The 51,511-nt window shown below is 42.2% G+C and overlaps 4 non-coding genes and 6 pseudogenes across 4 annotated transcripts; all 10 read left to right on the top strand.

Moving 5' to 3' along the window:
- Positions 1 to 857: 857 nt before the first annotated feature.
- Positions 858 to 1,045, top strand: LOC142716100 (U2 spliceosomal RNA). Its single transcript, XR_012871388.1, has one exon. It is a non-coding gene; the product is annotated as a U2 spliceosomal RNA (small nuclear RNA).
- A 1,246-nt stretch (positions 1,046 to 2,291) lies between these two features.
- LOC142716128 (U2 spliceosomal RNA) lies at positions 2,292 to 2,433 on the top strand (annotated as a pseudogene).
- A 1,363-nt stretch (positions 2,434 to 3,796) lies between these two features.
- On the top strand, positions 3,797 to 4,004 carry LOC142716110 (U2 spliceosomal RNA; annotated as a pseudogene).
- A 6,054-nt stretch (positions 4,005 to 10,058) lies between these two features.
- LOC142716104 (U2 spliceosomal RNA) lies at positions 10,059 to 10,255 on the top strand. The gene has a single exon (XR_012871391.1). It is a non-coding gene; the product is annotated as a U2 spliceosomal RNA (small nuclear RNA).
- Positions 10,256 to 16,506: 6,251 nt separating this feature from the next.
- On the top strand, positions 16,507 to 16,726 carry LOC142716124 (U2 spliceosomal RNA; annotated as a pseudogene).
- Positions 16,727 to 17,952: 1,226 nt separating this feature from the next.
- Positions 17,953 to 18,063, top strand: LOC142716130 (U2 spliceosomal RNA; annotated as a pseudogene).
- A 6,924-nt stretch (positions 18,064 to 24,987) lies between these two features.
- On the top strand, positions 24,988 to 25,179 carry LOC142716093 (U2 spliceosomal RNA). The gene has a single exon (XR_012871384.1). It is a non-coding gene; the product is annotated as a U2 spliceosomal RNA (small nuclear RNA).
- A 6,216-nt stretch (positions 25,180 to 31,395) lies between these two features.
- On the top strand, positions 31,396 to 31,608 carry LOC142716108 (U2 spliceosomal RNA; annotated as a pseudogene).
- Positions 31,609 to 39,025: 7,417 nt separating this feature from the next.
- On the top strand, positions 39,026 to 39,210 carry LOC142716116 (U2 spliceosomal RNA). The gene has a single exon (XR_012871396.1). It is a non-coding gene; the product is annotated as a U2 spliceosomal RNA (small nuclear RNA).
- Positions 39,211 to 45,769: 6,559 nt separating this feature from the next.
- On the top strand, positions 45,770 to 45,950 carry LOC142716119 (U2 spliceosomal RNA; annotated as a pseudogene).
- Positions 45,951 to 51,511: the final 5,561 nt, after the last annotated feature.

The following is a 51,511-nucleotide window of genomic DNA, read 5'->3' as shown; positions in this document are numbered from 1 at the left end:
TTCTCTACGGTTTTAAGCTCGCCATATGCTTTTAACCTGCCAGACCAGTATAAGATTTTAGAAAAAATAGTGAACCTTTTTAACCTAAAAGACAAAAGAATAGAAGATGTAAAAAATAGTAAATATGTTTTAAAGGAAATAAAAGAAAATGTTTTAATAGCCCCCATTAGCAATTTTAATGAAAACAAATGCAAAATTATCTGGAGCATGGTTAATGCTAAATTCATTTTTAATTCACAGAAGGATCTGGCCTGGAGCTGCGCCCACGAGTGTCTTCCATGCCGGGCATTCCAGCATCGAAGGGGACTGACCAACTCGGCTGCGTGTCCAAGGGGAGGATGCCGCGATGACGAGACAGTCTTACATCTCTTTTGGCAATGTTATTTTTCACAACTTATATGGACAAAAATCCTCCCCTTGATGAAGAAGATAACCGGAATAAAGAGAATTACAAGTGAAGGCGTTTTTTACGGATGTCTGGAGTGCCCAACAAGGACTCAGAAAATTTGGCATGGAAGATTACTAACTGCGTTAAAGCAGCTCTGTGGGCGGCCAGGAATATTCTTTTATTCAAACATGAAATTTTATCTGTGAATGATATTTTAGGAATTTGTTTTTATGAAATGCACAAGTATTATCTTTTAGACAAAAAATTCTCTCCTGTTTTAAGTAGAAAATGGTTTTTTAGCGAATGGAATTCTATAATATGATGCCACCAAGTGCCCTTTTATAAATTGTATGATTTTAATCTGACAATTTGTATTTATTTTTTAACCATTGTTGTAAAATTTGAATCCCTGTAAAAATGTTGAAAAATGTTAATTTATTGTAAAACCTGAAAAATTTTAAATAAACGGTTACCCCCAAAGTTGGGGTAGTCAACTTAAAAAAATCTGTTCTTATCAGTTTAATATCTGATACGTCCCCTATCTGGGGACCATATATTAAATGGATTTTTAGAACAGGGAGATGGAAATAGAGCTTGCTCTGTCCACTCCACGCATTGACCTGGTATTGCAGTATTTCCAGGACCGGTGCACCCTTTCCTTATGTGTTGACTAAAATCAGATTCCAAAAGTGTTTTTTGTGTTTGCCATTGTTTCTGTCTTTCTGAAGGGATCTCCCCTTTTAATCCCATTATTTCAACACCTGTTGGACAATGCATGAGTGATAATGAGCTAATTGATTAAATGCAATTAATGAATACATTGCCACCTCTTGTTTTGTGTCGTCTGTGTGTCTGTGTTTCCGGCATTTCACATTGGAACAGCTCATTCACCTTCCTTGTCTTCTCTCCGCCCTCCCTTTTAGGTAAGTTAAAGAGCTGCACCTGAGCCAGCCACTGATTGATGCAGCACCACAGTCAAATAGTGGAGTGGAGTAGGGGAACAGCAAACAGCCATTAAAGCCGCCCGCCCGCCCGCCCGCCCGCCCGCCACAATGGACCTACCTGTGTACACTAGATGGATGTGATGGAATGTACTGTCGTCCCTACATTTCAAGAAGGAGTAAGAATTGCAGTTGCAACAAAGCCTTGCTTGCCTACAAAGAGAGCAGCAATTTGGATTTGTTACTATGTTACCTAGAAGAATAACAAACTGTGCAAGGATGGAGGTTGTAGGAGCAAGGAGAAGTTGTCTGTAAAGTTGGTGGATGCTTATTTTCCATTTTGCAGTCCCTTGTCTCCCTCTTGTGGCCTCCTGGAGGCAACTAGCTGTGCAAAAAAAGACAGCCTGGCGGCCGGCTGTTGCAGTGTTGCCCTCTCAGGCAACACTGAGTGACTGACTGAACCGCACCGTCTTATATAAAGTTCAGACGGAACTTTTCACGTGTCATAGTGGAGCCCTGAGGAGCCAGAGCCAGCTTTCTGACATCATAATGGGGCCTCAGAGATAAAAGCCTGGGCCCAGGCAGTGTTGGTCAGTGCTGCTCAGCAGGCAGCACTGGACTGGACTGGATTACAGCTGATACAAGGTGTGAAGGAACAAGGGGTGGCTGTGGGCATGCACTTGCTGCCGCTGCCAGTGTTTATCTGCATGGCAGCATGGCATTTGGGCGTTGCCAGGAAGGCGTTTTTATGTAGATTCCTCCTCTTTCAGCACTGCATTGTGGTGCAAGCAAAAGAAGCAAATCCTGTCTGGCTTCCTCTCCGGCCTTTATTCACCTCCCGTGTAGCTGTGAGTGTGTGAGCCTGCAGGGCCCCATGGAATTGCCTAGAAGTAGGCTGAATCGCTGCAAGGGCTGAACACCAGTATCGGGCAGGCTCGGGCAACGCGCGGCCCGTTCGGGTTATCGCTTCTCGGCCTTTTGGCTAAGATCAAGTGTAGTACTTTACGGTATTGCCTTGTTTCTTGGTCAGGAGGTGCCCTGGTACCCTTTTCCTTGGCCTGGGGGGATCGTCTCTTTTACGAGAGACTTCACCCCTCTGCTGCTATTGGGGAGGAGGATTAGTCCAGGGCAACGAGGAGCGATCACCTACCTGACACTTCGGTGTTGAAGGTTACCTTGAAAGGCATCAGGATGGAGACCGTACCGGATTATATGAAGACCAGGAATGCTGTTCGTTTTATGGTGACGGATTTGGAAAGGACCAAGAAAGACCTGCGTTTCCTGAGCGAAAATTTGTTGCTGGGACTGTTTCGGCTGAGCAAGGAGGATATTCTGGCTGTAATGGACTATCCACGGAGAGGTGTCTACGACGTCACGTTCATTAATGAAGATACTTACTTGAAGTTTTTGGGAACTTTTAATGAGACACGTGAAGATTCAAGATTGGAAGGTATTGTACTGGTGCCACACTTTTCTGAGTGGCAACGGCTTGTGACTGTTAAAATGTACTCTCCATATGTTGAAGAGGAGGACATTAGCATATTCCTAGGGAAGTATTGTGGGAAAGTTGTGGAGAAAGGCAAAGTCCTGAATGAGTTTGGCTTTTGGACCGGTAAGTGGAGATTTCTTTGTTCACTGAAACTTGACAGAACTTCTAGGAAATTGGTGATCCCGCCGGCACGCTTTAAAATTGGAAACACAACTGGAGATTTGTTCTTTTCTGGGATGGACAGCTTCTGCAGGAACTGTAAAAAATATGGGCACAATACAGCAGAATGTCAAAAGACTGTCTGTACGAAATGTTTGCAGGAAGGCCACAGCTACCAAGACTGCAAAGAGGAAAAGATTTGTAACATGTGTGGAGAGGGTGGGCATGTCTTTAGGATATGTCCAAAGAGACATGGAAGAGGAGTGCAACAAGAGAGTGGAACGAGTATGGAGAAAAGTAAATCGAATGTTGAGGAGGTTTCTTCAGTAACGGAAAAAGTGGAGAATAGTGGAGGAGGAAGTATTAAAGATACTGATGTGGGCAAAGGTAAAATTGCTGAAAAAAGGAAAATTGGGAAAGTTAAAATATCTAAAGAAGAAAGTGAAGACAGAGAGGATATAATAAGAGAGTCGATTAAATTACGGAAGAAGGTGGATGTAGAGGTTTTGCGTGAACTAATAGAGACGCATTTGACAAAACAATTTTTCCGTTTTATGGAAACATATAATATACCACCTTGGTTGGTGGAAGAGGTCAAGAATGAATGGGATGGTAAACCCCTGAAGCAGGAACTATTGGAGATGCTTGCCGTTTACGCGGTTAGAAAAGGCTTGGTGTCATGATTTAAATGTCATGTAAATGTTAAAAGTGGAATAATTGAAAAAATTTATGTATGTGTTTGTGTAATGGATAATATGGAAAGGGAAAAAATATATATAATTTTTCATTATGATGATCCAAGTCTTAAGATTTGAGTTTTAAGATTTTAGACTTGAGACCTGAGTGGAAAAAAAAAAAGAAAAAAAAAAAAAAATCTGTTCTTATCAGTTTAATATCTGATACGTCCCCTATCTGGGGACCATATATTAAATGGATTTTTAGAACAGGGAGATGGAAATAGAGCTTGCTCTGTCCACTCCACGCATTGACCTGGTATTGCAGTATTTCCAGGACCGGTGCACCCTTTCCTTATGTGTTGACTAAAATCAGATTCCAAAAGTGTTTTTTGTGTTTGCCACTGTTTCTGTCTTTCTGAAGGGATCTCCCCTTTTAATCCCATTATTTCAACACCTGTTGGACAATGCATGAGTGATAATGAGCTAATTGATTAAATGCAATTAATGAATACATTGCCACCTCTTGTTTTGTGTCGTCTGTGTGTCTGTGTTTCCGGCATTTCACATTGGAACAGCTCATTCACCTTCCTTGTCTTCTCTCCGCCCTCCCTTTTAGGTAAGTTAAAGAGCTGCACCTGAGCCAGCCACTGATTGATGCAGCACCACAGTCAAATAGTGGAGTGGAGTAGGGGAACAGCAAACAGCCATTAAAGCCGCCCGCCCGCCACAATGGACCTACCTGTGTACACTAGATGGATGTGATGGAATGTACTGTCGTCCCTACATTTCAAGAAGGAGTAAGAATTGCAGTTGCAACAAAGCCTTGCTTGCCTACAAAGAGAGCAGCAATTTGGATTTGTTACTATGTTACCTAGAAGAATAACAAACTGTGCAAGGATGGAGGTTGTAGGAGCAAGGAGAAGTTGTCTGTAAAGTTGGTGGATGCTTATTTTCCATTTTGCAGTCCCTTGTCTCCCTCTTGTGGCCTCCTGGAGGCAACTAGCTGTGCAAAAAAAGACAGCCTGGCGGCCGGCTGTTGCAGTGTTGCCCTCTCAGGACTGAGCCGCACCGTCTTATATAAAGTTCAGACGGAACTTTGCACGTGTCATAGTGGAGCGCTGAGGAGCCAGAGCCAGCTTTCTGACATCATAATGGGGCCTCAGAGATAAAAGCCTGGGCCCAGGCAGTGTTGGTCAGTGCTGCTCAGCAGGCAGCACTGGACTGGACTGGATTACAGCTGATACAAGGTGTGAAGGAACAAGGGGTGGCTGTGGGCATGCACTTGCTGCCGCTGCCAGTGTTTATCTGCATGGCAGCATGGCATTTGGGCGTTGCCAGGAAGGCGTTTTTATGTAGATTCCTCCTCTTTCAGCACTGCATTGTGGTGCAAGCAAAAGAAGCAAATCCTGTCTGGCTTCCTCTCCGGCCTTTATTCACCTCCCGTGTAGCTGTGAGTGTGTGAGCCTGCAGGGCCCCATGGAATTGCCTAGAAGTAGGCTGAATCGCTGCAAGGGCTCGGGCAACGCGCGGCCCGTTCGGGTTATCGCTTCTCGGCCTTTTGGCTAAGACCAAGTGTATTTATACAGGAGGTTTTTGGTCAGAAGGTGCTCAGGTACCCTCTCTCTCGGCCTCGGGGGATCGTCCAGGTTCGCCTGGACTTCACCCCCGTGCTGCTATTTGGGAGAGAGGCTTAGTCCTGAGCAACGAGTTGCGATCCCCCCCCCCAGCCCTTTGGTGTGTCTCCTTGAACCCAAAGGGCGCAGCGCAAGCTGTGCGGTACCGACCTTGCCACGCAAATGGCAGGCGGACCTGATGCGGTGCCGGTATACGCCCGGTTGCGGAATACTGCAAGATTTATCTTGGCAGAGGGTGGAGGCGGTCCTCGTGGTCTCAAGTTCCTTGTCCACGATATTTTGGAAAAGCGGTTGGCGGTCCACAAGAACGAGATTTTGGCGATCCAGGACTACCCAAGGCGTGGAGTGTACGATGTAACCTTTATGGGAGAAGGAATCCTCCGTGATGCCATGGGAAAAGCTGAGAGGCAACAAGGTGAACTCATGGCCTTGGGAGTCCAGGTAATTGAACACGCTTTTGAAGTAACCAAACTCGTAGTGATTAAAATGTATTCCCCATACGTGAAAGATCAGGAAGTGGCAGCGTTTCTTGCTGCATACTTTAAGAACGTTAAGCTGCTGGGGAGAGTTATGAACGAGTGCGGTGTGTGGACCGTCAAATGGAAATTTATTGTTACGCTAATAAAGGACCCCTCCACCCAAGAAACGAAGCTACCACCTGCTCGTTTTAAACTTGGGAACGTGAATGGCGACCTCTATTTCTCAGGAATGCCAAACTTCTGCAGGGCCTGCGGTACCTATGGACATACCAGTTTTAACTGCGATGTCACCTGCAGGAACTGTGGAAGTAAACAACACACAATGAGAGAATGTACAGGAGAGAAAAAATGCAATTTTTGTCAAAAAACTGGTCATCTTTATTATGCTTGTCCACATAGGTACCGAGGCGAAGAAGATGAGCAACCCGAGGTGCCCCCACGTGCTCCACCAGCAGAGCAGTCCCGTCCTCAAGGAGGAGAACAAGCTGTTGCGGCGAAAGAGCAGAGAGGTACCTGGGCTTCAAGGGTACGGCCAGCCGAAGCGAAAACAGGTGCCTCTCAGCCAGTAACCTCAGGGGATAAAATGGAGCCCAGCGCCAAGGAAAAACGGCAGGCCAAGAGGAAGCAGGCCATCGATGAATCTGTGGCATCCCAGACGGCTGGTTGCTCAGGCGGTGCCGGGCCTGCTCCTAATCCTGGGTCTCTAGAGACCGACTCGGAAGGAGAAAACTGGGTACAGGTGGGTCCCCGTAAAAAGGGGAAGCAAGAACGTGCCAGTAGGAGGGAGACAGGGGAGGAGCAGATGGATACGTCCGTGCGGAAAGATGTGGCTCCTCCTGGGACCCCCTCCTCGCCTGCACTGGTGAGGAGGACGGGCACTGCTCCCTCCGTATTATCGGACACCCCGCCATGCGCACAACCTCCCCCTCTAGACCGGCCTTCACGGGCCCAGGGGGGAGAGGCGGGGCCCTTGGGGGACCCACCAGACATGGATCCAGTCGGTCAACCGAGAGAGACCCAGGTGAGGCTGTGCGAGTCTGGGCTCCCCGTGTACGAGGTGAGTGTTGCTGGCTCAGCTCTCAGCGACAGTAGTTCTTCTCCTGCCTCGTCCCTCTTTTCAGTTGAGTCGGATGAGGGCGGGGCCATGAGTTCAAGTGAGGTTTCGGGTATTGCTGGTGGAGGAGCAATCTGATTTTAAGTACGCCTATTATTTATTATTTTAAAATCAGAATTTTGCTTTAACTCGCCACGATGTCTGAGCTCATGGGAATCTCCCTCAACGTGAGGGGCGCCAAGTCAAAAGTGAGAAGGGTTGCTCTCTTCAATTTTTTATCTTGCCTGGCAGCCTCTGTATTTTTCCTGCAGGAGTGCGGCATTCCCCATACAATGAGATATGAAAATTACAAAAAGGATTGGAAGTATGGTCCATCCGTCTGGTCTGGATCCAACGAGTCCAGATCAGCAGGGGTCGCCATTCTTTTTAAGGGAAACGTTTTAATTGATTTTATTCAAGAAATCTTACCAGGACGTATTTTAATGGTTAAAGCTTTTATTGATGGTGTAAAGTGGCAGTTTTTAAATTTTTACGGATCACCAGAAAAGAACGAAAGAGCGAGGATGCTGGAGATTTTACCGCTTTTTATCAACACATCTGAGCCTTTTATCCTCGCAGGTGATTTTAATTGTATCCTGAGAGGAGAACGCCGGCTTACCAACAGTACGAGTAGGAACTATGACAAGACCTCTGGACTGCTCAAGGATATCGTGACTGATTTTAAATTAAAAGACATATACAAAGAATGTAACAGGAGCAGTCCAGAGGAAGCCGGCGTTACCTGGAGCAACGCCACCTGTAGCTCCAGGATTGATTTTATCTTTTGTTCTGAAAATTTACTGCCTTTTAATTGTGAAGTTTTAACCAATGTGTTTTCAGATCACAGGCTTTTATCTTTTAAAGTAAAGCATGATCTTAATAATATTGTATGTAAAAAGTCCTGGAAGATGAATGTTTCCCTTTTAGACGATCCACAGGTTTTAGCAGATTTTATTGAATTTTACCAAGAAAGCAGGCGGGTAAGAGACACACGTACTCCCATCAGTGCATGGTGGGAGAAAATGAAAAAGAAAATAAAAGATTTTTTTATTAAGAAAAGCGTGGCGAAAGCCAAAGAGAAATACGCTTTTTTTAAAATTCTCAATACCCGTCTGCAGACCCTGTACAAAATGCAAGATCATGACATAGACGTTAAAGATGACATCACCAATTTGAAAAAGGAGATAGCCCAGTGCCTGGAGCAGAAAGGTAAAGAGATTATATTCCGTTCAAAAATACAACATGTGGAGGAGAACGAGACCTGCTCCAGGTACTTTTTTAAGAAAATAAATAACAAAAAGGCAATTATCAAAAATATAGAAGGGGTGTCAGATGTACAGGGTCTTTTAAGTAAAGTTCATGAGTTTTACACTGACCTTTTTAATGTTAAGACTGTGGATCATAATTTTATGCGTGACTCACTGAAGGAGATTACTACTGTTTTAGACCCTGTCTCCCAGAATTTTTTATTACAGGAGCTGACGGAGCAGGAGGTTTTAGAAACTGTTAAGAGTTTTAAAACAGGGAAAGTTCCCGGACCGGACGGTATACCCAGTGAGTTTTATGTAAAATTTTATGACATTTTAAAAGAGGATCTTTTTAACCTTTTTTCTGATGTTTTTAATTCCAAGATGCTGCCTAAGTCCTGGCGGAAGGGTGAGGTCTCCCTGCTGTATAAGACGGGTGACATCGCAGTTTTAAAGAATTGGAGACCAATAACCCTTCTAAATAGCGACTATAAAATTATGGCTAAAATATGTGCAAATAGATTAAAAGCCATAATACCCCACATTATACACTCTGACCAGGTGTGTGGGGTGCCAGGCCGCAGCATCTGGGATAATTTAAACCTAATAAAAGACGTGATTGAGGACACGAGGTCTAGAAAAGGTAAATTAGCCATTTTATCTATAGACTTTGAGAAGGCGTTCGACCGTGTCTCTCATTTTTATCTTTTTAAGGTTTTAGAACGTATGGGTATACCTGAAGGATTTTTATTATCTATTAAAGCCTTTTACAGAGAATGCACCAGCAAAATTTTAGTGAATGGTTTTAAGACACAGGACGTATTTTTAAACTCTGGGGTGAAGCAGGGGTGTCCCTTGTCCCCACTGCTTTTCATATGTGCATTGGAGCCTCTGTTATGCGCAATTCGCCGCGATAAGTGTATCCGTGGAGTCCCCCTGCCCGGGGGAGGCGGCGTAGAGGCCAAAGCAGTGGGGTACATGGATGATGTGGCGGTTTTATGTAGGGATGCCCTGTCGCTTCAGAGAACCCTTAGGCAAATCGAGTTTTATTGCTGTGCTTCCGGTTTTAAAGTAAACTTCAGCAAGAGTCATATTTTAAACATAGGAAGCATGGCTCTTAGAGATATACCGGTTCCTGTGTCTGATAATATTAAAATTTTAGGTGTCTCCTTCAGTGGGTACGACAATGGTTTTATCAGTTGGGACATGGTGGCGCAGAAGGTAAATCAAAAAATATGCATGTGGAACATGAGGAAGCTTACCATGGAGGGAAAAATTTTAATAATTAAAATGATAATTTTACCTTTGCTTTTATACTTAAGCATGGTTCAAAATGGTTAATGTGTTTTATCTTTTTAATACACAGATGGACCTGGCCTGGAGCTGCGTTCATCAATGTCTTCCATGCCGGGCATTCCAATTCAGGAGAGGATTCACGAGGTCTGCCGTCTGTCCGAGGGAAGGCTGCCAGGCTGAGGAGACCGTGCGTCATATTTTTTGGACTTGTGATTTTACAAAACATATTTGGATAAAGATATTCCCTCTAATGAAGAAGATGGCAGACCTAAAGGACTTGAGTTACGAAATGATTTTATATGGACTCTTTGGATGCCCAACCGCGAACCAAAAGACTATTGCATGGAAGACGATGAACTGCGTAAAAGAAGCTCTGTGGAAGGCCAGGAACATCCTGATTTTTAAGCACGATGTTTTATCTGTTGACGATGTTTTAGGTCTTTGTTTTAGCGAGATGTACATTTATTATTTATTAGATAAAAAAAGAAATGCCACCCTTTCAAATAAATGGTTTGTAAAAGAATGGAACTCCAATATATAAGAATTTGCCACCATGTCCCCTTTTATGTGTTTTTATGTAAATTGATTTTATTACTGTAATTCATTGTAAAAAGCTGTAATTTATTGTAAATGTTTTTTGAATTTTAAGTAATAAATCATTGACACCCCCGCGAGGGGGTAGCCAACTTAAAAAAAAAATCTGTTCTTATCAGTTTAATATCTGATACGTCCCCTATCTGGGGACCATATATTAAATGGATTTTTAGAACAGGGAGATGGAAATAGAGCTTGCTCTGTCCACTCCACGCATTGACCTGGTATTGCAGTATTTCCAGGACCGGTGCACCCTTTCCTTATGTGTTGACTAAAATCAGATTCCAAAAGTGTTTCTTGTGTTTGCCATTGTTTCTGTCTTTCTGAAGGGATCTCCCCTTTTAATCCCATTATTTCAACACCTGTTGGACAATGCATGAGTGATAATGAGCTAATTGATTAAATGCAATTAATGAATACATTGCCACCTCTTGTTTTGTGTCGTCTGTGTGTCTGTGTTTCCGGCATTTCACATTGGAACAGCTCATTCACCTTCCTTGTCTTCTCTCCGCCCTCCCTTTTAGGTAAGTTAAAGAGCTGCACCTGAGCCAGCCACTGATTGATGCAGCACCACAGTCAAATAGTGGAGTGGAGTAGGGGAACAGCAAACAGCCATTAAAGCCGCCCGCCCGCCACAATGGACCTACCTGTGTACACTAGATGGATGTGATGGAATGTACTGTCGTCCCTACATTTCAAGAAGGAGTAAGAATTGCAGTTGCAACAAAGCCTTGCTTGCCTACAAAGAGAGCAGCAATTTGGATTTGTTACTATGTTACCTAGAAGAATAACAAACTGTGCAAGGATGGAGGTTGTAGGAGCAAGGAGAAGTTGTCTGTAAAGTTGGTGGATGCTTATTTTCCATTTTGCAGTCCCTTGTCTCCCTCTTGTGGCCTCCTGGAGGCAACTAGCTGTGCAAAAAAAGACAGCCTGGCGGCCGGCTGTTGCAGTGTTGCCCTCTCAGGCAACACTGAGTGACTGACTGAGCCGCACCGTCTTACATAAAGTTCAGACGGAACTTTCCACGTGTCATAGTGGAGCCCTGAGGAGCCAGAGCCAGCTTTCTGACATCATAATGGGGCCTCAGAGATAAAAGCCTGGGCCCAGGCAGTGTTGGTCAGTGCTGCTCAGCAGGCAGCACTGGACTGGACTGGATTACAGCTGATACAAGGTGTGAAGGAACAAGGGGTGGCTGTGGGCATGCACTTGCTGCCGCTGCCAGTGTTTATCTGCATGGCAGCAGGGCATTTGGGTGTTGCCAGGAAGGCGTTTTTATGTAGATTCCTCCTCTTTCAGCACTGCATTGTGGTGCAAGCAAAAGAAGCAAATCCTGTCTGGCTTCCTCTCCGGCCTTTATTCACCTCCCGTGTAGCTGTGAGTGTGTGAGCCTGCAGGGCCCCATGGAATTGCCTAGAAGTAGGCTGAATCGCTGCAAGGGCTGAACAGCAGTATCGGGCAGGCTCGGGCAACGCGCGGCCCGTTCGGGTTATCGCTTCTCGGCCTTTTGGCTACGACCAAGTGTAGTAGTCAGGGTGCGAGTCCTGGAGTGATCCAGCAGTTTCCTTTGCAGGAGCTGCTGTCTAATTTTTCTGTGGTTTTTACCGACAGTGTCTTATTGAAGAATGGCTGGGCTGAAGAATACCATCCGGATGGAAGTGGATCCCAAGGACCATCAGAAGAACAACCTCCGTTTTATAATTGAAAAGATCATTGAAGGTAAAGCTGGTGTGCAGAGAAATCTGATTTTTGCTGTTCAGGACTTCTGGAAAACAGGTGTGTACGACGTTACCTTCATAAATGAAGACATTTGCATAAACGTCTATGAATGGCTGCGCAGTAACAAGGATGACCCCATGATGCAAGGTATAAAATGTACGCCGTTGTTCGGATTGAATGAAATTGTTATCACGGTGCATGTTTACAATCCCTACACCAAGATGGAGGTACTTGTAAATTTTCTCCTTAACTACTGCCAGTATGTTAGAGATGGAGTACCCCAGGTGAATTGCATGGGTATTTTCAACTGCAAATACAAGTTCAGAGTGAAGTTGAAGCAGGACCCTAATTATTTAGGAGGTTTTATGCACCCACCTGCGAGTTTCTCTGTGGCAGGCCAGAGGGGGTTCATAATGTACCCTGGGCAGCCAAAGTACTGCAGAAATTGTTTTCTTTTTGGTCATACACAGGATGTTTGTACTAAAGGCAGTTGCTGCAGAAACTGTAAGCAGGAGGGGCACACAGCTAATGAGTGTCCTATTCCACGTGCCTGTGATATCTGTGGTAAAACTGACCATTTATTTAGAGATTGCCCCAATGCAGCTGCACAGAAGGAGCAGAATCAGAAGAGGGCGGAGGAGGCTCAGCAAAGAGAAGTGGAGCGGCGGGAACACAGTGCAACGCAAAGGAGATCATTTGCAAGTGTGGTAAGAGGCCCAGCCAGTGAAGAGGTAAGGAGTGGTGATGAGACTACTACACAAACACCTGTGGTGAGTGCCCTGCCCCCGCTTTTACCTCCTTTGAGAAGTTTGGAGGAAGTGATTGAGGAGTTCACCAGCTCTGTTCATGCATCTGACCCATGTAACATAGAGGAATATCCATCTGGGACAGAGACTATAAAGAGTCAAAGGGAGGGTGGTGGGGATAAAAGCTCTGAGGAAGACAGTCAAACCTTCTTGGTTCGCAGGGAAAAATCCTGTAAAAAAAGACGCACTGAGAAGAGTGAGAAGGAAGGTGTGGAAACAAGCAACCCTTTTCAGGTGCTGGAGACTGACCCTATGGACGCTGACACAGTTTGCCCTGCAGTTTAGGGATAAGTGATGTGTTTCACTCACCTGTGGTCTTCACATTATGCAAGGAAGAGGAGACCTCTGGGAAGAGAAATTTGTGTTATTTTTAGTCCTATGTGCAAAAATGTATTTTGTTGTACTTTTATGTATTTTCTTTTTAGGTTGCTCTCCATGAGCTAGAAGTTTTAAGTTGAATATGGGCTTCAGGATAGTGTCTCAAAATGTCAGAGTCTTCAAGAGTAAAAATAGACGAGCTGCTATTCTAGAGTTCCTGGCACAGGAAAGTGCTTCTATTTTTTGTTTGCAGGAATGTGGTTTGTGTGAGTCAATTGGAAGTGATGAATGGGTGCATGGTAGTATGGTATGGTCAGGCAGTGTGTTAAATAAAAATGATGGGGTGGGAGTTTTGTTTAAAGGGAGGGAAGTATCTTTAGTTAGTTATACTGTTATAGAACAAGGTAGATGCATTTTAGTTATCTTTGAGTACAAAAATGTACAGTTATGTTTAATTAATATATATGCTCCAACAAATAAAGCAGAAAGAAATGTTTTATTTGAAAAAATTAAGTTTTTCATTCCAGGGAGAATGCCTGTAATTTTAGTTGGTGATCTAAATTGTGATCTCACTAAGAGTAATGTTGACATATCAGGGAAAACATTTTTGGATTTAGTTAGTGATTTTAATTTATCAGATATGCAAAAGTTATGTAAAATAGACCCGAATTTAAATACCTATCATGTTGATAGGGGGAGAATTCATAGTAGGTTGGATTATTGCTTTGTTTCGCAAAATGTTATTTCTTTAAGTTATAAACAGCATGGGGTTTTGTTTTCAGACCATGAGTGTGTAATATGTGAGGTGGATGTGGATGCAAAGGGTGTGTATGGGCGGGGTTTATGGAAATTAAATGTGAGTCTGTTAGAAAGTGAGGATGTGAGGCGGGAATATGCAAATCGGTATGCATGTTGGGTAAGGAAGAAAAGTGATTTTACTGATATCTGTAGGTGGTGGGATTGGGTTAAAATGATGACAAGATCGTTTTTCAAAAATGTTGGGTATAAATTTGCTGCGATTAAGAGGGAAAAGTATGTGAGGTTGAATGCTCAGTTGAGTTTATTATATAAGTTAAGGGATGAAGGTTCTGATGTGAGTGAGGATATATTAGTTATCAAAAGAGAGATTAATGAATTTATGTTTGAGAGAGGTAAGAGTGTTATTTTTAGAGCAAAATTGGAGAGAATGGAATATGATGAGAAATGTACACGTTTTTTTTTCAAAAAAGTGTTTGGTAAAAAACAAAGTATGAATGTGTTGATTGGGGAGGATGGTAGTGAGGTGAGTGGTGATGATGTGAGTGAGGAAGTGGCAAAGTTCTATGAAGAGTTGTATGCAGAAAAATGGAGGGATGATACTTTGGAGAGTGAGGTGTTGAATGGGATGGATAAAAATTTGAGTGATGTTGAGAAAGAATGTGTTATGAAGGATGTGACTATGGATGAAGTATGGAAGGTAATAAATAGTATGGCTGTGAATAAGACACCAGGGGAAGATGGACTCCCTATAGAGTTCTATAGGTTAATGTGGGATGTGATTGGAAAAGATGTGATAGAATTGTGTAAATATATGTGGGTGAATGAAGAAATTACTGAAAGTATGCGTGCGGGTGTGATTGTGTTGTTTCCGAAAAAGGGAGAGTTAAAGGAATTGAAAAATTGGCGCCCGATAACGTTACTCAATTGTGATTATAAGATTTACGCAAAAGTGATAGCCAATAGGATGCGTGATGTGATTGAGAGTGTGGTTGGGGATGAGCAATGTTGTGCGGTACCTGGGAGAAGAATACATGAGAATGTGTGTATGTTAAGAGATTGTTTGTGGGATTGTATGGAAAGGAAGAAGGATGTGCATTTGGTAAGTTTGGATTTTGAAAAAGCGTATGATAGGTTGTCTCATAAGTTTTTGTATAAGGTGTTGCTGAAAATGGGTTTTCCAGCTGAGTTTGTATGTAGAATCAGGAGTTTGTATGGTGGGATATATAGTCGTGTGTTATTGAATGGGTGTGTGGGTAGGAGAGTGATTGTGTTTTCTGGTGTGCGTCAAGGATGTCCGTTGTCACCGGTTGCTTTCATTTGTGCGATTGAGCCATTATTGTGTTTGTTAAGGAAAGATAAGGTTGTGCGTGGTGTTCAGATTCCAGGGAGTGGGGGGAGAGAGTGGAAGGTAAGTGGCTATATGGATGATGTGTGTGTTCTATGTGATTCTGAATGTGCTATAAAACGTGTGAAACTGTTAGTGTCCTTTTTTTGTGGCGCGTCTGCTTTTCGTGTTAACTGGAGTAAGAGTGAATGTAAAAGTTTTGGGAGCAGTAAGGTGAGGGGGGATATAGGGGTGAACATTGTGGATGGACCAATTAAGGTGTTGGGGGTGAAATTTACAGAAAAATTAGATGGGAAAGAATGTTGGGATGATGTGAAGAAGAAAGTGGAAAGTAAATTATGTTTTTGGAGGATGAGAAGTTTATCTTTTACTGGGAAGATTTTGATTATTAAGAGTGTTGTTTTGCCAATATACTTGTATATTGCTTTTGTGTTTCCACCTAATTATATGTGTTTGAGGAGCTTAGATAGGATTTTGTTTGTTTTCTTGTGGGGATCAAAAATGGAGCGAGCAAGGAGGGAGGTGGTAATTAAATCTGTGAGGAAGGGTGGATTGGGTTTTCCTAACTTAGAAGTATTCTTTGGGGTAAATATGTGTATTTTTCTTCTAAGAGTAGTTAGGGCAGACTTAAAATATTCTGTTATGTGTAAATATTTGTTTGGGACTTACCTGATTCGGATGAAGTGGTGTGCGAAAGATTTACGTAGTCCAGTTGCGTTTGTTGTGCCTGTATGGTATGTGTGGATGTATAAGTTTCTTGTGAAATATAAGTTGCATGGTGTGGATGTTAGGATGTTGCGCAATAAGAGTTTGGTGTACAGGATGATTGAGTGTGCAGAGACTGAGTGTGGTATAAATATGGTGAGAGGAAGAGATGTGGGGAAAGTATGGAAGAAAGTAAGAATGGATGGGTTGACAAATAAGCAGAGTGAATTGGTGTGGCAAAGTTTGCATGGAGTGTTGCCAGTAAGAGAATTCCAGAGGAATCGGGGGCTAATCAGGAGTGATATGTGTCCAAGGTCTGATTGTAATGGAAGGGAGAGTGTTATTCATTTGTTCTGGAATTGTAAGTATGCAAGAGAAGTGATAAAGAGAATGGGACCGTTATGTAAGGAGTTGACTGGGGTGAGTTTGTTGTCTTTTGAAATGTTTATGTTTGGGTTGTGTGCGTGTAATGGAGAAAAAGAGAGAGTGTTGTGGTTGTTGCTTGCATGTATAAAAGAAGTATTATGGGATGTAAGGAATGTATATGTGTTTAAAAGGAAAGAACTGGCTGTTAGAGATAGTGTGAGAATGGCATTGGGAAAGCTATATGTTTGTTTTTTGTGGGATAAAAAGAGAAAAGGGGAAATGGATGCAGAGGGGGTGTGGAAAGTTAAAAAATGGATTGATATTGTTGATTGTTCATCATGATTTCCTTTTTCTGTAATGTTTTATGTAATGATGTTGCTGTTTTTGTTGTTGACCTTTGGAAAAATATATTTAGAATGTTTTCTGGATGATGATGGGACAGTTTTTTCGTGAAATTGTCATAGAACGGATATGGTTGTGGTTGATCGTATTCATTCCCATCTGAGGGAAAGCAAAAAAAGAAAAAAAAAAGAAAAAGAAAAAAAAAAAAAAAAAAAAAAAACTGTTCTTATCAGTTTAATATCTGATACGTCCCCTATCTGGGGACCATATATTAAATGGATTTTTAGAACAGGGAGATGGAAATAGAGCTTGCTCTGTCCACTCCACGCATTGACCTGGTATTGCAGTATTTCCAGGACTGGTGCACCCTTTCCTTATGTGTTGACTAAAATCAGATTCCAAAAGTGTTTTTTGTGTTTGCCATTGTTTCTGTCTTTCTGAAGGGATCTCCCCTTTTAATCACATTATTTCAACACCTGTTGGACAATGCATGAGTGATAATGAGCTAATTGATTAAATGCAATTATTGAATACATTGCCACCTCTTGTTTTGTGTCGTCTGTGTGTCTGTGTTTCCGGCATTTCACATTGGAACAGCTCATTCACCTTCCTTGTCTACTGTCCGCCCTCCCTTTTAGGTAAGTTAAAGAGCTGCACCTGAGCCAGCCACTGATTGATGCAGCACCACAGTCAAATAGTGGAGTGGAGTAGGGGAACAGCAAACAGCCATTAAAGCCGCCCGCCACAATGGACCTACCTGTGTACACTAGATGGATGTGATGGCATGTACTGTCGTCCCTACATTTCAAGAAGGAGTAAGAATTGCAGTTGCAACAAAGCCTTGCTTGCCTACAAAGAGAGCAGCAATTTGGATTTGTTACTATGTTACCTAGAAGAATAACAAACTGTGCAAGGATGGAGGTTGTAGGAGCAAGGAGAAGTTGTCTGTAAAGTTGGTGGATGCTTATTTTCCATTTTGCAGTCCCTTGTCTCCCTCTTGTGGCCTCCTGGAGGCAACTAGCTGTGCAAAAAAAGACAGCCTGGCGGCCGGCTGTTGCAGTGTTGCCCTCTCAGGCAACACTGAGTGACTGACTGAGCCGCACCGTCTTATATAAAGTTCAGACGGAACTTTGCACGTGTCATAGTGGCGCCCTGAGGAGCCAGAGCCAGCTTTCTGACATCATAATGGGGCCTCAGAGATAAAAGCCTGGGCCCAGGCAGTGTTGGTCAGTGCTGCTCAGCAGGCAGCACTGGACTGGACTGGATTACAGCTGATACAAGGTGTGAAGGAACAAGGGGTGGCTGTGGGCATGCACTTGCTGCCGCTGCCAGTGTTTATCTGCATGGCAGCAGGGCATTTGGGCGTTGGCAGGAAGGCGTTTTTATGTAGATTCCTCCTCTTTCAGCACTGCATTGTGGTGCAAGCAAAAGAAGCAAATCCTGTCTGGCTTCCTCTCCGGCCTTTATTCACCTCCCGTGTAGCTGTGAGTGTGTGAGCCTGCAGGGCCCCATGGAATTGCCTAGAAGTAGGCTGAATCGCTGCAAGGGCTGAACAGCAGTATCGGGCAGGCTCGGGCAACGCGCGGCCCGTTCGGGTTATCGCTTCTCGGCCTTTTGGCTAAGATCAAGTGTAGTACTTTAGGGTATTGCCTTGTTTCTTGGTCAGGAGGTGCCCTGGTACCCTTTTCCTTGGCCTGGGGGGATCGTTTCTCTTAGGAGAGACTTCACCCCTCTGCTGCTATTGGGGAGGAGGATTAGTCCAGGGCAACGGGGAGCGATCACTTGCCTGGCATCTAGGTGCTGAAGGTACTATCTTTGGATTTCTTTGGATATCGTTGGCTTTTGTTGCGGCAGGATGGAGGAAGTCCCTGACTACATGCGTACTCGGAATGCTGTTCGTTTTACGATGGAGGAATCTGGAGGACAAAGCAGAGACTTGGAATTCCTAACGAAGGTACTCTTGCTTGATCTTTTCCAGTTGGAGAGACAATGGATATTGTCTGTAATGGACTATCCAAGAAGAGGATGTTTCGATGTCACTTTTTGTACAGAGGACATTTATCTGGATTTTCTGGACACTTTAAAGAAGAAGAAGCAGGATCCAAGACTGGTTGGTGTGATTGTAACACCGCACTTTGCTCCTAGCAAAAAGTTGGTCATTGTTAAAATGTTTTCCCCCTATGTGTGTAAAGACGATATTATATGCTTTCTCACTAAGTTCTGTGAGGAGGTGGTGGAGAAGGGTAAGGTCTTTAATCCCTTTGGATTCTGGACAGGTAAATGGAAATTCCTGTGTAAATTTAAGGCAGTTGGAGAGGCTGGAAACTTATTGCTTCCTCCAGCACGCTTTAAAATTGGCAGTGCAAGTGGGAATCTCTACTTTTTTGGAATGGGGATTTTTTGCCACAATTGTAAAGAGTATGGGCATGAGAAGGAGAATTGTGGAAAAATAATTTGTACCAAATGTTTTAAGGAAGGTCATAAGTATAATGATTGTGAGAAGGGCAAAGTGTGTAACATGTGTAGAGAAGAAGGGCATGTGTTTAAAAATTGTCCAAAAAAAAGTAAAAGTGAAGCAAAGGAGGAGAGTAAGAAGACCGTTAAAAGAAAGGAAGAGAAAGTTACCCCACAAAAAGAGGATAAACCACAGAAAAAGGGAGGAGCGGGGAAAAGTGTTGAGGTTAAAAAAAGTGATGAAACAAAAAGGAGGAAAATTGTGGAACAAAATGTAGTTTCAGATGAAGATAGAGCAGAAAGAGATAAACTAGTGAAAGACGTGGAGGGATTAAGAGATAAAATTAATTTTGAGAAGGTTCGGAGGCGGGTACGAACCTGTTTAAGAGGGAATATACCAGATTTTCTGGAGAGATATAAAGTACCAACCTGGTTGGCATGTATTGTAAATTTGGAATGGGACGGTCAAGATCTTCGAGAACATCTTGTGGATATGCTTGGTGTAATCGCTGTAAGAAACGGTTTGTTTTATTAATTTTACTTTAAAAAAAAAAAAAAAAAGAGAGAGAAATAAAAATTATATTTGGTTTTTTCATAATGATGATCAAGTCTTTAAATTTGAAGTTTAAAATTTAACTCGAGACGGATCTGAGTGGAAACCTTATTTCTGCATCTGGTTTTGTTGGGAGGTGTCCGGGGTACCCTGCTCCTTGGCCTTGGGGGATCGTCTCTTTTCACAGAGAGACTTCACCCCCTTGCTGCTATTTGGGGAGTGGGCTTAGCCCCCGGACAACGAGTTGCGATCGCGCCTTACCCAAGAGGTCAACCGGCCTTGAGGCGTTTTTCTAAGAGCGTTCCGAGGGCGTTTATCGGGCTTCGTAGGTGTCTGGGGTACCCTAATCCTTGGCCTTGGGGGAGGGTTCCACTTAATTGTGGAATCTGAGCCCTTGCTGCTATAAGGGACAGGCTTAGCCCCCAGGCACTGAAAATGCCATTTACATTTGGATTTGCATCCGGGGACACCCGGTTGCGCCAGTCCGTCCGCATCGAGGTGGAAGAAGGCCATCGCCAGCGGAAGAACCTTCGCTTCATTGTGGAGGTGATTCTGCTGGACTTCCTGGGGCTCAAGCGGGCGGACATCCTGTGTCTCAACGACCAGGAAAGCCGCGGTCGGTACACCGTATCCTTTACGGCCGCGGCATGTTGCGACAACATGCACAAAAGATTGTCTGATGCGGACCAGAGTGAGGAGCGGCTAAATGGACTGAACTTTTTATTCCTCTACGGGGAGGAAGAAGTCCCGCTCGTGATGTGCATGTTCAGTCCATTTGTCTCAGAGTGTGACATTGAAACCTTCCTCAGTCGTTACTGCAGGGAGGTCCGCTTCTCACATAAAATCTTGAACACCCAGAGCTTCTGGAATGGCAAAAGAAAATATTGGGTGAAGTTCCGCCAGGATCCCAATGGCATTGGAGGCTTACATCACCCACCCCAGAACTTTGCCATTGGGAAGAATCGAGGATTCCTATTTTACCCCCAGATGCCAATAGCCTGCCGGAACTGCTTGAGATATGGCCACACCAGAGAACATTGTGACCGGCCCCATGTGGTGCAGTGTAACAGGTGTGGCCAGGTTGGACACGTAGCGGCAAAATGCAGTTCCGAGGTGTTGTGCAATCTGTGCGGCATGACTGGGCATGCTTTTAAAGATTGCCCCCGCAGAGCGAAATCTGGGCCACCCAGACCAGGGCCAGAGCGGCAGTTTGCAACATGTGCAGACGCCGCTGGTAATGCCCCAAAACGAGCATTGACGACTGAGGGGTCCAGGCCAAAGTCCTTCACAGCTCCATCGGGGGGCCCACCGATGTCAGCCTCGAGGGACGGCCATAGGGATTCCACCGGGTCCAGGCAGAGCAGGAGGAATTCTGACTCTGCTGGACATAAGTTGACCGGCACCTCTGCAAACAGGTCCTCTGCTCCGCCTGCAGTGGACCCTGTTGAGGCAGTGGTTAGCGACAGGCGTCGTGGCTCCGTAGGTTCTGCAGTAGGACCTGACGCCTGTCCCAAGAGTGTGGGCATGGAGCGGAGACACTCTGTGTCAGACGAGGGCTCCATTAAGAAAACCCTAAAATATGCTGGATTGGAGCCTCGTTTTGACCATTTCCGGTCAACGGGGGGGTCGGAGCAAAGTTCCTCCACTGCGGTTGTGGAGGGGCTTGCGATGAAGGCTCCCCGTAAGCAGGCAAAGGTTGCCAAGAGTGATGGGACCTCACAGGCCCCTGTGCAGCTGCCCAGGAAGGACATCAGCGATATCTTCAGCCAGGGGCCAGAGATGGGTGAGAGCGACTTCGAGGAGATGGATAGGAGCCATTCTGCAAAGAGACAGCGAGAGGAAGAGGAGTCCGGAGTTCGGAGGAAAGCTGCCTATCGGAGTTCGGATGAGAGCAGTGTGGGGGTTGGAGCCGCCCACGTATCTGGCTCTGACCCTACCAACATCCAAGATTTATTGACCCCTCAAAAAGGGGGTCCAGACTCGCAGCTGATCTCCGAGTACGACTCTTCTGGTTCGGACCCTGACCTCAACTAAGACTATGTTGGTTCCTATCAAAGTCGCCTCACTAAATGTGAGGTCCCTAAAGAGCCCTGTCCGCAGGACTGCTTTATTTTCATTTTTAGAGACTGTGGACTTTGACCTTTGCCTGCTTCAAGAATGTGGAATCCCTAATGACTTGGAATATCAAGATTTAAAGATGGACTGGAAACTAGGCCCCTCAGTCTGGTCTGGTGGAAATGACTGTCGCTCTGCGGGGGTTGGATTGCTCTGCCGAGGTCGTTTTATCTCCATCCAAACAGTGACTGAAATCATGCCCGGCAGAGCTATTTTAATACATTTGCTTTTTAATGGAATTTTAATTCGTGTTTTAAACGTTTATGCCCCTCCTACCAAACAGGAGAGGGCAGAACTATTAGAGATTTTACCATTGTTTTGTGTTGGGTCTACCCCCCTGCTGGTGGGTGGTGATTTTAACTGTGTGCGAGATGGAGAACACCGGCAGGGTGGGGATTTTAATCGAAAAATTGACCGTACTTCTTACCTGCTCAAGAATTTTATTGGTGATTTTAAATTGAAAGATTGCTGGAGGGAACTCTTGCCTGCGGACCCAGGCCCCACCTGGTCCAATGGAAGAGTGAGCTCCAGAATTGATTTTATTTTCACTTCTAATAGTTTTATTCCCAAAAAATGTTTGCTTTTAACAAATATTTTATCTGATCACAAGCTCCTTTCAGTGCACCTGGAGCTAGAGGGAGAGCAAAAAGCTTGTAGGGGTCCCTGGAGACTAAACACCACACTCCTGGAGGACCCCATCATTAAAGAGGAGTTTGTGCGGACCTACCAGTGTTGGCAGTCCCATAGAGCGCCCAGTCAGCCTATGCTACACTGGTGGGAGGGCATTAAACCCAAAATCAGAGCTTTTTTTATTCGAGCAGGTAAGAAGAAAGCAAAAGAGAAAAAACAATGGTTTTATGTTCTTAATAAACGTTTACATGTACTTTTTAAATTGAAGGAGATTGGTATGGATGTTGATGATGATATCTTAAATCTTAAAGCTGAAATAAAACATGCCATAGAAGAGAAAGGGAAACAAATAATTTTTAATTCACATGTAAAGCACCTCGAGGATGGCGAGAAGTGTTCCCGGTTCTTCTTCAAAAAGGTAATGGATAAACGAGATGTCATTTTAAACCTTGAAGGAGAAACCACTATGGTCGGCATTTTAAATTCTGCTTTTAATTTCTACCAATCTCTTTTTAACAAGAAAAATATTGATCCTTCCTTTTTAGAACATGTTCTTAATTCCCTTGATGCCAAGCTAGATATTTTAGACCAGGAAGTTTTATCCCGTAATATTACCTTGGAGGAACTTTTATTTGCTTTTAAAAGTTTTTCTAATGGGAAAGCTCCTGGGGAAGATGGTCTGCCCATCGAATTTTATCATGCTTTTTGGGAAATTTTAAAGAATGACATGTTTTTATTGTATAAGGAAGTTTTTATTACTGAAGAGCTGCCCCCTTCCTGGAGGAGGGGGATTGTGTCCTTAATTTTTAAAAAAGGTGAGAGGGACCAGTTAAAAAACTGGCGCCCTATTACTCTTTTAAACGTTGATTGTAAAATTTTAGCTAAACTAATAACAATCCGTTTTAAACCTTTTATTCATAAATTAATCCATCCAAACCAGGTATGTGGGGTACCTGGGAGGTCAATTACTGAGTCCCTGAATATTTTACGTGACATCATTTGGTATTTTAAAGAAAGGGGTCAAAGCCTTGCTATTTTATCCTTAGATTTCGAGAAGGCTTTTGACCGGGTCTCCCATGAATATCTTTTTATGGTTCTTAAAAAGATGGCTGTTCCTGAAATTATTTTAACACGTATTAAGCTTTTATATCGATCCTGTTTTAGCCAAATTTCTATCAACGGATTTTTAACTAAAGGTGTTCCTCTTTTATCAGGGGTGAAACAGGGGTGCCCGTTGTCTCCGCTCCTTTTTATTTGTGCCATAGAACCTCTGTTCACCCTAATAAGAGATGATAAAGTCATCAGAGGCGTGCCCATACCTGGAGGAAGGGGGAACCAGATAAAAATCCTAGGCTATATGGATGACGCCACCGTCCTATGCCCAGACGCCGCTTCTATGAGACGGGCATTGAGGAACACCGGCTTTTTTTGTGAAGCCTCTAGTTTTAAATTAAACGTTGATAAGTGTGACTGTTTTTATACTGGTGTATGGGATTCCTCTGTGACACCAGGAGTTAACATGCAGCAGGATCAGATAAAAATTTTAGGAATTGTTTTTAATCAAGAAAACGATGGGAGACCCAATTGGGATTCAGTAATTGCCAAAATGGAAAAAAAGGTTTTAATGTGGAATTTGAGAAATCTCACCATGGAGGGAAAAGTTTTAATAATTAAATCTGTTTTATTACCCATAATGCTTTATGTAGCTATGGTTTTCCCTCCAACAATTTTATATATTAAAAAAGTGACCAGGATCTGTTTTATGTTTTTATGGGGTTCCAAAATGGAAAAACTAAAACGTGATTTTATGTACAGATGTAAGGACAATGGCGGGAGAGATGTTCCTAACCTTTTTAACTTCTTTTACATTAAATACTTTTGCTTCTGTTTTAAAATGTATAATTCTGATGGTATTTTTAGCTACTTTTTAAAGTACGCTACGGGCATGATTTTTAAACGATGGTTTCGTGTCCCTTTGAATTCTCCTGTGCTTCTGTGTCCCCCAAAACAATATGCGGTGCTCGAAAAAACTGTCAGGCTCCTAGGTCTCCAAGAATTGGAGCCTGACATATTGGGGGACCAGAAAAAAGTGTCACTCTCCTGTAGGCGGCAGGAGGATACACTGGCAGTTTCAAATTTCTCACAGGCAAGGTCCAAGGTGGTGTGGCGGAACGTTTTCGGGAAATTTATGGCAAATGTGCACAAGGACCTTGCCTGGGCAATCGTTCACCAGTGCCTCCCTACTCGTGAATTCCAGCATAGGCGAGGACTGGTGGCGAGAGCCAAGTGCCCGAGAGACAGGTGTGGTGACGACGAGACGGTAATGCACCTGTTTTGGAACTGCCCATATGCACAGGAGGTTTGGAGGAAGGTAGGCCCATTGCTGAAATGGGCCTGCGGTCTTAAAGATCTTAAATTTGAATACGTGTTTTATGGTCTTTTTAACTGCCCAAGTTTTAAACAGCAAATGGTCTGTTGGATCATTTTAAACTGTTTTAAGAATGCCATCTGGAAGGTTAGGAACATTCTGCTTTTTAAACATGATTTTATTGACGTTAAAAATTGTGTGAAATATGCCCTAAGTGAAATGTATATTTATTATCTTAGGGACAAAAAGCAGCTAGGGGTAAAAGAAGCAACATCCATGTGGTGTTTGCAAATGTGGAATACCATAACATTGTAAATAAAAATGGTTTTATTCTTTTATGTCTTTTAAGCCCTGTATAAATTTTATCCTGCTATTGTTCTGTACTTTTATTATAACATCTGTATTACTGGTCTTATTATTATTACTTTTGTATTCATTTAAATGTATGAATATTCATGTATTATGCTGTTGATTTTATCTTGTGGTTTCAATTTTAAAAAAAGTCTGTAAAATATATTATTTTTGCCAATAAAAAACTTTGTTGAAACCTTATCTGTTCTTATCAGTTTAATATCTGATACGTCCCCTATCTGGGGACCATATATTAAATGGATTTTTAGAACAGGGAGATGGAAATAGAGCTTGCTCTGTCCACTCCACGCATTGACCTGGTATTGCAGTATTTCCAGGACCGGTGCACCCTTTCCTTATGTGTTGACTAAAATCAGATTCCAAAAGTGTTTTTTGTGTTTGCCATTGTTTCTGTCTTTCTGAAGGGATCTCCCCTTTTAATCCCATTATTTCAACACCTGTTGGACAATGCATGAGTGATAATGAGCTAATTGATTAAATGCAATTAATGAATACATTGCCACCTCTTGTTTTGTGTCGTCTGTGTGTCTGTGTTTCCGGCATTTCACATTGGAACAGCTCATTCACCTTCCTTGTCTTCTCTCCGCCCTCCCTTTTAGGTAAGTTAAAGAGCTGCACCTGAGCCAGCCACTGATTGATGCAGCACCACAGTCAAATAGTGGAGTGGAGTAGGGGAACAGCAAACAGCCATTAAAGCCGCCCGCCCGCCACAATGTACCTACCTGTGTACACTAGATGGATGTGATGGAATGTACTGTCGTCCCTACATTTCAAGAAGGAGTAAGAATTGCAGTTGCAACAAAGCCTTGCTTGCCTACAAAGAGAGCAGCAATTTGGATTTGTTACTATGTTACCTAGAAGAATAACAAACTGTGCAAGGATGGAGGTTGTAGGAGCAAGGAGAAGTTGTCTGTAAAGTTGGTGGATGCTTATTTTCCATTTTGCAGTCCCTTGTCTCCCTCTTGTGGCCTCCTGGAGGCAACTAGCTGTGCAAAAAAAGACAGCCTGGCGGCCGGCTGTTGCAGTGTTGCCCTCTCAGGCAACACTGAGTGACTGACTGAGCCGCACCGTCTTATATAAAGTTCAGACAGAACTTTGCACGTGTCATAGTGGAGCCCTGAGGAGCCAGAGCCAGCTTTCTGACATCATAATGGGGCCTCAGAGATAAAAGCCTGGGCCCAGGCAGTGTTGGTCAGTGCTGCTCAGCAGGCAGCACTGGACTGGACTGGATTACAGCTGATACAAGGTGTGATGGAACAAGGGGTGGCTGTGGGCATGCACTTGCTGCCGCTGCCAGTGTTTATCTGCATGGCAGCAGGGCATTTGGGCGTTGCCAGGAAGGCGTTTTTATGTAGATTCCTCCTCTTTCAGCACTGCATTGTGGTGCAAGCAAGAGAAGCAAATCCTGTCTGGCTTCCTCTCCGGCCTTTATTCACCTCCCGTGTAGCTGTGAGTGTGTGAGCCTGCAGGGCCCCATGGAATTGCCTAGAAGTAGGCTGAATCGCTGCAAGGGCTGAACAGCAGTATCGGGCAGGCTCGGGCAACGCGCGGCCCGTTCGGGTTATCGCTTCTCGGCCTTTTGGCTTCGATCTGTAGTGGGTTGAAGTCAGAGGGCAAGGTGCACTGGTGGAAACCTACCTGCTCGGCCTTTTCGGTTTTCGGACCGAACTGCTGCTATTGAGGGGTGGCTGAAAGCTGGTGTGCCTTTTTCTTTGGAGGATCTGGAACCTATTCGTGGAGGGATTCTTTCGCTGGACGTGTGGATTTCGTGTTTTCCATTGGAATCAGGAGGCGATCGAGCTCTTTTCAAGGGCTTTTTTTCGTGCTGTGGAGGAAGAAGAAATTCGTTGGAATATGGCTTATGGAAGGAGAACACCAGGAGAATGGCGAGGATTTCAGGATAATCGGCCTGACTTCTTTGATGATAAGTATGGTTTAAAGGATACTATTCGGTTCTTCGTGTCCCCAGAAGTCCGACAGGAAAAAAATCTAAGGTACCTTTATGACAAAATACTAATACCGGTTATGGAATTGGAGAAGAAGAACTTCTTTTGTATACAAACCTTCTTCTCTAGGGGAATTTATGATGTGACTTTGGAAACAAATGCATTATGCGAAAAGGCATACACCCTTTATGAAGCTAATAAGGGGCGAGATGTTTTTAAGGGGATAAAAATTGCCCCATTGTTTCAATTTCAGGCAAAATTGTTAACCATACAAATGTATAGTCCATTTATAACGGACCAAGAGGTGGAATCATACCTCTGGAATTTTTGTGAAAAACTCTCCCTAAAGCAACATGGGATGACGGATTTCGGAGTGTGGAATGGAAAGCGAGTATATTATGCTACGTTTAAAAAAGATCCACAGGAAGAAGGAGGAGTCTGTAGGCCCCCGCCTGTGGTGTTTATAAATCGTAGTAGAGGATATTTATTTTTTTCAGGGATGCCTCCCTATTGCAGAAGTTGCAAGAAATACGGCCACAGTGATGATAACTGTAAACGCTGTATGGACTGCCCGATGAGTATTCATCAAGAGGCAGATTGTCCAAAACGTATGGAAGAAATACCTGAACCACAGCAAGTTGAAGAGGTAATGGAGGAGGTTCAGGAGGAGGTTCAGGAGGAGGAAAGAGAGTGTACGGAGAAAGAGAGGAAGGAGAAGGAGAGAAAGGAGAAGAGACGAGAGGGAAAAGAAAAGAGGCAAGAGAAAAAAGAAATTAGGAAGGAAAAAGAGGAAAAGAAAAAAGTAAAAGAAAAAGTGGAAAAAATACCTGAAGTAGTGGTAACCCAGGGATCTGAAGCTGGGGGATCTGGACAAACAGAAGGTATCACTGTAGTGAGGGAAACCCCTTCAGATAGTCCTGTGGAAGAGGAGGGCCTTACTGAAGAGGTAATGGAAACGACATTAGGTAATTTGAAAAGATGTTTAGATGATGAAGCAGAGGCGAAACGTGGAAATATTAGTGGTGAAAAAAGAAGAGTGATAGAAATTTTGGAAGTCGTGTCACCCTTAAGCTCTGTTAGTTCGGAGGCTTTGAGGATAAACGAGTATCCTTCTACCACTGATGAGGGCGGGGGAGATAGCCCTGGAATTATCATTAAAAGATGATCAGTATAGCTTCCCTGAATGTTCAGGTGTTAAAAAATTCAAAAAAGAGAGTTGCTTTATATGACTTTTTTAATAATGAAGCTTATGATTTCATTTTTTTACAAGAATGTAATATAGAGAAAAGTATGTGTTATGAGTTCTATAAAAAATATTGGAAAGGAAAAGCCTTTTTTTCAGGAGGTAATGAGCAAAAGAGCGATGGAGTAGGTTTTTTATGTAGTAAGGAGTGGAAAGTGGAGAAAATTCAAGAGATTTATCCGGGAAGGATAATTATGATAGAAGTGAAGAAGACTAATAAAAAAATCAAATGTTTCTGTGTGTATGGATACACAGAGAAGAGTAAGAGAATCCAGCTCTTTGAAATTCTGCAGTTGTTCCTTACAGGTTCAGACCCTATTATAATTGGAGGAGACTTTAACTGCCATCTGGAAAATAAGAAAGATGGTTCAGTATCATGCCTAAAAGGAATTCTCTCATCAAGTAATTTAATAGATATGTGGGAAATATGTGGCAAGAAGAAAGAAGATGAATTTACATGGAGTAGGAAAAACTCTAGGTCTAGAATAGACTATTTTTTTGTATCAGAGCATTTTAAAGGGTCATCTTTTAAAACTGATTTTAACTGTTTTTCCGATCATAGATTGATCAAATGTACGTTAGAATGTGAGAGAATGGAAAGCAAAAAATCTTCACATTGGAAATTGAATACAAAACTATTAGAAGATGAGAACGTAAAATCGGAATTTGGTTCATTCTATAAAAAGTTGCAGTGTAGGAAAAGCAGTTTTAAGGATGTTTTTGAATGGTGGGAGTTCGTAAAATCTCAGATCAAAACATTTTTTATTCGTATTAGTAAAAGAAAGGCGAGAGAGAGAGTGGAATTATATGAATCTCTAAATACGAAACTCCAGTGTTTTTATGTCTTGAAAAAGAGTGGTGTAATGATGGATGATGAGATTGAAGGCATTAAAAGCCAAATTAATAGAAGTTTGTATGAAAAAGGAAGGGAAATCATATTTAATTCGAGAGTAAAAATTCTGGAATGTGATGAAAAATGCTCAAAGTTTTTCTTTAAAAAAATCATCAATAAGAGAGATTATATTGACAAATTGGAGGGAGAGGTGGTTTTGGAAGGTAAATTGAAAAAGGCACATGAGTTTTATGATAACTTATTTTCTGAAAAAAAGAGTGATGGTTCTTTAAGGGACCACTTTATCAGTCAACTAGATAAAAATTTTAATAAAGAAGAAATAGGTCTTTTATCTGAAGATTTTACTGAAAATGAAATTTATAATACAGTTAATAGCTTTTCAAATGGGAAAACACCTGGTTTGGATGGTTTACCGATAGAGTTCTATAGGGTCTTTTGGAAGTTGGTGGGTGTGGATTTTTGTGATATCATTTTTAGGGTACTATCCTCTTTTAAAATGCCAATATCATGGTCTGAAGGGTTAATTGTTTTACTTTTTAAGAAAGGGGATAAAGAAATGATAAAGAATTGGAGGCCTATAACGTTACTAAACATGGATTATAAAATTTATGCAAAATTATTTGCTAATCGTTTGAAAAAAGTAATTTCATCGGTAATTGAGGAGGATCAGACATGTGCTGGGCCAGGGAGAAAAATTACAGATTCATTACTCTTGATCAGAGATGTATTATGGGATTTTAAAGATCGTGATCAGGATTTGGCATTGATCTCATTAGATTTCGAAAAAGCATATGATAGAATTTCCCATTTGTTTTTATTTCAGGTTTTAAAAAAGCTTGGTTGTCCTGATATGTTTATTAAGTGTATTAAGAGTTTATATTCTAGTTGTTTCAGTAAAATTTCAGTGAATGGCTTTTTATCGGAAAAGGTTAAAATGAATTGTGGAGTGAAGCAAGGGTGTCCTTTGTCGCCAATACTCTTTATTTGTGCCGTGGAACCACTTTTATGTGCAATAAGAAGGGATAAAGTTATTGATGGTGTTTTTATACCAGGCAATAAAAATGAGCGAGTTAAAATTGTGGCATATATGGATGACATTACGGTTTTAGTTAGAAGTTTGAGAGGGTTTAATAGGGTATTACGAGTAGTTGAATGGTTTAATGGTGCATCTGGTTTTAAAATAAACTGGGAAAAATCAGGGGTTTTATTGATAGGGAATCTGAAGTTGGAAAGGGAATGTAAATTATTAAGTGTAGTAGATATGAAAATTCTAGGTATTCATTTCTCACAAAACTGTGGAAGTATAAAAAATTGGGAATCTCTCTTGGAAAGGGTTAAAAAGAAGGTGGATTTTTGGAAACTAAGGTGTCTATCAATGGAAGGGAAAATCTTAGTGATTAAACAAGTTCTATTGCCTCTGATTTTATATGTATCTGCTGTTTTTATGCCCTCAAACATTATGATGAAAAGAATTATTAAGGTATGTTTTAATTTCTTTTGGGGTTCAAAAATGGAGAGAGTAAGGAGAATAGAGTTATATAAATCGAAAGGAAATGGTGGTAAGGGTTTCCCTGATCTTAGACAATTTTTATTTTGTAAGTATTTATCACAGTGTATTAGTATCCTATGTGGACCTGAATCAAAGTTGAGAGCCTTTGTAATATATGATTTTGTTTTTTTTATAAGGAAGTATAAATGGATCAATATAGATCTAAAGAGACCATATAGGTGGTTGCCTCCAGAGAACTATTTAATCTTAGAGAAAATTATAAGAGAGTTCAATTTGGCAGAAGAAGGAAAAGAGGTTCTTATTAATCATAAAAAAATATTAAAAGTCTTAGAGGGTAGAACCATTTGCAGCCCGATTGAACGGTTTACTCCCCAGGTAGTTAAAAACATTTGGAAATGTGTTAACCATCTTTGTTTGTCTAATGATCACAAAGATCTATTATGGTGTATGATAAAGGATTGTTTACCAACAAAGGATTTCCAATATAAAAGACGACTGAATCGGAATAGCCAATGTCCTAGAAGTGGTTGTATTGATGATGAAACCACAATGCATGTTTTCTGGAATTGTGATTTTGCACAAAAAGTGTGGAAAAAGATAAGTAAGTTGGTGAGCATGGTGAGTAAAGTTAACTATTTTAATCTTAACTTGATATTTTATGGAATTGGAATCGGGGAAAATGAGTTTCAAATAGTTTGGCTGATCTTAGCATCAGTTAAAATGGCGCTATGGAGGTCCAGGAATATTTTACTATTTAAAAGGGATGCTTTAACTGTTGATGATTGCATACGTCTAAGCCTAAATTATTTATTTATCTATTTTTGGAAAGAAAAGAAAGAACTAGGAATAGAGAAAGCAGAAGAAAAATGGAAGCAAAAGAAATGGAATTTTGTAATGGGAGTGTAGAATAGATAGGGGGAAATAATGTATAAATATACTTACCTTTTACGATGATGATGTGAGTCTTGAGATCTGTGAAGAGAAAAAGATGGTGATTTTAAATTTTGAGACTTGTGATCTGAGTAAAAAAAAAAAAAAAAAAAAAAAAAAAAAAAAATCTGTTCTTATCAGTTTAATATCTGATACGTCCCCTATCTGGGGACCATATATTAAATGGATTTTTAGAACAGGGAGATGGAAATAGAGCTTGCTCTGTCCACTCCACGCATTGACCTGGTATTGCAGTATTTCCAGGACCGGTGCACCCTTTCCTTATGTGTTGACTAAAATCAGATTCCAAAAGTGTTTTTTGTGTTTGCCATTGTTTCTGTCTTTCTGAAGGGATCTCCCCTTTTAATCCCATTATTTCAACACCTGTTGGACAATGCATGAGTGATAATGAGCTAATTGATTAAATGCAATTAATGAATACATTGCCACCTCTTGTTTTGTGTCGTCTGTGTGTCTGTGTTTCCGGCATTTCACATTGGAACAGCTCATTCACCTTCCTTGTCTTCTCTCCGCCCTCCCTTTTAGGTAAGTTAAAGAGCTGCACCTGAGCCAGCCACTGATTGATGCAGCACCACAGTCAAATAGTGGAGTGGAGTAGGGGAACAGCAAACAGCCATTAAAGCCGCCCGCCCGCCCGCCCGCCACAATGGACCTACCTGTGTACACTAGATGGATGTGATGGAATGTACTGTCGTCCCTACATTTCAAGAAGGAGTAAGAATTGCAGTTGCAACAAAGCCTTGCTTGCCTACAAAGAGAGCAGCAATTTGGATTTGTTACTATGTTACCTAGAAGAATAACAAACTGTGCAAGGATGGAGGTTGTAGGAGCAAGGAGAAGTTGTCTGTAAAGTTGGTGGATGCTTATTTTCCATTTTGCAGTCCCTTGTCTCCCTCTTGTGGCCTCCTGGAGGCAACTAGCTGTGCAAAAAAAGACAGCCTGGCGGCCGGCTGTTGCAGTGTTGCCCTCTCAGGCAACACTGAGTGACTGACTGAGCCGCACCGTCTTATATAAAGTTCAGACGGAACTTTGCACGTGTCATAGTGGAGCCCTGAGGAGCCAGAGCCAGCTTTCTGATATCATAATGGGGCCTCAGAGATAAAAGCCTGGGCCCAGGCAGTGTTGGTCAGTGCTGCTCAGCAGGCAGCACTGGACTGGACTGGATTACAGCTGATACAAGGTGTGAAGGAACAAGGGGTGGCTGTGGGCATGCACTTGCTGCCGCTGCCAGTGTTTATCTGCATGGCAGCAGGGCATTTGGGCGTTGCCAGGAAGGCGTTTTTATGTAGATTCCTCCTCTTTCAGCACTGCATTGTGGTGCAAGCAAAAGAAGCAAATCCTGTCTGGCTTCCTCTCCGGCCTCTATTCACCTCCCGTGTAGCTGTGAGTGTGTGAGCCTGCAGGGCGCCATGGAATTGCCTAGAAGTAGGCTGAATCGCTGCAAGGGCTGAACAGCAGTATCGGGCAGGCTCGGGCAACGCGCGGCCCGTTCGGGTTATCGCTTCTCGGCCTTTTGGCTCAGATCAGAGTTTATTGCTCTGGTCTGGGTCGGGGGTGCGAGTGTTCCTGTGGTAGCAGGAGACCTTTTGAGTGGTGATCCTCCTATGGTCCTGGACCGATAGGCTGAAAAGATGGCAGGTATGGAATTTTCCTTAGGTATCCAGAAGACAGTCCGGCTGAAGGTGGAGATCTCTGACAGCGTGAAGAACAGCATCTCATATGTTGGACACGAGATTGTGGAGAAGATGGCTGGTATTTCCCTGGAAAATGATGTTTTTTGTATTCAAGAATCAAAAAAACAAGGTATCTATGACATTTCCTTTTATGTGGATGGGACCTGCCTGCTATTCTATGAATGTCTGAAGACCAATGCATCTAACCAGGTACTGAGGAATGTCACATTTGTTCCACTGTTTGAACTAGAAGAAAAAACTGTTTTTATCCATGTGTTTAACCCTTTCACGGATGTTAATATCCTAAAGAACTTTCTTGGACAGTACTGTTTAAGTGTGAAAGGAGGGGTAAGGCAGAAAAGTATCCTTAACATCTTTAATGGAACATACAAATTCTGGGTGAAATTAAGACCTGATGAAAGCTGTATTGGGGGAGTGAGACACCCACCTGCCAATTTTTCTGTGGCTGGAAACAGAGGCTATCTGTATTATCAAGGACAGCCATCCTTTTGCAGGAACTGCTTTAAATTTGGCCATTTAAAGGAGGATTGCCCAGGGGTTAAACTATGCAGGAACTGTAAAAATCCGGGACATGAGGCTGGGGCGTGTCCACAGCCTAGAGCCTGTGATTTATGTGGATTGACTGGACATATGTACAGAGACTGTCCTGAAGTGGTAAAGAGGAGGGAAGAAAGGAAGAAGCAGGAGGAGGCTAGGAAGCAAAGGAATCAAATGGATCTTGATAGGAAGAGGGAGGAAGGAGCAAGATTCTTGAGGATGTCTGAGGAGGCTGAAAAAAGACAAAATGAAGCTGTGCAAGACCAGCAGCAGGTGGAGATGGGGGAGGGGTTGATTAGCCCAGCTGTGGAATCTCCCATGAGCATTTTGATTGATGAGTCAGCAAGAATAGACTGGTCTCTCTCCGAGGAAGATGAACCTCCTGGGGGGAAGTGACTGTCACAGGTGCAGAATGTTTTCGTTCCCCCAGGAAAACGGCAAAAAAGCCACGTTTTGAGAAGGTGGAAGAAGAGGCGATTTCGTTGGAGAACCCATTCGAATGTTTATTTGAGGCCCATATGGATACGGGCTCTGGCGGAGAAGGTTCTTCCAAAGTACTCCAGAGGAAAATCTTAAAATAATGGCGTTGCTAAATTTTCTTCCTTTGGGTTGTTTTAGATTATGTCTTTGAAGTTTTTGTCATCCAATGTGCGTATGTTTAGGAGTAGAGCCAGAAGAGCTCTTATACTAGATATATTAGCAAATCAAAATGTTGATGTCATTTGTGCTCAAGAGTGTGGATTGGATTTTGTGGTAGGGCAGGAGGAGTGGGTGCACGGGCCTGCAATATGGTCAGTGTCAAACAAAAATAGAAATGATGGTGTGGGGATTTTATTCAAAAACAAAAAAATAGAAATTTGTAGTCATACTGTTATTGAGGAGGGAAGGTGTGTGATGGTGGTGGTGAGATTTAATAGAGTGAATGTTCGTATAATTAATATATATGCTCCAGTTAATAAGAATGAAAGAGTGGAATTGTTTGAAAAAGTTAAAATGTTTTTGCCTGGGAAGGATCCGGTTGTGTGGATAGGGGACTTTAATTGTGAGATTGATGGAAAAAATGTGGATGTGTCTGGTAATGTGGTTAAAAATATATTGTTTGATTTTCAGTTGAAGGATGTGATAAAATTATGTGGGGTAGACCCCCAAGATACATATTTTTCAGACAGGGGTATTTATAGTTCGAGACTAGATATGTGTTTTGTGTCGAAAGGTATTATGGGTAAAAATTATATGCAAATGAGTGTAATATATTCGGATCATGAGTGTGTGATGTGTGAACTGGTTTTGGATGTGGAATGTATAAGTGGGAGGGGTTTATGGAAATTAAATGTTAATTTGTTAGAAGATGAGGAGGTGTATGGGAAATATGTTAATTTGTATGGGAGTTGGTGTAGAAGGAAGAATGAGTTTGTAGATGTGTTGGAGTGGTGGGATTGGGTGAAGGAAAAGACAAAAGTATATTTTAAGAAAGTTGGTTATAGAAGAGCAGCTGGTAGAAGGAGAAAGTATGAGTGCTTGTATAAAAGATTGGGGTTTTTGAGAAGTTTGAAGAAGAATGGTTGGGAGGTGGATGAGAAGATTGAGGAAGTTAAGAAGAATATGAAAGAATGGATGGTGAAAAAGGGTAAGGAAATTATGTATCAAGCAAGATTGGATAAGTTAGAAAAGAATGAGAAATGTTCGAGATATTTTTTTAAAAAAGTGATTGGGAGAAAAGAGGATTTGGTATGTGTGTATGATAAGGATGGGAAGGTGGTAAAAGGGAAAGTGGTGTTAGGAGTGGTTGAAGAGTTTTACAGAGAATTGTATGCAGTAAAGGAGTGTGATAGAGATTTGGAGTCGGAGGTGGTGGCTGTGATTGAGAAGCAGGTGGACAGAATGGAGTATGATAGGCTGATGAGAGGAGTTGGGGAGGAAGAGGTTAAATCAGCTATTGAAAACATGTCAGTGAATAGAACACCGGGAGAGGATGGGTTGCCAGTGGAGTTTTATAAGCGAATGTGGGATGTGATTAAGTTAGATATGATTGAGATATATGTTTTTATGCGGGAAAAGTGTAGATTGGCGGAGAGTATGAAGAGTGGAGTGGTTGTGCTGATTTATAAGAAAGGGGATGAGAAGGATGTAAGGAATTGGAGACCTATAACTTTGTTGAATGTGGATTACAAGATTTTTGCTAAAATGATTGCCAATAGAATGAGAGATGTGATCGATCAGGTGATTGGGGAGGATCAAGTGTGTGGAATTCCTGGGAGAAGGATTGGGGAGAATCTTTGTTTATTGAGAGATGTGTTGTGGGATGCAAGGGAGAGAAAGCAAGAGCTTAGTGTGTTATCTATTGATTTTGAAAAAGCGTTTGATAGGTTGTCGCATGATTTTTTGTTTAGAGTGTTGGTGAGGATGGGGTTTCCTGGAGAGTTTGTGAATATGGTGAGGATGTTGTATAAAGGTGTGGGCAGTAAGGTTTTGATAAACGGATGGGTGAGTGAAGAAGTGAAGGTGTGTTCGGGTGTAAGACAGGGATGCCCTTTGTCCCCTATAGTCTTTGTGTGTGCTTTAGAACCATTATTAGAGATGATTAGGAAGGATAAGTGTATGAGAGGAGTGCAGATTCCAGGGAGTGGTGGGAAAGAGCTGAAAGTGTTGGCGTATATGGACGATGTGTGTGTGCTGTGTGATTCTTTTGCAGTTTTGAGGAGGGCGAAATTATTGGTGTCTTTGTTTTGTGGTGCGTCAGCTTTTAGGGTAAATTGGAAGAAAAGTGAGTATAAGAGGTTTGGAAGTTCAGGTATGAATGAGGACTTGGGTGTGAAAAGAGTGGACGGAGCGATTCAAATTTTGGGGGTTAAAATGGATGAAAAATTGGATGGAAGTGAGAGTTGGGTAGATGTGGAGAAAAGAGTGAGTAGGAAGTTGAGATTTTGGAGTTTGAGAGAGTTGACGTTTGAAGGAAAGATAATGGTGATAAAAAGTGTGATTTTGCCGATTTTTCTGTATCTTGCTGTGGTGTTTCCTCCAGGGTATATGGTTGTAAGGAAATTGAATAGAATTGTGTTTGTGTTTTTTTGGGGAACGACAATGGAGAGAGTGAAAAGAGAGACTGTGCTGAAGGACTGGGTGAATGGGGGTATGAATTTTCCTAATATTGAAGTGTATTTAGGGGTGAATGTGATGTTTGCAGTGAAGAGGATGCTGGGAGGTGATTGGAAATTTGCATGCATGGTGAGATTTTTGGGTGGGAAGGTGTTAGGGAAAATAGGATGGATGAAAAGAGATTTAAGGAAGCCGTATGCGTTTGTGAGTCCTAAATGGTATGAATTTATTGAGAATTTTATGAGGAAATTTGGATTGACAGCGGTGAAGAAAGAATGTTTGAAAGATAAGAAGAGTGTGTTTAAGTGTATAAAAGATATGGAAGTCCAATGTAATATAAATATGGTGAGAGGTCAGTGTGTTGGTAAGGTGTGGAAGGGGTTGAGGACAGATGGTATTACAAATAGACAGAGAGAGATTGTATGGCAGAGTTTGCATGGTGGGTTGTCAGTTAGAGAGTTTCAGAAAAATCGTGGAGTTGTGAGGAGTGATTTGTGTCCGAGAGAGAATTGTGGTGGGAGTGAAAGTATAGTGCATCTGTTTTGGAATTGTGGGGTGGCACAGGGAGTTTGGAGGGGTATGGGTCCGTTACTTAAGGAGTTGGTTGGGATTAATAGGTTATGTATGGAAATAGTTTTGTTTGGGCTTGCGAGTGTAAGTCAGAAAAATCAAAGGGTATTATTTGTCATGTTAGCAATTATAAAAGAGGTTTTGTGGGATGTTAGGAACCTGTATGTGTTTAGAAAGAAAGATGTAACTGTAGAAGGATGTTTGAGAATGGTATTGGATAGGATGTATACAGTGTATTTGGTAGATAAGGAAAGGTTGGGGGAGGTGGATGCAGAAGGGATTTGGAAGGTTTTGAAGTGGAGGTATATGGTGAGAGTGTAGTGGAGGGGTGGAATTTTTTTGATATGATTTCTGTATTTGCTTTTTGTTATATGAAAATTTAAGAAAAAAAAATCTAAATGGAAAAGCCTGATGATGATTGGATGGAACCGTTCAGAATGTCTAGGATACTGATAGTAAGTATCGACAGGATATGAACGAGTGCTTTTAAACAAAATTAATCCAAATCGTTGGCTTTTGTTGCGGCAGGATGGAGGAAGTCCCTGACTACATGCGTACTCGGAATGCTGTTCGTTTTACGATGGAGGAATCTGGAGGACAAAGCAGAGACTTGGAATTCCTAACGAAGGTACTCTTGCTTGATCTTTTCCAGTTGGAGAGACAATGGATATTGTCTGTAATGGACTATCCAAGAAGAGGATGTTTCGATGTCACTTTTTGTACAGAGGACATTTATCTGGATTTTCTGGACACTTTAAAGAAGAAGAAACAGGATCCAAGACTGGTTGGTGTGATTGTAACACCACACTTTGCTCCTAGCAAAAAGTTGGTGATTGTTAAAATGTTTTCACCCTATGTGTGTAAAGACGATATAATATGCTTTCTCACTAAGTTCTGTGAGGAGGTGGTGGAGAAGGGTAAGGTCTTTAATCCGTTTGGATTCTGGACAGGTAAATGGAAATTCCTGTGTAAGTTTAAGGCAGTTGGAGAGGCTGGAAACTTATTGCTTCCTCCAGCACGCTTTAAAATTGGCAGTGCAAGTGGGAATCTGTATTTCTTTGGAATGGGGATTTTTTGCCACAATTGTAAAGAGTATGGGCATGAGAAGGAGAATTGTGGAAAAATAATTTGTACAAAATGTTTTAAGGAAGGTCATAAGTATAATGATTGTGAGAAGGGCAAAGTGTGTAACATGTGTAGAGAAGAAGGGCATGTGTTTAAAAATTGTCCAAAAAAAAGTAAAAGTGAAGCAAAGGAGGAGAGTAAGAAGACAGTTAAAAGAAAGGAAGTGATAGTTAACAGAAAGGAAGAGAAAGTTACCCCACAAAAAGAGGATAAGCCACAGAAAAAGGGAGGAGCGGGGAAAAGTGTTGAGGTTAAAAAAAGTGATGAAACAAAAAGGAGAAAAATTGTGGAACAAAATGTAGTTTCAGATGAAGATAGAGCAGAAAGAGACAAACTAGTAAAAGACGTGGAGGGATTAAGAGATAAAATTAATTTTGAGAAGGTTCGGAGGCGGGTACGAACCTGTTTAAGAGGGAATATACCAGATTTTCTGGAGAGATATAAAGTGCCAACCTGGTTGGCATGTATTGTAAATTTGGAATGGGACGGTCAAGATCTTCGAGAACATCTTGTGGATATGCTTGGTGTAATCGCTGTAAGAAACGGTTTGTTTTATTAATTTTACTTTAAAAAAAAAAAAAAAGAGAGAGAAATAAAAATTATATTTGGTTTTTTCATAATGATGATCAAGTCTTTAAATTTGAAGTTTAAAATTTAACTCGAGACGGATCTGAGTGGAAACCTTATCTGTTCTTATCAGTTTAATATCTGATACGTCCCCTATCTGGGGACCATATATTAAATGGATTTTTAGAACACGGAGATGGAAATAGAGCTTGCTCTGTCCACTCCACGCATTGACCTGGTATTGCAGTATTTCCAGGACCGGTGCACCCTTTCCTTATGTGTTGACTAAAATCAGATTCCAAAAGTGTTTTTTGTGTTTGCCATTGTTTCTGTCTTTCTGAAGGGATCTCCCCTTTTAATCCCATTATTTCAACACCTGTTGGACAATGCATGAGTGATAATGAGCTAATTGATTAAATGCAATTAATGAATACATTGCCACCTCTTGTTTTGTGTCGTCTGTGTGTCTGTGTTTCCGGCATTTCACATTGGAACAGCTCATTCACCTTCCTTGTCTTCTCTCCGCCCTCCCTTTTAGGTAAGTTAAAGAGCTGCACCTGAGCCAGCCACTGATTGATGCAGCACCACAGTCAAATAGTGGAGTGGAGTAGGGGAACAGCAAACAGCCATTAAAGCCGCCCGCCCGCCCGCCCGCCACAATGGACCTACCTGTGTACACTAGATGGATGTGATGGAATGTACTGTCGTCCCTACATTTCAAGAAGGAGTAAGAATTGCAGTTGCAACAAAGCCTTGCTTGCCTACAAAGAGAGCAGCAATTTGGATTTGTTACTATGTTACCTAGAAGAATAACAAACTGTGCAAGGATGGAGGTTGTAGGAGCAAGGAGAAGTTGTCTGTAAAGTTGGTGGATGCTTATTTTCCATTTTGCAGTCCCTTGTCTCCCTCTTGTGGCCTCCTGGAGGCAACTAGCTGTGCAAAAAAAGACAGCCTGGCGGCCGGCTGTTGCAGTGTTGCCCTCTCAGGCAACACTGAGTGACTGACTGAGCCGCACCGTCTTATATAAAGTTCAGACGGAACTTTGCACGTGTCATAGTGGAGCCCTGAGGAGCCAGAGCCAGCTTTCTGACATCATAATGGGGCCTCAGAGATAAAAGCCTGGGCCCAGGCAGTGTTGGTCAGTGCTGCTCAGCAGGCAGCACTGGACTGGACTGGATTACAGCTGATACAAGGTGTGATGGAACAAGGGGTGGCTGTGGGCATGCACTTGCTGCCGCTGCCAGTGTTTATCTGCATGGCAGCAGGGCATTTGGGCGTTGCCAGGAAGGCGTTTTTATGTAGATTCCTCCTCTTTCAGCACTGCATTGTGGTGCAAGCAAAAGAAGCAAATCCTGTCTGGCTTCCTCTCCTCCGGCCTTTATTCACCTCCCATGTAGCTGTGAGTGTGTGAGCCTGCAGGGCCCCATGGAATTGCCTAGAAGTAGGCTGAATCGCTGCAAGGGCTGAACAGCAGTATCGGGCAGGCTCGGGCAACGCGCGGCCCGTTCGGGTTATCGCTTCTCGGCCTTCTGGCTGAGATCAAGTGTAGTTCTGATTACTTGTAGTCAGTGCTGCCTGGTCTTGGTTAGGAGGTGCTCAGGTACCCTCTCTCTCGGCCTCGGGGGATCGTCCAGGTTCGCCTGGACTTCACCCCCGTGCTGCTATTTGGGAGAGAGGCTTAGTCCTGAGCAACGAGTTGCGATCCACATATCCCCCGTGTAGGCTTCGGCCAAAAAGGGGAAAGCTGCGTAGACGTTACGTCACCAACGGGTGGCGTAACTTTCCGTGAAAACCCCTCACCATGGACGAAAGTCCTGGTGAGATACCGGCGTATGCCCGGATAAAGAATACAATCCGTGTTATTGTATCAGAAGAGAAGGCGACGACCTGCGGCCTGAAGTTCTTGGTGGAGACCGTGCTTGTTGGCATTTTCAACATTCAGAAGCGGGAGATATTGGCGGTACAAGACTATCCTAGGAGAAGAACATACGACATAACTTTTGTACAGAATGGAGTGTTCCAAGATCTGCTGGCGGCATACATGGTAAAAAACGATCCGAGACTGGACGGTATTGAATTTTACGAACATGTGTTGGACATCACTAAGATGATTGTGATAAAAATGTACTGCTCGTTTGCTGATTTAAAAGATGTGATGTCCTTTTTATCCCCCTATTTCAAAAGTGTAAAATGTATTGGCAAAATAATGAACGAAGTTGGAGTTTGGACGTCAAAGTGGAGATTTTTAGTAACTTGTTATAGAGATGCCAATACAGCAGGGGGGATAATGTTGCCGCCAGCACGCTTTAAATTAGGTGATATGGCAGGAGATCTTTTTTATACAGGAATGCCTCCATTCTGTAGAAAATGTCAAAAGTACGGTCACACCAAAGAGTTCTGCGAAAGCACCTGTAGGAACTGTGGCAGCTCTGAGCACGAGGCCAAAACTTGCCCTCTGGGGAAAAGGTGTCGTTTTTGCAGCCGAGTTGGTCATCTATATGCTACTTGTCCCCACAGATCGGAACAACCCGAGGTCCGGCCGAGGCGTCCAGAGCAGCCAGCAGGCCAGATCGCCCCCGCACAAGGAGAGGAACCAAGAGGTGAAGAGGCAGATGACATGGACACCTCCAGCAGACCCCCCCAAACAGGTGACCCAAAGGAGCAAAGGCGGTTTAAGAGAAGAGCCAGTGATCAGCGGACGAAAAAGCCCCCTCAGGAAACGGAGGAGATGGGTAGTTCGGATGAAGCTGATCCGCCTGGGCCGCAGGAGGTGCTGGGTCAGCCTGTACCTGAGGCAGAGGACCCGGGCGGAGCGGCAGCAAGGACTAAAAGGCGTAGGGCGTACTCAGAGGTGGCAGCGGGGGTGCCGATGGGAGTACCTGCTAGAGCGAAAGCAGGGAAACCAGTTGACGCGCCCCCGGAAGCACCAGCTGAAGGTCTCCCCCCTTCTCGCCAGTTGGGGGAGACAAGCATAGCTACCTCTGAGGTGACAGAAGTCCCTGAAACGGCCGCGAGTGCGTTTCCTGCCCCTATCATAGGGGCGGAGGCTGCCATACGAAATGCTCCAGAAACCTTGCCCGTGGAGTCCATCTGGGACCCATTTTCGATCAGTGCCTCAGGTATGGCGGGGGGTCAGCTGTCTGACATGAGTTCCTCTCCAATCTCCTCAACTTATACAGTTGGTTTGAAGTCGGAGGGCGATGAGAGTTCGAGTGAGGCCTCTGGTAACGCCGAGGACTGCTGAGGCCACCTCGGGTAAGATTACATAAGACTGTCTCTTTTCCCTTTTCCTCATGGCAGAGTTAGGTGGCATTTCCTTAAATGTTAGGAGCGTGCATTCCAAGACGAGAAGAGCTGCCCTGTTTGATTATCTTTCTATTTTTTCCGCCACCGTTTTTTTCTTACAGGAATGCTGTATCCCACATCGCACGTACTACAACAAATATAAGGAAGACTGGAGACTCGGACCTTCAGTGTGGTCCGGGTCTAACGATTCCAGAGCCGCAGGTGTCGCCATTTTATTTAAAGGGAACGTTTTAATTGACAGTTTTAATGAAATTTTACCAGGTAGAATTTTATTGGTCAAAGCTTTTATAGACGGTATTAGATGGCAGTTTTTAAATTTTTATGGGTCCTCGGACAAAAATGAAAGAGCTAGAATGCTAGAGATTTTACCCCTTTTTTTAAACGATTCAGAGCCACTTGTTTTAGCGGGTGATTTTAATTGTATTTTAAAGGGGGAACGCCGGTTCTCTAACTCAGTAAGCAGGAATTATGACAAAACCTCCTCATTATTAAAAGATATAGTTACTGATTTTAAACTTACTGATGTTTTTAAGAAATGTAACAGCAATTTATCTGCAGAGGCCGGCGTCACCTGGAGCAATGTGAACTGTAGCTCCAGGATCGATTTTATATTCTGCTCTTATCAAGTACTGCCTTTTAAATGTGATCTTAATCCCAATGTTTTATCTGATCATAAATTATTGTATTTTAAAGTTAAAAATGATATTGGGAAAAATACTGTCAAAAAAGCCTGGAAAATGAACGTTTCCCTTTTAGATGATCCGCAAATTTTATCTGATTTTATTACCTTTTATAAGGGCTGCAGACGGGTAAGACATCCAAATATGTCCATAGTCTCATGGTGGGAGAAAATAAAAATAAAAATAAGAGACTTTTTCATAAAAATCGGAAGGAGAAAAGCAAAAGAAAAACAGGATTTTTTTGCTAATTTGAATACCCGTCTGCAGACCCAATACAAGTTCAGAGAACAGGGTATGCAGGTGGAGGAGGAGATTATGGAGATTAGAAAGGAGATCTCCCAGTGCCTGGAGCAGAGAGGTAAGGAAATTGTCTTTCGTTCAAAAATAAAACACCTCGAGGAAAATGAGACCTGCTCCAGGTACTTTTTTAAGAAAATTAACGATAAGCATACCCTGTTAGACAATGTTGATGGAGATACAAACACTGACAATATTTTAAAAAAGGTACACAGATTTTATGCGGATCTTTTTAATATAAAGCTTGTTAATGTTGATTTGATGAACGACTCATTGAAGGAGGTTGACGCTGTTTTAAATCCTGTCTCCAAAGATTTTTTATTACAGGATATTACGGAACAGGAGATTTTAGATACCATCAAGAGTTTTAAAACAGGTAAAGTCCCTGGCCCTGATGGTATACCCATAGAGTTTTATGTCACATTTTATGGAGTTTTAAAAGAGGATCTCTATTCCCTTTTTACTCAAGTTTTTAGAACAAAAGCCCTCCCGGGGTCCTGGAAGAAAGGCGAGGTGTCCCTGCTTTATAAAAAGGGGGACAAAACAGATATTAAAAACTGGAGGCCTATCACCTTACTAAACGCAGACTACAAAATAATGGCCAAGATTTGCGCGAATAGGCTAAAGGCTGTTATAGAGAAAATCGTCCACTCCAACCAAGTCTGTGGGATACCTGGGAGGAGCATATGGGACAATTTAAACCTTTTAAAAGATGTTATTAGTGATACGAAGGAGAGAAAAGGCAGATTGGCGGTTTTATCTATAGATTTCGAGAAAGCCTTTGATAGAGTATCACATTTTTATCTTTTTAAGGTTTTAGAAAAGATGGGTATACCAGAAGGTTTTTTACAGTCTCTGAAGGCCTTTTATGAAAATTGTACGAGCAAGATTTTAGTAAAGGGTTTTAAGACACAGGATGTCCTTTTAAACTCCGGAGTGAAGCAGGGGTGTCCCTTGTCCCCACTACTTTTTATATGTGCGATCGAGCCTCTACTCTGCAGATTGAGGAATGACAGGCAGATATGTGGAGACCCCTGCCGGGCGGGGGGGGACTAGAGGCAAAAGTAGTGGGGTACATGGATGATGTCGCGGTCCTGTGCAGGGACGCCCCGTCACTGCAAAAAGCATTACAACAGATATACCAATTTTGCTGCTCCTCCGGTTTTAAAGTCAATTTTAATAAAAGTAATATTTTAAATATTGGCAACATGATTTTACAGGACATTCCAGTCCCTGTGTCGGAGTCTGTACAGATTTTAGGGGTCTCCTTCAATGAGTCAAACAATGGTTTTATCAGTTGGGACTTGGTGGCACAAAAAGTTAATAAGAAAATTTGTTTATGGAATCTTAGAAAACTGACAATGGAGGGAAAAATTTTAATCACAAAAATGGTGATTTTACCAATTTTATTATATCTAAGTATGGTTTTCCCTCCCCCTGATATTTTATTAAAAAAGATTACCAAGGCATGTTTTACATTTTTATGGAATTCTAGGATGGAGAAGCTCAGGAGAGAAAAAGTGATGTTGCCAAAGCTAATGGGTGGTAAAGATTTTCCAAATATAAAAGCATTTCTTTTAATCCATTTTTTTACACTGTGTCTTAATACTGTTTTTAAGGAACACTACTGGTCTTATTTTATCCGTTTTAACACTGGCTATTTTATGAGGAGGTACGGATGGTTCTCTACGGTTTTAAGCTCGCCATATGCTTTTAACCTGCCAGACCAGTATAAGATTTTAGAAAAAATAGTGAACCTTTTTAACCTAAAAGACAAAAGAATAGAAGATGTAAAAAATAGTAAATATGTTTTAAAGGAAATAAAAGAAAATGTTTTAATAGCCCCCATTAGCAATTTTAATGAAAACAAATGCAAAATTATCTGGAGCATGGTTAATGCTAAATTCATTTTTAATTCACAGAAGGATCTGGCCTGGAGCTGCGCCCACGAGTGTCTTCCATGCCGGGCATTCCAGCATCGAAGGGGACTGACCAACTCGGCTGCATGTCCAAGGGGAGGATGCCGCGATGACGAGACAGTCTTACATCTCTTTTGGCAATGTTATTTTTCACAACTTATATGGACAAAAATCCTCCCCTTGATGAAGAAGATAACCGGAATAAAGAGAATTACAAGTGAAGGCGTTTTTTACGGATGTCTGGAGTGCCCAACAAGGACTCAGAAAATTATGGCATGGAAGATTACTAACTGCGTTAAAGCAGCTCTGTGGGCGGCCAGGAATATTCTTTTATTCAAACATGAAATTTTATCTGTGAATGATATTTTAGGAATTTGTTTTTATGAAATGCACAAGTATTATCTTTTAGACAAAAAATTCTCTCCTGTTTTAAGTAGAAAATGGTTTTTTAGCGAATGGAATTCTATAATATGATGCCACCAAGTGCCCTTTTATAAATTGTATGATTTTAATCTGACAATTTGTATTTATTTTTTAACCATTGTTGTAAAATTTGAATCCCTGTAAAAATGTTGAAAAATTTTAATTTATTGTAAAACCTGAAAAATTTTAAATAAACGGTTACCCCCATAGTTGGGGTAGTCAACTTAAAAAAAATCTGTTCTTATCAGTTTAATATCTGATACGTCCCCTATCTGGGGACCATATATTAAATGGATTTTTAGAACAGGGAGATGGAAATAGAGCTTGCTCTGTCCACTCCACGCATTGACCTAGTATTGCAGTATTTCCAGGACCGGTGCACCCTTTCCTTATGTGTTGACTAAAATCAGATTCCAAAAGTGTTTTTTGTGTTTGCCATTGTTTCTGTCTTTCTGAAGGGATCTCCCCTTTTAATCCCATTATTTCAACACCTGTTGGACAATGCATGAGTGATAATGAGCTAATTGATTAAATGCAATTAATGAATACATTGCCACCTCTTGTTTTGTGTCGTCTGTGTGTCTGTGTTTCCGGCATTTCACATTGGAACAGCTCATTCACCTTCCTTGTCTTCTCTCCGCCCTCCCTTTTAGGTAAGTTAAAGAGCTGCACCTGAGCCAGCCACTGATTGATGCAGCACCACAGTCAAATAGTGGAGTGGAGTAGGGGAACAGCAAACAGCCATTAAAGCCGCCCGCCCGACCGCCACAATGGACCTACCTGTGTACACTAGATGGATGTGATGGAATGTACTGTCGTCCCTACATTTCAAGAAGGAGTAAGAATTGCAGTTGCAACAAAGCCTTGCTTGCCTACAAAGAGAGCAGCAATTTGGATTTGTAAAGTTGGTGGATGCTTATTTTCCATTTTGCAGTCCCTTGTCTCCCTCCTGTGGCCTCCTGGAGGCAACTAGCTGTGCAAAAAAAGACAGCCTGGCGGCCGGCTGTTGCAGTGTTGCCCTCTCAGGCAACACTGAGTGACTGACTGAGCCGCACCGTCTTATATAAAGTTCAGACGGAACTTTGCACGTGTCATAGTGGAGCCCTGAGGAGCCAGAGCCAGCTTTCTGACATCATAATGGGGCCTCAGAGATAAAAGCCTGGGCCCAGGCAGTGTTGGTCAGTGCTGCTCAGCAGGCAGCACTGGACTGGACTGGATTACAGCTGATACAAGGTGTGAAGGAACAAGGGGTGGCTGTGGGCATTCACTTGCTGCCGCTGCCAGTGTTTATCTGCATGGCAGCAGGGCATTTGGGCGTTGCCAGGAAGGCGTTTTTATGTAGATTCCTCCTCTTTCAGCACTGCATTGTGGTGCAAGCAAAAGAAGCAAATCCTGTCTGGCTTCCTCTCCGGCCTTTATTCACCTCCCGTGTAGCTGTGAGTGTGTGAGCCTGCAGGGCCCCATGGAATTGCCTAGAAGTAGGCTGAATCGCTGCAAGGGCTGAACAGCAGTATCGGGCAGGCTCGGGCAACGCGCGGCCCGTTCGGGTTATCGCTTCTCGGCCTTTTGGCTCAGATCAGGTTTATTGCCTGGTTTGGGCTGGAGGTGCGAGTTTGGAGCGATCCTCCGTTTCCGTTTACGGGAAACTTTTTTTGCTGTGGTTTTGTACCGACAGGTTTATTGTGAAGAATGGCTGCCATCAAGAATACCATCCGGATTGAAGTGCCCCCGAGAGAAGCCAACAAGAACAACGTGAAATTTGTGGTTGCAGATCTTATCGAAAAAAAGGCTGGAGCAGAAAGGCAAGACATCTATGCTGTACAAGACTTTCCAAAAACAGGTGCGTACGATGTCACGTTCCATGAGGATTTTACTTGCCTTAATGTATATGAGTGGCTGAGAAACAACACTGAAGATCCCATGATGCAAGGAGTTAAAGTTACACCATTGTTTGGATTCAATGAAATTAACTTGCTTGTACATGTGTATAACCCTTACACCAAGATTGATCTGCTGGTGGATTTCCTGCTCAAGTACTGTGAGTATGTGAAAGGAGGAGTTGCACAGACCAACATCCTAGGGATTTTTAACTGTAAGTACAGATTTCAAGTCAAGCTGAAACGTGACTTAAACTGTGTTGGGGGTTTTCAACACCCACCGTCAAGTTTCTCTGTCGCAGGGCACCGTGGTTTTCTAAGTTATCCAGGACAGCCAAGGTATTGCAGGAAATGTTTTTCCTTTGGTCACACACAGGTCTTCTGTGATAAATCAGTGTGTTGCAGAAATTGCAAACAAGAAGGCCACACTGCAGGTGAGTGCCCCACCCCAAAATCCTGTGATGCGTGTGGGGGGACTGACCACATGTACAAGTTTTGTCCTGTAGCAGATGCTCAAAGGGCTGCAAATGAGGAAAAAACCAAAGCAGCACAGCAGAGACAGGAGGAGCAAAGAAAGCAAAGACAAATGCAACAGGTAAAGTCTTATGCTAGTGTGGTGAAAGACTCGGGCGGAGCACAGAAGCTGAAAGTAAGTGAGCCACAGATTTTGCAACCAGGTGGGCCCCACCCTTTCTTACCCCTGATGAGGCACTTTGAGGAGCTGTTTGAAGAGGCAGGGGAGGCGGTGCATGAATCAGATCCAACGAATATTCATGAGTTCCCATCAAGCATAGAGACGGTAAAGAGTCAAAGGGAGGGTGGTGGGGATGAATCAGACGAAGATGGCCAAGCATTGTGCGTGCAGAGGAGGGTTTTCAAGAAAAGACGTAGTGAGGAGGGTGAAAACCAAACCCCGCAAGCCGGCTCTTCGTTGCAAACGCTGGAGGAAGACATTGCGGACGTTGTGGATGGTGGTGGAACTTTATAGATAATGTTTTTCCTTTGTTCTGTTTTTTCAGTGTTCTCCATGAGCTAAAAGTTTTTTGGCAATATGGGAGTCAAAATCGCTTCACAAAATGTGAGAGTGTTTAAAACTAAGAATAGAAGAACTGCCATATTAGAGTTTCTTGCACAAGAAAATGCAGTCATATATTGTTTGCAAGAATGTGGTTTGAATGAAGCAATTAGTAGTGATGAATGGGTGCATGGAAGTTCAATTTGGTCATGGAGTGTATCAAATAAAAATGATGGGCTGGGAATTTTAGTTAAGGGAAAAGAAGTGTCTCTTATTAGTTATACAGTTATAGAGGAGGGGAGGTGTATCTTGGCCTTTTTTAGCTATAAAAATGTTAAGTTTTGTATCATTAATGTTTATGCGTCAACGGACAAAGTTGAAAGAAAAAATTTGTTTGATAAAATTAAGTTTTTCGTTCCAGGAGGGCTACCGGTAATATTAGTTGGAGACATGAACTGTGATATTGGTAAAAGTACTGTCGATATTTCAGGGAAAGTATTATTAGAAATAATTAATGATTTTCATTTATCGGACATGCAGAAATTATGCAAAATCGATCCCAGGTTGAATACCTATCATGCAGATAGAGGTAGAATACATAGTTGTTTAGATTATTGTTTTATTTCTCGGAACTTAGTTCCTTTAAGTTACAGTCAACAGCAAGTGGTATTTTCTGACCATGAATTGGTTATATGTGAAGTAGATGTGGATGTAAACAATGTGTCTGGGCGTGGTTTATGGAAATTAAATGTTAATTTGATGGAAAGTGAAGATGTGAGAAAGGAGTATGCTAGAAAGTATGAGAGTTGGTGTAGACAAAAAGGAACTTTCAATAATATAGGTAAATGGTGGGATTGGGTTAAATGGAAAACAAAAATATTTTTTAGGAATCTTGGGTATAAAACTGCTGCAGTTAAAAGAGAGAAGTATGTGAGACTAAATGCACGTCTGAATTTATTGTATAAATTGAGAGAGAGCGGTGCGGAAGTGAATGAAGATATCTTGTGTGTAAGAAGAGAGATTAATGAATATTTGAATGATAGAGGAAAAAGTATTATTTATAGGGCAAAATTAGATAAAATGGAGTTTGATGAGAAGTGTAGCAGGTTTTTTTTCAAAAAAGTCTTTAGTAAAAGACAAAGTATGAATGTGTTGGTTGGAAGAGATGGCAATGAGGTGAGCGGTGATGGAGTAAGTGAAGAAGTTGCGAGTTTTTATGAGGATTTGTATGCAAATAAGTGGAGAGATGAAGATATGGAAAGTGATGTGCTAAAAGTTTTGGATGGTAAGTTGAGTGATGTAGAAAAACAAGGTGTCATGAAAGAGTTGGTGATAGAAGAATTATGGAAGGTAATAAATAGTATGGCGGTAAATAAAACGCCTGGTGAAGACGGATTACCAATAGAATTTTATAGACGTATGTGGGATGTGATAGGGCGTGATTTCTTCGAAGTATGTAAATATATGTGGACGAATGAAGAAATGGTTGAGAGTATGCGTGCAGGAGTAATTGTATTGATACCAAAAAAAGGGGATTTGAAAGATTTGAAGAATTGGCGTCCAATAACGTTGCTCAATTGTGATTATAAAATTTATGCAAAGGTGATCGCGAATAGGATGCGTGATGTGATAGAGAGTGTGATTGGGGAAGAACAGTGTTGTGCAGTGCCTGGAAGAAGATTGCATGAGAATGTGTGTATGCTGAGAGATTGTTTATGGGACTCTATGGAGAGGAAAAATGATGTCTTTTTATTAAGTTTAGACTTTGAAAAAGCCTATGACAGGTTATCTCATAGTTATTTATTTAAGGTTTTAGTTAGAATGGGGTTTCCAGTTGAGTTTGTCTGGCGTATTAGAAGCCTATATAAAGGGATATATAGTCGGGTGTTATTGAATGGGCATGTAGGAAGGAAAGTGAATGTGTTGTCAGGCGTGCGTCAAGGATGTCCGTTGTCTGCGATTGTTTTTATTTGTTCAATTGAACCTTTGTTGTGTATGATAAGAAAGGACAAAGTTATTCGTGGTGTACATGTGCCAGGTGGAGGAGGGAAAGAATGGAAAGTAAGTGGTTATATGGATGATGTTTGTGTTTGGTGTGTTTCTGAGTGTTCAGTGAGACGAGTGAAATTGCTAGTGTCCTTCTTTTGTAGCGTGTCTGCTTTTCGTGTGAATTGGGACAAGAGCGAATGTAAAAATTTTGGAAAAGGCGTTTTGAGGAGGGATATAGGAGTGAATGTAGTGAATGGACCAATTAAGGTTTTGGGTGTAAAGTTCAATGAAAGATTGGATGGTGCGGAATGTTGGGAAGATGCTAAGAAAAAAGTTGAAAACAAGTTAAATTTTTGGAAAATGAGGAGTTTATCCTTCTTTGGGAAAATCTTAGTAATCAAAAGCATTATTTTACCGATCTTTTTGTTTATTGCCATAGTCTTTCCACCAAGCTATATGGGTCTTAGGAGTCTAAATAGAATTTTGTTTGTTTTTTTATGGGGATCCAAAATGGAGAGGGCTAAAAGAGAAATTTTAGTGAAAAGTATAGATAAGGGAGGTCTTGGGTTTCCAAATTTAGAAATTTATTTTGGGGTAAATTTGGTTATCTTTCTATTGAGAGTAGTTAGATCAGATGGAAAGTACGCATATATGTGTAGATATTTATTTGGTACCTATTTGATTCGAATGAAGTGGTGTGTGCGAGATTTGCGTCGTCCTGTTTCCTTCGTCATTCCTGTGTGGTATGTATGGATGTACAAGTTCCTTGGTAAATATGAATTACGGGATGTGGATGTCAGAATGTTGCGAAATAAGAGTCTAGTGTATAGGATGATTGAATGTAGAGAGACTGAGTGTAGTATAAATATGGTGAGAGGAAGAGATGTAAGTAAAGTATGGAAGAAAGTAAGAATGGATGGCTTAACGAATAAACAGAGAGAGTTAGTCTGGCAAAGCCTTCACGGAGTACTACCGGTTAGAGAGTTCCAGAGGAATCGAGGTTTGGTCAGGAGTGATGCGTGCCCGAGGTCTGGCTGTAATGGAAAAGAGAGTATTGTTCATTTGTT

This window comes from Rhinoderma darwinii, unplaced genomic scaffold (assembly GCF_050947455.1).
Source record: "Rhinoderma darwinii isolate aRhiDar2 unplaced genomic scaffold, aRhiDar2.hap1 Scaffold_447, whole genome shotgun sequence".
Taxonomy (NCBI): domain Eukaryota; kingdom Metazoa; phylum Chordata; class Amphibia; order Anura; family Rhinodermatidae; genus Rhinoderma; species Rhinoderma darwinii.
This window is presented reverse-complemented; position numbering and strand designations above follow the sequence as displayed.